Below are 63,652 nucleotides of genomic sequence, written 5' to 3'. Positions count from 1 at the left end.
AAAACAGCGAGTTTCTTTCAGAGAAACAAAACAGACTTGAGAATCAGCCCTCGTATTAAATAACTCAGTTGGGTGTTTGAAAAAGGGATTTGCTGAGAATTAATGGAACTGGATTTTTTTTTTTTGTCGTCTGAGTGTCTCTGCGGTGCTTAACTAAGTTACTTGTCCGCTTTGTTTGCTCAGTACGTAATTTGGGACACTCATTTTTCCTCTTCTTTTTTTTTTACTTTAAATATCTCCAGGTGAGCCAGAAGCAGAGTATATATATATATATATATATCTATCTATAAAGTTGTCCAAGTCGCTCTACATGGTATCATTTAACATACATTCAGGTACAGAGTAGTAGGGCTGTATCGTGGTGTAAAGTTTAACACGTTCATATAGCTGGGTTTCAGATTAAAACAACAAGTAATATATTAATTATTGCAGATATTTAATAGTGGAAAACACCGATTCCATTTGCATTTCTTTGTGTGTGTGTGTGTGTGTGTGTACTGGTTTAAAGCCAACAGTATCAAATGAACACTGAGGGAGTTGAGTCAACTCCCAGAGGAGTTAATATGAAGAGACAGGAACCAAATGAAATGTCACAGCGATAATATAATACTGTGATTTTTTTTTTTTTTTTTTTTTTTTTAGCGTGGTCCAATTCATCAGTTTTTATTGCTCTACTGAGGTTTGTTGCTTCTCTTATGTATTTCGACAACAGCAGTACTTAATACAAAACCAATGCAAATTTAAATAATTAACATTAAACATCAAAATATTAAGACAGTAAAAAATTAAACCTGCATCCCTCAAGGAACTGCCTCTGGCTTACATCTTTTTTTTTTTTTTTTTTTGGAAACCCACATGAGAAAAGTAAAACTATAAACAACATGTGACCAATGCTTGTCAACAAACAAAAAGCTGACAAAAAGGGGTTCGAGTCCCGGGAGAAGCCCTTCTGTAAGACCTTTGTGCGAGGCCTCTATCCTAAAACAACCCAGTAAAATGCAAGGCTGTTTAAATAGTTAAAAAGTGTAGTTCCTGTCTAGATTGACATTTTGTGCCTTAGAGGTAAAAAAAAAAAAAAAAAAGGCACATTTTTAATATAGCATGAATTAAACTTAAGTGTAAATATCATCAGAGACTACAGTATGTTTTCAAAGAGGCCAAGAACTCAACATACACTACTGGGTCTAAAAAAGTAGACCTTTGCTGTACTTTCTCTTGCTGCTGAACAGGATGCAGGCCTTTGTTGTCTACAGATTTATTCATTTAGTAGATACTTTTCTCTAAAGCAACGTATAGTGATTAGTGTGTAGTATTTAGCTGGCAGCTGTAACCAAGATGACTTACACTGTTAGATACACTAGACTGTTCTCCCTACATTTCTCCAGACATCTATACACCAGAACAACATCATCCACACACTAAGGGCAGTTTAGAGTTACCTCTAGGTACCAGTTCACATGAAACATATCTGTGAGCTATGGGAGGAAACCCAGTGAGAACATGCAAACTCCCTACAGGCTGAGAGGAGATTGAACCCACATCCAGTCATGCAACCCAGGCACTGTGAGTGCGACTACCACAGTGTTACCGCTGTGTTGCCCGCCACGTCGCACACTTTCTCCACAATGAGGAAACAAAACACGGTCAATTGGCTAATGATCAAACTCACACTTAATTTAAGCAATTTTAGTACACAGCTCAGCATCTATGGTGTTTGGGAGCTCAATTATTTAATCTGTGTTTTAGCAGGGTATCCATCCATCTATTATCAATAACTGTTTGTCCAGTGTAGGGTCACAGTGGTCTGGCACTGCTCCTGGAAGCTTAAGGTGTGATTCAAGATATTGTATAATTTTAATTTTAATCAGAAACAGCTTACAGCATTTAACCCATTTACAGAGTTGGGTAGTTTTACTGCAGTGGTTCAACAGAAATTCTTTTCTCAAGGGTACTACAACAGTAGTAGGGCCTTGAAGCAACATCCTTCATGTTACAAGGCCGTGTCCTTTACAGCTACGCTAACACCCCTATTGTTAATGCCCATTGTTTATAAAGCACTCAATTCAGCAAACCAGTGCAGAGCTGTGCTTCTTGTCCCTATGGTGGCCTATTGTCTCCAGGCTTTCAAATCCTACTTTATAGAGTTCGAAAGCATAAAGAAGTAAAAGCACAAAGTAGAAACCCTTAAGCTCCCTAAAATGGCACATTCCATATAAAAATAAGAAGAAAAACTCACTATTACAATTACAATGACCACTAGGCATTCATGTCATGCAAATTATCTTTGCTCAAAGACTGCTCTAGTCAAAACAGGGTATGCCAAGGGCCACTTTTTTTATTTATTTATTTTTTAAAAACACATTAGTCCTAGTCCTGGACTCAAAAAGGATTTTCACTGGAGAATCTCTCAACAGTATAATTTGGTCCAAGAACAGACTTAATTTGTGCCTGGAGATAGAAAAAAAAAAGCCACGAGAGTGCCACTTAAAGTCAGATAATTTGTTATGGGTTTGTGTTATGGTTTGTTATGGTATTGACTGGGAATATCACTGAACATAGCTATAGCTCTCTCTTACAGAGTGCACAAAATGACCAAATCATTGTGTTTTTCATTTTGGTTCCCATATACTGAACTTTAGTGCATAAGGTGAGAAGATCATTGCTGAATCAGCCTGAGCAGCTGTGTCTTTAGAATGTTAAATCACGGAATAAGAGTTGTTAGACCTGCTTGTAGTTTCCTTTAACCAAATCTCACATATTTCACTTTTGATTTATGAGATGTACAACTGATGTATGTTGAAATATGGATAGTGTGTGGGAATGAGGGGCTGTACTCTGCGATCTTTCAGCCTTAGACCCCATTATGAGGGAGGTTGCTGTCATTTCAGTAGACAGAATGGTTTGAGCAATAGACTGATTTCGGCAAATACTGCTGCTGTCCCTCAAGTGTTCAAAGGTACCAAACCTGAACATACCAAAATCTGGGTGAATATGTCACCCGAATTATTGATGCATATTACCATCTGCTTTTCATAGAAAACACGTTTATAGTTCGAAGCAAAGGGGGGGAAACTGGAAAATTAGGCAAATAATTCTCAGATATGTGCAGAAAGTTAAAAGTTGTCTTATCCTCAGAACTCCTAGTCCAGTATTCTGACATCTTGTGCTGAGCAGTACAATAACAATTACACCCACAAGTCCAAGTATCCAGTCCATTTTCAATAACAGGTTGTCACATGCAGGGTCATGGTGATGCTGAGCTGATAGCAGAAGCATGTGGTGTGAGGCAGGGTTCATCCTGTGTGCAATACTAGTCCACCCAGTCATCCACTAAAAATATTTGTAAAATTTATAGTTCAATGACAAATTCATTTACATTCCTGTTAATATTTTTGAAGATTGAATAAATTCATATGAAGTCTCAATTTAATAATTATAAAGCTGTATTCCTATTGTGTAGGACAAGGGTAATCCCTACATCTAGGGTGTTTTATATAATAGTGAGTAAGCCTGCAATCCACTAAACCCTAAATTAAAGTAATTTTAAACTGTGCATGTCTGCCTTGTCAGGCCATCAGTTTGTACAATTCCGGCCAACTGAGTATCTTTCTCAAGTTATTGTCCGCACATACACAAATCTGCTTACTCTTAAGAACACTAAAGTTCTGACCAGATTTTTTCATTTAGCTGATGCTTTTCTCCAAAGCAATGTTAAGCAACTTAAAATGATTTACCTATTTTTACAGCTTGGTCATTTTTAAGAGAGCAACTTGACATAGCTCTGATTACTATGCTACCTCTGATTAGATATGTCAAAACAAGTACTGTTAAATGTGCAACCAAGACTAAACAATCGACAAACCTGGACTAGATCTAATGTTGATACATCCCAAGAGAAGTTGAGACCTTGATAAATGTAGTTATATGACCAAAATAGTTAAATCAAGTGATATAAGGTAAGGATTGTAATTGTTAAAGACTTATGTTAAACATTACTGTATTTAACCAATCCCTAAACAATGGCATGACATCCATCTACCTGGAAGGTTGCAGACTTCTATGCTTTTTAATTTAACACCTAAGCTATAGTAAATTCATTCTTCATCTTTCTGTCATACACACAGCAGTGAAATAACATGATTATAAAGAGAAGTATTGTAATATCTGTGGTTAGAAAGGAAGTGATTTCAGGAAGCACATGAGATTGAACTCATAGTGAGAGATGCTGACATTTATCTGATTAACATGAATGCAGTTTAGCCATGTGCGGAACTGACAAAGGGCAGCAAACCAACACATTTTAGCTGTGCAGTTCAGCCACAGTGTTTTATTGAGTGCTTTAATAATGCAAGTGTACAACAAACTACTCTGGCAGATCAGAGGTGGCATGTAGGTAGTAAATATACAAGTCCTGTCTTTTCACAAGCAGACCTATATTTCTGTAGTCTGCCTCAACAGCCTATTTTAAAAAATAATATACAAAACAAAGTCAGAAGGTGGAGCAATGAACACTTTCCTTTGATGCCATGTGACTGCTGAAAACAATACGAAAATCTTCAGCCTCAATCCTGTTGCACATGCACATATTATGAATTTAGTACAAAAAAACGTCTAAACACTACTGTGAAGTAGAAAGAAGATATAATCTGCATTTTTCATGGGACCACGTAAAAATGAAGGGGAAAAAAACACATTTACAAGCCTGGGTGACAATAATTATAATATTATACTTTTTTCTATGACAGTTCCAACATTCAATCAATTGGAAAATAAAATCCCAATCTACTCTTTGTATAAAAAGAAGCTTTCAAGTCAACAAGGAAAAAAAGACAGTTCTTTTCACAAAAAAGTAAACAAAAGGATCAGGGAAGAGGGAAGGGTCTATGGTTGCACTTAGTGAGTGTGCTTTGACAGGGTGAGGACGGGGGGGGGGGGGGGGGGGGATTTAAGAGGAAGTGTGATTTTTTTTCTCTTTTTTTTTTTTTTGGGAGGGAGGGGGTAGGGCTCTGGAGAGGCCTATGTGGCGTAGCGCTTGGTCCACTGTTTGGCTATCCTGTCGTGCTCTGCTCTGTTGGTCAAGTATTGCGTGGCGATGCTCCCTACCAGGGGGTCAGCTGCAGCAAAAGGAAAGACAAATTAACACACATGATCGAGGACAACACTCGGCAACGAGATCCTAAATGGCATTGGCTATATCACGTTAAGTTTACCAAAATTGACTTTCGGCAGAAAGAACTACGTAACCCAAGTGAGAAGAGCAAAAGTTAAGTGCGCTCCTGATAATTCAGGAACAACCTGTTAAACTCCTAGTTGAGAGAGCTGGAAAGTACAAAGTGCCAACGGTTTTGACCCAGTGTTCTAGCACCACCTGCCTATCCTCAGTACATCTTGTGTTTAGGCATTTTGTATTACTGACTGAAAGGAGGAAGTCAAAGTTGTGGTCAGATGTAAATCAGAACTGTCATAAAGATGGACCAATTTGGACTGCATTCACCTGGAGAAATTTGTATGTTACAGCCTGTACAAAAATAAACACACTATACCCACTTGATGACACAGGTAGGCTGGAAAAATTAAATAATATTAAGATTGCAAACTGTAGTTGAAACGGCTATGATAAATTATTCAGGTAGTCTGTAACCTTAATTTAATTTCATATTAATAACCAAGACAGTTTGATTTACTGTATAACCTTGAAGTGAACTAATATTTGCTAATATGAGATTTCAAAGTAAGAAATCAAAGCTGAAATAAAGTAGTAATGCTTGAAAAACTAATAAAGAACTAAAATTTAAACAAGTTCATATAGCACTGATGTTGAAGGACTACAGTAAAGTGTTCATTATTGCTCATTATCCTTTGCATATTAAGAGCTAACACTGGTTTAAACTTGGGACACAGAACCACTGTTGAACTAAAGTGGACTATTTATGCCCATCCACCCACTACCTGCATTAAATTGGACAGTGGGCTCAATCGTCTTTCAAACGTTCCACCTAAAATAAATTTAATTTATTCAACTGGGATCTCAGATGTGGTAATGACCTTGACTATTTTTCTAGCCAAAGGGATCTGTCATTAATGTACATGAGTGTTTTTTGTGTACAGTTATTAAGTACATGCTGTACTGTGTACAGTTAGTATCCGTGCTTCTGCGGTCTGTGCACTTACTGTTCATTGTGATGTTTACCACTGTAACAGACAGAAATCATGTAAGGTTTCTAATGCGATAATAAGTGATAAAGCTTCTTGACTTGTTGTATGTCTCTTGTAGTAGCATACTTGGGCCATGTCAGGGCAGGAAAAATTTTCTAAATGCGGTCCTGGTTGAGATATCACATGTAAATATTTACATGTGATACAGAATTGTCAGGACATTCCAACGTGACAGGAGCCTCCCTCCTTTTCTACCACATTGTCCACAAAAGTGGAGTTAAGCAGTGGCCTGATTTCAGGTGCGTTCTGGCACACTGCATCAATACGACTGCCCCTCGTGACCACAACGCGCAGGAGCTGTGACACACAAGATAATGAACATCTGAGAGGGTTAATTATCTGTCATTGTGCCCCTTTGCTCAGAGACCCAGCGATCCCACAGGCCGCTCATGGAATGCTGGCCCCAAATGGGTGGCTGCGTTGCAGAGGGAAGCCATTTCTAAGAGATGGTTTAGTAGGAAATGAGAAAGTGAGAAATGTGAAATATTAGCAATATGTAACTTACATCCAGTACAATACAAATGACACAAGGCCCTGAAAGCCTTTAAAACTGAATTACGCATTATCAACTCCACATTAGTCAGAAAATATTGCGGTCGATTTTATGGTGATTTCAACATGGAAACCGGGAGGTAAAAAATCTGAATCGCCAACTTGCATGTGAAAAGCACTCAGTCTCATTTCTTTCATTGGCTTCAACATAAACTAAAGAGTAAAACCAATCTGAATCCTTTGACAGTGAATGTAAGAAACTGCAAGGTGAGTAAAGGAAGGCAGCTTAAAAAAAGCATTTCTTATTTGGAAAAGTAGGTGCTCCTTTACCAGGGTTGCAGTCTGTGAGCAGAGAGCAGATGGACAGCAACACTTTGGAGATGGTTAGGGCAGGACTCCAGTTGTCCTTCAGGATGTCCAGACAGATCACACCCTGGCTGTTAATGTTGCAGTGGTAGATTCTGGTGCGGAACGTTACCTGGTGTACAACATGAAGAAAAGAGGAGGAAGGGGGGGAAAAAAGACTGAAGCACTGCTGTCTATGCCATTACTTTTACTGTATAGGATATACTTTGCCGTAAGATCTCTTATTGGCATATCCACTTAATTAAACATTTTCAAGCTTAAAACAAATAGTAGTTAATATATAATTCAGGCCTTGACATGAGTTCAGTAAAATGAACTGAACTCACTGTGAAAAAGGACGAGGGGTGACACAAAGTGTGTGTGTGTGTGTATCTAAAACTCCACAGTACATGTGTTTGTATCTATGTGTCTTTGGAGCCCGGAGCTGCACAAACTAAATATTAAAAGGAGACACTCAGCTTTTGCACAGGAGGGTAAGAGGTGAAACCATGCATGTGGCAGCAGTGCTGCCGAAATCAGCTCTTCAGTACAGATTAGGCATCCTATTTATATTTCACAAGTGTCAGCGGTAGCCAATCTGCGTGCAGGTGTAGAACAAACGACGGAGCGCCCACCCCAGCCGCCGCTGCTCTGCATTTTGCAGTCCTATCGTTGTGAGCCTCCACCATCTGCTGTGTGTGGAGACACACGTGCTGTGCAGGAGCAGACTTCCTAATGTACCACAGCAGTGGCAGGGACATGGCACAGAACCTCAGAGAGCAGATCTCCTTTTAAATTTGAGGAAAGAATGCACCCAGATGGATGATACATGATAATGTATTGGTACATGGTACATAATATATTGGTGCTTTGCATATGATCTATTTAATTGTCTACATCCATGATTACCCTCTTCATCATCAGAGCCTTCATGGCCATTAATAAACCAAATGCAGTTGTGCTTACAACACTGAGCCCTTCCAGCAGGAATAACTGTACATTGTTTCTCCATCTGGCCACCAAGACTCGGGCGTCTTGAGTTCCCTTTCCTGGCAACAGGCAGAGCTCATGTTTCACATAACGAGACCTGGGGCTTATCCCCTGGACCGAGGCTGCTTTTTTACAACCCTGGTGTTTCTGTTGAAGGAGCTTTTTCTTCTACTGCATGACCACGTCTATCCTACTGACACCACAATTTGCACTTTAGAGCATAGTGCATAGGTGACTCAGGAAGAGATTAAAAACAAAATAGTCCTATTCAGTATCAAATAGAGCATCACAAAAAGCACAATATCAAGTGCTGCCACTGTAGTAATGGATGGAAAAATCCATCAAATAAATCATCATATTATGAAATTTATTATTAAAATGTTCCATGAAGTACCTACTCAGTATACTGAAGCAGTATAGGGGGAAAATCTGACTGAAACACTAAATCAAAATATATAGACAAGAGCAGGGCTAAACACTATAGAGGGGATATATCAACTTCTCCTTCCAATCCATTCCATTCTATTCCAGTCCATCTGTGTGCATGACAATTAAAGATGTCTGGCTTTCTGTCATTAAGATGGGGAGATAATTACTCCAGCTGTACAGAGGAAACGGCAAACGTTACGGCCATTCTTCAAATAAATTAAAAATCCGATATGAAAATGAAGTCTCTACGTGGTGGTGGTTAAATTTCCCCTAATAGTCTTTAAAATCAATTTGGAAGACAGATAAATTCAGGAGATTTAAACTCAAAGTTTATTTGCCATTCCCTTCGGTGGCCTGAAGACCCTTCGGTAGCTGAACTGTTTGTACTAAGCGTCTGATCGACGCACAATGCTTCAGAAGCTCCACTCCCATGAGGACAGAATTTCATCAATGTATGGTAGAGTCCAGCAATTTCGCTTCTCCACCGAACACAAGGTTCTGACCTTCATCTTGCTCTTCTTCACACTTTTCATTTTAAACAAAGGCAGCTATTGATATAACCCCAAACGTTTCGGCCTCACAAACGGCACGTAAGGGGCTGTGTATCACATTAGGGATGCTCTGAAACAGCTGGGTTAAATCTGGAAGAGGAACACAAACATAGGAGTTTTTCCTCAAGAGCAATGCGCTTCCTAACATTCACCTCGGAAAGACCAAGCGGTCCTGGTGCAGCTGGGGGGATCGTGTAACAAGAGCAGATGATTTAAATTAGGCTCTAAACAAACAAAGGGAAGAGGAGCAGAGCCAAAAAAACAAAAACAGCCTTACCTTGGGTGGTTTGAAGGGGTAATCGGGTGTGAAGGCAATGTCGAGAAAGAACACGCCTCCTTCGTACACAGATCCTGGAGGTCCAAGGATCGTGGACCGCCACTCATATATGTTGTCTCCCTTTGGACCGGCACTGCAAAGGAACACAGAGAGATGAGCAATAAGGAACCATTGAATTCTCAAAGTCAGACAGAGAGCTGGAATGTTGACAACAGCCTGACAACACGGCACAGAAAAGACTGCATCTGCCATGCTAATGACACGGTCACGTTATTTGCTCTGGAGAAATGTTTTGTTCAGTCAGTTTAGATTCTCGCTTAAGCGTTCTCTGGGCGCTCATTATCAGCGTGTTCATCATACCTTGTTCAGCCTCCTTCCTGAGAGATCAGACTTGAGACTTGAGAGTGTGTGTCACTGCAGCACGTTCTGCTTCTTAATTCATCAGCTCACTTTTAAAAATTCCAGTGTGTTTTTCGGTTTTAAAACAAGGCTTCTTGCAGCTAACATGCATTATATAGTATTACATGCATAAAAGGCAAATATGAGCCATATATATTTAAAAAAAAAAAAGGTTTAAAATCAATATGACTTCACCGTAATTCTGTTTGCGGAAAACTAATATTATTCAACGTGCGGAAACACACTGGAAAAAGACCACACTGCTGCACCCCTGCAGTTTATTTAATCCAATCGTTTATAAAGCACTCGTGATGCTTTTTTTCGTAGGAGAAGGGAGCCTGTGCTACGAACAAAAGGGATCTAAAGAAAGAAACCAAGAAGATGAAATGTCAGGACCATATATAAAAAGGTTTGTGCGACAAGCGCTGGATATAAATGTTTTAGTAATATAACTTTGAGTTTTGTGTTGTGTTTGTGTCAATGTTTTATTTATTCATACTTCTGTGCTAAAACCACAAGGTGGAAACACCCCTCCCTGGTACCAGGCCTGTGTCTCGCACATAAAACTGGGCTCATTTTTCCTTACAAAGCCTGTGCCCACTGACTTCACTACTCTTCATCACCATGTACTGCAGTTGTAGCTGTCAGAAAACCAGAGACCCTGTTAGGCTACATGTCAGTGGCACCAGCAAAACAATACTGTGCGCTTTGGTAAAGGTTACTAACATCAGTTAGTTGACAACAAAAAAAGATTACGGTATAAAAATTGTTAGGAGAACCCAATGAGCCCTTCACACAGTTTAAGGGAAAGAATACAAATGATTTTTTTCATACCCTGCTAAAGATACACAAAAATAACTGCCTTTTCAACAAATAAAAGTCATCACTTAAATTATTCCAAAAAAAGTCGCTATATACACAAGATTCCTACAATTTGAAGCAGAAACTGAAATGCGTCTATAAACAAAATGTAGAGAAAAGCCTCTCTCCTGTTTCAAATTCTACTGTGAAACTGAACTTATAACTATTCCATTTTAGTACTGTAATTAATTCACATATTTTGGAGATGCCGACAGCAGCTGTGGGACTTCATGAATTACACTAAATTGTTCATGACTACACAAATACTGTGCTGAAATGCTTTAGTGCTGCATCCATGACTGACCTCGCTGCCGAATGTCACAGAGCGAAAGCTTTAGCAGGAGCCTAATTGTGCTCGCGCACACACGCGCACGCACAGACACACACACCCAATTCACAGAAAGACTGTGGAAGCTGGATTTGTTAACAGCTAACCGAATGTGTGGGAGTCACTAAATGGGAACCAGGGCCAGCGTCTTAATGCATACATGAAAACGGCGACTGCTGACAGGGTTCAGAAGCGGAGGTCTGTTTGAAGCGGGACACAAAAAGGAAATTGGATTGTCCTTGCGGAGCGCCGAGTGCATGTGTAATGACACATCTGGGCTTTCTCTAGCCAGGACGTGTTTTAACTGCTGCACGATTTGGGGGTCGGGGGTCAGCCCAAGACAAGCCAATAAACCTCAGAGTTTCTGTCGGAGAGGCGACGTTTCCCCAAAACACAGCTCCCCCTCTCCGGCGCTGCGTATCAACGCTCAGCAGAGAACTAATACTTGGGCCTCAGAAAGAGAAAGAATTACGCTGTGGAAGAGAGACCCAATAAAACTCATTTTCAAGTAATTTGCCAAGTAGAAAATGCAGAAACTTGCGTTGCATTTAATTTCCTCTAAGACATCACTCAGATGCTACATTACATTTATTGAGACACCTACTTGTTGGTTAATTTAAACATGTCTCCTGTACAAGCCTCTGAGCGCAGGAAAGCCATCGTATGGATGTTGATTTGAAGCAATTACAATTAGTCTGGAATGTAATTATGGAAAATGGAAATGGCTGGTTACTACAGACACTACAGGTAAATATTGACACCTGCATAAAGTGATACATTCATTCTTTATATCATTCAGACTCTACTTTAAAAATCTACACAACTACAGAAAAAAAAAAACTGTGTAGATTCCTGGAACATGCATTTGCACTTGGGTCTCAAGGCATGGACCAAACTGCCATTCACATGAGTTTTACTAGGTAAAAACCTTTCAAGTCGATGAATTGAGTCCTGTGTAAAGCCTGAAAAAGGACTCGGAAATGTTCCTCTCCTGAAAATCTGCTATGCTTCCTACAGAGGGAAGTGCATTATGAATGTGTGTGTCTGACAGGAATATTTCACGATTCCTTTCCAGGTCCTTCTATGCTTATAACCCTACTATCTGCTTCCACAGCTCAAAAAACAGAGAGTAGATGTCTATTACAGACAATTTAACTGCAGCTTCAACGAATTCCTTTGCCTAACCGTTCTGATTGTACAGAAATGCAAACCGTGTTCCATCAGGAAGCTCTTTACTCTGTTACATTTCTTACATAGATCATGTCGGCAGTCCATCACCTGGAGCTCTGAAACCAACCCAGCTCAGAATTGTGTCCCTGATCGCTTCAGTGCTATTCCACGTGGAGCAATTGGGAGTGTAGAGAAGAGAGACCTTGGGAAGCATTTAGAACATCTCCATGTTAGGGTCTCACGGTGTATGACTAACTTTGCACTGCAGAGCTGTTAGAAGAGAAACAATGAAGCTCCCTCTGGAGAGATTTCTCTCTTTGTACCGGAACAAGAAGAGTGAGGAAAGGAGAGGAGAACATCACCATCTCACACCACGTTTCCTGTTTCACAGAAGCATTGCACCAGACAGACACAGGGACAGCGTGAGAGGCCCATATGAGGCTTGGACTACAGAACGCCGCACAACAGAGCGCACCATTTACCTCTCCGTGTCCAACGTTTTATTGGAGCTCATAATATTCTTTACTGAGCAGCAGAATTAATGAATCAGACAATTCAAACCATGTAACGCAAACATAGTGAACACGGTGGATCAATGCAGTTGTTCATTTACATGAAATCCAATTTAAAATTCTCCAAGAAAATTGTCAGGTGTGTCAGTACAAGGTTACATTTCAATAGATTTTCTTGAAAATGAAGCAAAATAAACTTATATAGAACTACATTTGGAATAATGAATTCCTTAACTACTGTAAGACTATTAATGATTCAGAAGGCCATTCAGTACACTTTAACGGCTGCTTAATTGAATGATCATGGTCATCTGAGACAAATATTAGGGAATATCTTTGCAATGTTTTCAGTATCACAGATTTTCATTGAACAACCCAAATTTCATTTAACAAAATGATAGCAGGTTTGGTCTCATACATAAACTTGGAAAAAGTAAACAGATGAAAAACAATTAAGAGATAAGGAGGACAGGAGAAAAAAAAAAAAAAACTGTAGGGCTAAACACGGAACAGTGTTGAGAGCCACCGTTTCATGACATGTGAAAATAGAGGCCCGAGGTCAGCAGAGGAGGCCATTAAAGTGCCAGAATAACAAACATGCAACACGGTATTCGTCGTTGAGTAAGTGTATTTTGTAGAAAGGAGCTGACGTGCTGGTGGTGACACCAGGTTGTCATGCAGATCTTTTCAGTGAAAGTAAGGCCCTGTAGTAGCCTCCAGGCTGGAGATGGGCTGGTGCTGAAATTCACATATAAAAGCTTCCTTAAAATGAACTCGAAGTCTGCAATGAGACAAGGTCTGCAGACAACGACACCTAAAGCTGTCACCTGAGATCCTGAGCTGAAGTCAAACAGCTCCATGCTTGAAACGAATGTCGCTGGCAGTCAAACTCGAGCGTAGCCTCATGTTGGCGCTCTCAAGTAAGAGGCTTTTCCTGCAATTGCTTTCTTAACAGCCCGTTGTGCTTGACGGATCGCAACGTGACGGGTAACACATCCTGAGAGGCTAAGCCCAGTGAGAAAAAGGTGCCACACGCCCACTTGACGACGAACCGCAGATCTAAAACCTGACAGCACCTATAAGCTTCGAGCCTCATTCAAAACCTGAAAGAAACACACTGTTCATTCACCAAACGTGACGTACACAGAGGGGCTACTGTAAGAGCCAGAAATACTTCTTTAATGAAGTTGTAATTCTAAAGTGACCAATTATTTGTTTAATAAAAGTCATTTTGAAGGGAATGGAGTGATGGCCACATCTGCTGGCTTCCCCTGAGATTAATTCTGTTTCCATATTTAGGATTTATGCCCTCCTCCCCTCGGCTCGGCACACTGTGCTTCGAGGCTGGCGGTCAGTGAGCTCCTTACTGGAGCAGCTCCAGGAAAGCTCTGGGACCAGATCCAGTTCTGAGAAGCCAGGATAATAAACAACCTCCCAGATTTGATGTAATTACTCTGCGTGTTCTAACTCACACAGCAGAATCGCGCGCAGGCAGACAGTATCCAGCTCCTCCGAGATTAAATCACTACCCAAAACAATAGCTCTGAGGACAAACTGCTTACGAACAAAGGCATACAAATTAATTCAAATAATAATACATTTCCTCACAATGGAGTTAAAGCACTCTAAAACTCCTTTTGAATTCTGGTTGTATCTTAATTGCTCTTCCACAAACTCAAAGAAGCTGAGCGTCTCTTTCTCCAGAAAAGCTTAATCTAGTTTTCACTACTTGCAAGATGTGTTACAACACACAAAGATAACAAAAAATATTTTGATTCCAAAACAATTTAGGGGAACCTATACAAAACGATACTAATTTCCTCTTAAAAAATGGTTTTCCTTCGGGAGCGTTTATCTGTCTTAAAACGAAACGTGCTAAAAAGCAGCGCTCAATGAGAGGCATTAATCATTAACAGTGTTCTTTACGCCACTTCAGGAATCCGATTCCCACCAGATGTCAGGATGTTCTTAAAATAAGGTTCTGAAAGAAAAAATGGAGTGAAACACAAACACACGCCAAGACATACAAACATCTGCTTTGTAAGACTGCAAGACTTAACCAGAATTTAATCACAGAGGAATTTCCTTCTGTCTGACACATCGCCACTTGAGCCATAGATAGAATGCTCGTTCTTTATTGGGCCTCCTGTCAGAAAGAAAATCTAATATTTACTAATAGACTTTTGCTGGCTAAGATAAATGACATGAAATACACATCACAGAGAAGGTTTTGGGGGGGAGGAAGAAATAAAATGGCCTGATTTTGGACCCATTATATTTCGCATAATATTAAGCACTCAAAGTTTCATACTGGGAAAATGTGTTTATTTGTCCCTCTTAATGATAAGCAGGCGTTTTGCCTTTCATGAATCCACCTATAACCAGTAACAATGATAAGTCAGCATTTTTAAAATTGCTTCCATCTTGTGGTAATAGATCTGTACCCTCCAATTAAAACACTGAAATTGTTACACAGGAAGCCAAGTTGTGTCAAAACTTATTCAAATTGCGGTTAGTATAGATAAATTCTCCCTTCCTAATTAAAGTAAATGGGGAAAAAGGATTTCACAGCGAAAACACTTACCAAGCCATTTTTGTCATAAAACGCCGATATTAGTTTAGGTACATATATTTGAACGAATTTGCCATTGTGAGCAGACCAGCCCATAAGGAGTCACACACCAGCAAAAGCAAGCTGTGTAATTGTTTCCACACTTCAACATCGCTGCAGCATCATGTGAAACACTACTCCTCACAGATGGTGCTCTCAGGCTGGGTAATTTTCAAACCCCATTTCAACCTAAAAAGCATATTTAAGCCCCAAAAGAAACAAATTCCGTCAAATATTCATTAAGAAATGTTTTACGTGAACTATGCTCACGTATATTTTAGGGCACATTCCTACATTGCCCTGCCATAGTTATGCAGCTGACTCCTACGCTACAGCCCTTCGCAACTGGTTTCACGCCAGTCTGCTGCAACCAGTATGATAAACGATAACGATTAAATACAAACAGTTTTATTTAAAAATAGCTAATTTCACCGCAGCGAGCGGATTACCTCGTGAGCACAATTTCTTGATTTTTACAGTGCCTTAATGTGAAACCCTTTTCGTGTGCTTAGGCAAACAGAACAGCAAACATTGGAGAGAAATTAATGTGGGGGCTGGGAAAGAGGATGAGGCCTGAGGAGGGTCAGGAGCGCATGCAGACGGCCTTCCGCCACCACCCTCGCCTGACCTGTGGGGAAATGGGAAGGGTACCTGCAGACTGAGCCTGTTGCCCGGCAACCAACCCAAGAGGACGTGTCCCTTTGTAGCAGCTGCTGGAGGCATAGCCATAGATTCAACAATGTCACAACGTGGGCGCACCCCAAATGAGCCCTAGCGCCTCCACAAATACGGAAACAGCAAATGAAACCAACTCCTAACTGAATCAAAGGCCATTTTGCCTGTTCATGAAGGCAGTGCTGTTACTGCACATGTGTAAGACCTGCTGTCCTGTTCATTCAGTGCAATTCTGTCTCAAACTTATCCCTCTAGTCCAACACTGCCCTGGCAAACAATCTGATTGTATAAATGCAAAAATGCAAGTAAAACTGTCAACATTAGCCACGATTTATAAGGCTTTACAAGGTGCCAAGAAAAAAGTTTGTAAAGGAAATTTGAAATAAAGTTTAAATCAGCACTGAAGTGATCAAGGAGCAAATTCTGAGCTGGGATGGTTTCAGCATTATACACAGTATAAGCATGCCTACTAAACATGCAAACAATTCAAAGGACTCAAAACGAGACAATTACATTGGTCAAAACTAATACTTCAAGGCTTAGTTTCTAGATATTTAAAAGACTTTTTCTTTCTTTTTGGTTTTATTGCAGTCAGTTACATAAACTATCAAGTGCAAAATAAACTTTTGCTCACTGAATAAAACAAATCTGTTGAAGATCAGTAAAAGTGGTCGATCTGGAGAGCACGTGGGCCATTTCTTTCCAAAATCTGGGTTATATTAAATGACCCGAGGGTCTGTGAGAACCCAGGGATGTGAGAACGCGGTTATGGTTCTTCTGAGACCAGATTTATATAGGAACAAGTATGAGAGCTGGATGGCTGCATCACTTGTAACCCTAAAAAGACTCACTGCCCTTGGCTATGAAGAGCTTACTGTTCACTGTGAAAGTTAAGAACATTTTACAAGCTTTTCTTCTCGCTTTGGGGTGGGCGGACCAGAGGGGGCAAAAGAACATGGATGCACTGGGCTGACAAAGTAGTGAAACTAAGACTTTAAACAAGTGTGTGTCAATTTCTACTTTTGTTGCTACTGGGTATAACCTCAGTTTACAAGCCAATGTTCAATAACTGAGGTTCAGTTAACAGGGTCTAGCACACAGAGAATCTCTCATTAAACAGGCACATTACTCCTTCCTGAGCCAGCACCATCAAAAACTCAAAAAGGGCAGAAATGTCAGTTTGCCAGATACATGCTGACTCGAAATGCCAAGAGTCCCAACACCAACTTAAAACTCAGGTACAATGGGTTGTTTTGATATTCTGGTTGTGCAAATATAAAACAATAAGGACAGTGTCACCACACCACACTTACTGAGAACTATTTATAAAATTTTAGTGCTGTATCAAACTACAATAATCAGTATGAAAATCGCCCCCCCCAAAAAAGTTTTAAAGTGGAGTGATGAAGAAAAAGAAAACCAGCAATAATAGTGCTCTGTCTTTACTTGTGCTCTGAAAACAGCAGCTATTTGGATCTGTGGGCACATGTATCCGGTCAGCAGAAGGTCAGATACACTGTCATTGTGCAGCGATCATTACCCGAACACACAATAGTCAGAAGGTCAGGGAGGTTAACTGAGCCACCACTACAACAGGAACCTTAATCAGCCAATAACACCATTGTTCAGCTACACCACTCAGAAAGCAGCGATCGCTGAGACCAAATGATGGGAGTAAGGGAGATATGAGCTGACCCCCATCACCAAAATCCCCTCCTACCACCACAAGCTGCACAAGTGTTAATGTCTCAGACTGCATATGTGGGTGTTTGCCTGTAGCTCATGTGTTTGAAAGAGCGGACTTCAGCAATTCTAGGTTGTCAACATTCAGCTGACTGAGAAGCTATATCTGAATTCCAGAGTGAGGAAGCAGCAAGAATGTTTGCGTTTACACCCTTTGCAGACCATGCCACATTCCACATAGAGAAAACTCCCCTCCCACCAGCTGTAAACTCTGGTTGCAGGCACACCTCCACCCTCATGACAAAGAGGCAATTATCACAAGAGCTAAAAACAGACCAAGCTCTCACTTCCCTGCATGTTACTATTTTCCCTAATTTCTTGAATCAAGAACGTGACCAGTCTAAAATATGAGTAAACCAGTGCAATACTTGGTCGTAAGGAACTGGACAGAAGAGTAAAGACAAAGCAATCCGCAAGTGTCCTACATCTCTGGGAGTTGCCGTAGAAGAGCTGGGAAGACATGGCACCTCATTTCACACTCAAAGATGGTAGCTGAATGTCTTGGGGGGGCAGTACAAAGTGTACTCAAACTTTTGGTGGTACTGTACAATGGGCTACTTTACTTTTAGCCTCAATTGTATCTGTAGAGCTTCTTCACCACCCAAGTTTCGCTGCCCTCCCCAGCCAAACTACAGCCCTCTACGGACTGGGTTTTGCCCCCCAGCTCTAAATGCTATGTCTCAGCCAGCAGCAGAAGACACCCTGAATAACGCCTGGGTTCTCCCAAGGCTCCTACAGGTGAGGGATTTCTTCATATTGTGTCAGCGAAGCATACCATCTCCACTTCATCATTTAGTTGTGGTTTGAATCGACATGCAAGCAAAGATTTGTCAACCCTCACATGTACATAGGCGAAAAAAAGATGTTTTTACCCGGAATGACTTTCAGCGCTTACAGAGCTGTAATTCCCAGCAACTCAAAACAATGCTTGTGCCGCTTCAGCAAAAGGAACCGCTGAACTCTGAACCCACTAGAAAAACCACAGATTGGGATTTGGCACACGTTCCTTCAGAGGTCTGGAGGTGAAAAAGAAGCAAGCAGGTCTTGAGGTTTTTTAAACTGCACTCACATTCTATACTGTGCTTCTGAGATTCACTGCTGTGGATGAACCATTTTCTCAAAGTCACCAAGTTCCACTGTAATGAGGATTCATAAGATCTATTCATATGTATATCGCCAGCACAGGTTAGCGCTTTTGTATGCAAGTAAATGAAAATTTACATAAAAGCAACAAAGGAGAGTATTAATGAGACGCATTAGCCACTGAGCCCTACTGAGCTGCATCTGAAAGACAGCTGCTACGAACACTTTTCCAAATACCGCAGCACCTTACCTTTTTAACGCCAAGTCCAATCGAACAACAACAGGCTGCATCCTAACAATATTGAAGTTTCTTGGGGTAGCACTAATGCTTCTCAGCAGCAATATGTGAAATTTATAACTCCAGAAAGAAAGCTGCACTGCTGCTCTGGCCACTTGCTGCTAACAGTCACAAAGGGTCCAAAATCGGAAGTCCATAGATTCTTGATCTTTTCCCAGTGGTGTGGTGGAATGAGATCCTGTTGTCCCTCAAAACTGCTAAATTCTTTACAATATTTCACCACGGGTCTCACAATGCACCTTATTCAGACCCACTCCTCTCCTGACTTCCTAATAGCTAAGTAAATTTAAATCACATCTGCCTAAATTACCTTTGTATTTCCGATCACACCCAGTTCTTTAGACTGCTACTCGTGTAACGTGTGTCGGCAAAAAAAGGTGGTTTCAAACAAACAAAAAGTGCTTTATAAATAATGTCTTTTTAAAATTATTTGTCCTTCAGGAGACACTTTTGGGGGGCGCGGTGGCGCAGTGGGTTGGACTGGGTTCTGCTCTCCTGTGGGTCTGTGGTTCGAGTCCCGCTTGGGTTGCCTTGCGACAGACTGGCACCCTGTCCTGGGTGTGTCCCCTCCAGCCTTACGCCCTGTGTTGCCAGGTTAGGCTCTGGCTCCCCGTGACCCTGAATGGGACAAGCGGTTCAGAAAAAATGTGTGAGACACTTTTGTTTACTATGAGTTGGAGGTCACCTCAGAGAAAAGCAATGCAAACGTAATACAACATAAAAGGGACAACTGGTAGTGTAGCGGTTAATGCTGCTGCCTTTGGACCCAAAGGTTGCAGGTTGGAATCTTACCTTCAGCTGTAGCGCCTGTGAGCAAGGCACTTACCCTAAATTGTTCCAGTAAAATTACCCACTAGTATAAATAAGTAAATAACTAAGTAGCTTAACATTGCAAGTTGCTCTGGAGGAAAGTATCAGCTAAATGAATAAATGTAATGTTTGCTGGCCAAAGGTCTGATTAACTCTTTCGATTAATCTTTTAAGATCAACTTTACATTTCTCATACCATTAACAGTTTAATTTCAGTTTAAAAGACTGAAATAGCTGAATAAATGGCTGTTTCTCACACCCCCATGTTGTGGATGTACTATAATGCAAGCCAACATCTTTGTGTAAGATGTAGTAATGACAGGACTATTTTTTATTGAGATGAGCTGTTAAAGAAAAATAAAGACTTAAATCACCATTTCTTTGGCATTCTCTGCCATTGTTGAGGGATGAAACACATTTCTGACAATTTATCCAATAAACCCCTGGAAGGGGCTTAAATCAGATTTGGCACAATAACAACTGTGCTGAGCCTAATGGAGCCGGTGGCTCAGTCTGTGCGAATCTGTGAATTTACCACCACGCACTGCAATTACAGGACACGAAGTGACATCATTTTGTATTTATTTATACATGACCAATATATGTTTGATATTTAAAGTGCGTGCAAGGTGATGAAGAAATCACACCGTAAGTAGGGTTCACAATCTGTGTATTTTCATTACTCTGTGAACTGAAGCAGATATGACAGCCATCTTTCTCCCTCATTTGTCGCTGCAGTTGTGCAACAAGGACACCGAGTCTGTGTTATTCACATTACCCTTTATATTCCCTTTGAGTGGGCCACAGCTCCAGTCATGAATGAACCCTGGGATATCTGTGTGCACAGAGTGATAAAAACTGCTGGACCTGGATGGTTTTTTTTTTTTTTTTTTTAAAACCCCAGGGAGAGTAAATATGCAATGTCTGTAGCTGGTTGTGACTCGTACCACAGCTGAATACTTTTGGCACCATCTCTCATGACATCACCATGTTAGCATCCCCACATCTTTCAAGCTGGGCTGCAAATAAAACTGGCTTTGAGAGGTGGGGTGCAGATGCCAATGAGGCAGTTGGTCCTAAAATATCTAATACAAACAACTGTATCTGCATGGATGAGGAAGCAGGTAGTGCAGTGTTCTGGACTCCCGCTTTGACAGTTTCTTGGTAGAATCACACTCCTCCTCATGTAGTGTCCTTGCTCAAAGTACTTATCCTGAATTGGTACAATAAGAATACCCTGCTGTGTAAATCATTGCAAAGTTGCCTTGGACAAAGGTGTCAGCTAAAGAATAAAATAGAATTATTATATATTCATGCATACAGAAACTGATTTAAAAAGAAATGGAAAAAAGTGAATAGTTTTGCAATTTTCTTTTTTTTTACTGGGGAAAATACTGTGACCTGATTGAAATTCTGACTGGTATTTCCCATACACGTTTTAATGTTATAAAACTGATGGTTGTAGAAAATTGGCTCAATTCCTATTCATTTTGCCTTGAACCAAGTATAATTTTCTCATCGCGCTTGTGGGTTACATGAAATCAGATAGAATCAGAGAAAAGGGCTCAGACAGACACAGAAAGGCAGGAGTTACCAGCAGCAGAGACACTGCTGTATCTGAACTGTCTGAACAAATGGCCCTCCCCAGAGAACTCAAGAGCACTACTGCTAAAACAGGGGGTGATCAGATTCTAACCTTTTTAAATCCAGTACATTCATTTCTAACCAAGAGATATACAGACATCTACGCAGTGGTTGGTGTTATCACCTTGCATTCGAATGCCAGTTTCGAATCTCACCTTCTACTGTAGTACCCTTCAATTCAATTTATTTTTATAAAGCGCTGAGCAGATCGATGTAGAGTACTGAAGAGATATAAACATGACAGTAATGGAGATATCAAGCAAATCAGCTGGTAGCTGAGGAGAGGAAAACAAAACTACCAGCCAATGGGGAAGGGAGGAAAATAAACATCTGTTGGTTCAACTACCAGTGGCTGTTTGCCCCTCCAAGACATTCTAATGTGAATACAGTTGCAACAAACCACTCTCCCCAAATATTTCAAAAGAACTGCTACCAAAAAGGTGGGAATCAGCTAAATACCCTTGTGTGCTCAGGCACTTACCCTGCATTGTTACAACAGAAATGACCAAGCTAATGAGTAAATCATTGTCAGTATTTTATAATACAAAACTAAAATTGCAAATTGCTTTGGAAGAAAGAGCTAGCTAACAATAGTCACCTAGCTGTCATAAAAGTAACTGGACATGACATTTGTCAGTGTGTATTAGCACACAAGCAATGGGACAATAGTTTACCACAACCCTAATGAGCCAGTGAAGGAGGGTGTGTGCAGCTGGAGCTGGTAGCACAGTGGTTACAGCTGCTGCCTTTGAACCCAGAGGCTACAGGTACAAACCCCACCAGCAGTACCCTTGAGCACAACAGTTACCCTAAATTGCTCCAGTAGAATCAATCCAGCTGTATAAATGGGTAAATAAGTGCAGGTAGCTTAACGCTATAAGCCACTTTGGACAAAGTGTTAGCTAAATATGTAAATGTACCGTTTTACCAGTATTCTTCATCTGAACAATATTGTCCTGCATCAATTTAATTATGGTTTGTTGCTCACGCATACCCTCGGCTGTAGAAAATAAAGAGAAATAGCTGCACTGTTTAAGACAAGGTGTCCGTAAATCTAAAATTTACATCAAATTTACAACTTCTCAACAGACTGGTGTACCACATGCTTTTTTTTTTCCTTCAAATAAATAATTTAAACATAAATCTAACAGATGAACTCAGGTCCAATTAGGAAGATAGTCACAAAGCCTTTGGATAGATAAGATGGCCAAAGGAGCTCTGCATAGCCAAGACTTGCATGCTGAAGGAGCTCTCAGGATGACCAGTGCTGGCATGTGGGTGTGTGTTTGTTTAAGATAGCCCTGATTTCACTGCAGGTGACAAGAAAGCCTCTTTGGTTTCCAGACGATGTAAAAGGCACAGCGTTAACTAACGAAATTGTTATCGAGTGTGAACATGGTCCGAGATGCAGGCTGCCAGGGGCCCTTGGCTCGGCCTCCAGCTTTGACTCGGACACGGCGAGTTGGATTCCGGAGAGATGTTCACAAGGTACCATTCAGTTCCACTTTCTTTGGTGCTTTGCTAGTTCACCTGAACAGAAAACCTATAGCTAATTACAAACCCACAACCCATCCAGCATGGATACACGCACTGACACACAAAAATGTTAATCTGACAACCCTTCAATACTGCTTACAATCATTGTATTTTCCATTAGACTGCCACAGCTGCATCTTGCATATTATGGAGAGAGCTAGTCAGCCAGCCATAACCCTTTTTTCGTACTGGAAATGTGAGGCAGAGGGCACCGTGTGCAATGCAAATGTATACGTGTGTGGGAAATGGGAGAGGAAAACCGGGAGGAAGGGCATCTCCTGCAGTCCATTGCACTAAAACGTGGCCAAGGAGCCAAGACAGAGTCAAGTCAAGAGTGGCTTTATTGTCATTTCGACCATATACAGCTGGTACACTACACAGTGAAATGAAACAACGTTCCTCCAGGACCATGGTGCTACATAAAACAAGACAGTTACCGACACATACTACATAAAGTGCACGTGTGCAAGACTTGTGCAAATAAGTAACAGTTCCACTCAATTGGCCGCTTACACATCTGTCACATATTGATATACATTTTAACACACCATTCCCTTGCCGGAGGAAAGCTAGATTGTGCATGAGATATATGTGAGCTGTAAACACAAACAGGAGTTAGAGATTTAGCATGGAAGTCCACCGTTTCATGAAAACACTGTACATATTTTGTAACCCACAATAGTAGCACAAAGTAAACACTGGTTTTATAGTACCATGCCTGTATTAAAATCCAGACTAACAGTGGCCAACAGTTATTACAGTCTTTTATCCCTTCTGCATTAAACATATGTCCAGTTCATGACAGTCATGTAAAAAGAGAAAAAGTATTCCCTTAAAGGCCACAGGGCTGTTCGTGCTTGGGGAATCAGGAGCCAAAAATTCTACTTGACTGCACATAGGATAAACACATTTGGATTTGGACAAACACAAAGTGATTTTTAAATCAAAATTATGTGCAAATAATAGGGCAATTATTTTGCAGCCTGATCTTTCCCGTCAGTTCCCAAGCCAGTCCTGCACCTGTATCTCACTCACTCACTCACTCACTCACTCACTCACTCACTCACTCACTCACTCACTCACTCACTCACACGCACTCTCCATCATGTCTCAGACACGCGTCCAGGCTCACGACACGGCTTTAAAGCACACCAATATGGTGGAAAGCCACTGTGAACCTGAAATATGATCACAAAGTAAACACATGTAACCTCTCACTGCCTCTACACAGTGATTCCCTTTGCTGTTAAGTGTTACCACTTTTAACCATTTTCTCTTTATGCTTGTTAATACTGTCATGCAGCCTTAGCCAAAGAGAAGATAGCAAAAGCAATCAAAATTCTTCTTTGCAGTTTCTGTTCTTTGTTACTGCAAGAAATCCATTGCTGTGCTTGATGGTATCTATGCCAAAACGGTAATGGAATCCTACAGCTAGTGTTTGCTTTCCAGTTATTTGTTTCATGCCAAGGTTCGGCCGCCTGCCTCCACTGTGGTTGCGGGTTACACTTCTGCTGGCCCTCCCGAGCGACTTGCCCACTTTCAAGGGGGAAAAAAAGCCTGTTTAAATGGTCGTAACTCACCGTGAGATCTCCAAATGATTTACTCAATTTGTTTTAAATAGTACAGAATTTCTCCCTATTCAACCAGCCAGGACAAAAGATCTGCCGTGAAGGCCAAGGGTGCAGAACAAAAAGGAAGCTGGAGATCCATCACACGGCATAAAAAATTCAAGGGGGGTGCATGAATCACGAGAAGCCTCGTGGCAAGAATTAGGAAATATAGGAAATGTACTGGAAAAGACGTAAAAATAGAGAAAACTACTGTCGTGTAAAAGCAATTTATACCTAAAACGGCAGCGCTGCCTGCTTTGTGGTCTTATTGATTATTCAGTAAAAATTGTCATCGCAGTTGCACATCTCGGGCACACTGTTGATTAAATGCACTGACATGCATGATGTGATGACACATTTCATGTTTGTAAGTGTGATGATTCGGGACCTGTCAACTTTCCTGACTGCATTTCAACAGTTTATTGTGCGTGTTGGGAAGCAGCCCTCACTGGATGGGCTATTGTATTACACGTCTGAGTGACAATGAATCATCATTAAGTAGACGAGCGACTGCGCTGGATGGCATTTATCCGACAACCTCTCTCAACTGAAACACCCCCCACAACCCCACAACTACACCGCAAGACAGTTTACATAAAAGTGATGGATAAGTAACAAAACAAAAAAAAAAAAAAGTAATAATAATAACAGTGAAATCTTTACTAAGGTGTTTGGGGAGATGAGACAGCATATGTAAACAGGGTATATCGATGACAAATGCCCACTAGACATTAACATATTTTGCATCTTATCTGGAAAAAATGAATAATGGATTTAATTCATGGGTAATTAAAAGTACTGAGGATCAATGGGAGACAGTAGCAGTTTCAAGCTCACTGAACGCACACACAATGAATGTATACGAAAGCAACTTACTAGTTAACACTGGTGTCACCTGGAAGGTTAAAAAAAATACAAAATGTTTAATTCATTCACTATTAAGAACAGCCTGTCAGTTGCAGGGTCACAGTGCTCCAAAGACTGTCCTGGAAGCACAGGGCACAAAACAGGGTACACCCTGGGCAATCACACACTAAAGGCATTTTAGAGTTATCAGTTTACCACTTTGCACTGCAGGACAAAACCAGAGCACCAACAGGAAACCTGTGTGAACCCTTGGAGAATCTGCAAAGTGCACACAGACTGAAGTGGATTCAAACCCAAACCCAGGAGCTATGTGCCTCCAGCATTACCCACAGAAAGACTGTGCTACCCTGAAGGTGAAAATACTCCACTTGAAAATTTTATGCATGGACAAGATGTCACACAAATGCACCACCTTAAAATTAGGATTAATTATTTCATAGACATTTTGCCTGTCCCCCTCTTACTGAATAAGCGATGAAGATGCTAAAAATGAACTGCAAAGTGCTCACATCAGCAGGACAGAGATGGGAAACTTCCCAGCAAAAACTGCTAGGAGGACAGCCAGGGCAGTTCTGTAATGTGTGTGAACACACTCATTCTGAAGGCAAAACAAACTAGAACAAAGCTGATTAAGTAAAGTGGCAGAACAGACAATAGATAAAGCAAACTCTTCTAAGTTCTAGAAAGCTTAGGTACATTCCAAGGCTAGACTTTATTATTTTAATCAGAATCAACAGAATACAAAGTACTTCCAGTGTGGAAGACAAACAGGACTTACTGTATAACTGCAATGATTAAATTCTATAATTCATGGAAAACATTAACAATTGTTATAACAATAGACAACTAATCAGACAGTCTTGGAAATAATGTAACCCACAAAACCATACAGAATCTTATACTTTGCTCTGCATTTTTATAACTAATGCTGAGTAGATTAAGTATGTTATTAAAATTTATTTAAGTCATGTCAAATACTTACTCTCTTTATCAGAAATGTCTTAGAGTGTTAACAAGAGCGCCTCCAGCTTTGCAGAATAATGGTTAATAAAATCAATTCACAAAGCAGCCTATACGAGCAAGGAAAATCTGTTTGAGGCTGAAGAGCACGGATCCTGGAAGGAACTGTGTCAGCTCCCAAGACGGCTGGGCTTCAGGGGGACCAGGGTGAAAATGCCTTGCCGTCTGATACCCTCGCAACACATACAAATTAGCCCGTTTCGCATTTCTGCAAGCGTGAGAATTAATCAGCTATATGATATCAGGAGAAGGGGGGCTGTGGTGGCGGGTATCCAAGATCCCTGCACTGGGCAGCATGCTGAGAGAAGGAATAAAAATATCCTGCATCAGCTTCGAGTTTGCTTTATGCTGGAATGTCTTGTAGTATCTCCTCAGAACTCATCATTTTCATGTACCACGCCTGTCTCTGTCTATTTCTCTGACTGCTGCATAAATCTATTATATACCCATCTATTACCGACAAAGTCGTATAATTTAGTTTCCTGGCGAGTGGCAGTAACAGAGGAAGTAGAGGTAAATGCAGAGGGAATGGTGTTTGTAGTTATATGTATAAATTATTTAAATTTGGAAACAGATACAATTCGTTTCCCAATTCGATTATAGACAACTAGGTGTGGGAGAGATGCTGGCTCAGCAGATAGTGCTGCTCTTTCACAGAGGCAGGTTTGAATCTGTCATGGGTTCATAGTCTCCTCTATGTGCTTGAGGTTCATTCCAAAAAAACTGCAATCTTCTTCCATGATTGAAAGACACACAGTTAATGTTGAACCGTGCAAGTGAATAGCATTGCCGTAAATAAGTCCGTCGTCTTGGGGAAAAAAGAAAAAAAAAAAAACAAAAAAAAAAACGAAACACTAGGCAGGCTATGACTGAAACACGGTCTGCTGCAGACAGTACTAACCATCTAGAGACTTTGGGCCAGTCTGCATCACCACTTGCAATGCATTTAAAAAAATTGCAGATCTTTGTCTAGAAGCAATAACCAGGTTTTGAATGCTTAACCAGGTTTGGATACAAACCGAAAAACATGGATAAGCAATTTCATCAGTGTGGATTCTGTGCATCAAATTTAACTGTCAAAACCACAGAAAGCACTAACTACCACTCAGGAAATATTGCTCTGTCAGCCTAAAGTTCACTGTTACAGATCTAGCCACTCATTCATTGTTCACAGTCATCATTTACTCTTTGAGGCCACTGTAGTCATAATGCACAAATATACTCTATATCCATTATGTTCTCATGAGATCATAATTGGCTCAAACAGGAAAGGCACTTTACACAAAATAAACATTTTGAGCAGAATTATACTTGAAGCATAATCTAATTTTTTGAACTTGTAAGTTGAAAAAAAATATTTTAAAATAGAATGTCTGTTCTTACTATAAATGTGAAAGGTCTAAATGAAGTTTAACATCTGCTGCTACATATTTTCCCCATTTAAACCACATATTGTTGAAATGTCTTCAACAATAACTGCCTGTCTCTCTCTCTCCCTCACACACACACACACACACACACAAACTTATAAATCTACTGGGCTTACAGTTTAATTCAGAACCAACACAGAATATAAAAACAGTGCCAACTGTTGTCTTGAACAATCACATCTCCAGGTTGAGTCTTTAAATCACAAATCAAGTACAAGTTCTAAATTTAACAACTCCTTAGTGTGTGCTACACAAAAAATTAGTCGTAATCCCAAATGTAACTACTTTGTGGTGAATGGAGTCCATATGCTTGTTTATTCCTTTATTTCTTAGTCTTTTCTCATAAGAAACAGTTGACTGTACACAGAACATGGATGCCATTTAAGCTACATTCACTGACGTAAAACCCTCTAAATCAAAACAAATTAGGAATGGGGATTTCTTTGAGGCCACATTTGTAAAATGGCTGAACTGCGCTGTGCATTACCGGCTCAGTGGACTCTGATGTGCTCCTAATTTCATCCAATTTCACTCATTTCACCCTTCTCTTGAAAACAATGCCAGCGGCCCGACACTGAGCTGATGGATTCTGGACAGTTGTGCAGATTCAAGCTCTGGCTCTGTACTGAGATAAAGGAGAGATTTCCCAGAGGTCTCTGAGGCCCTCCCAGCTCATGAATATTTATTTCTTGGCTGCTACATTTAATCAATGGTCAAAAGGAGAGGGGCTGCTGATGGGACGCAGCTACACATTAACCTATAATGAATATGTGGGTGTGTAAAATAGGCCCTACTTGAGGTCAGAGATGTAGGCTACATATAGGAAAACAGGGTATCCCATCAGTCTTGAGGGCAGAGGCGGCCCATACTGGTCGATGGTGGACAATCCCTGCAGGGTGGAATTGTGATCTTGCTGGTCTAGACTCAATGTCTGGAATCCTCTGATCCTCAGAGCAGCTATAATAGTTTCAAACCCAACTTGATCAAGCTGTGATGTCACAAGCCTGATGTAGATTTATTTTGCTTTTAATGACAAAACAACTTACACTTCCTCCTTAAATGTCAAGAGCTGAAGTATAGTGTCAAACCTTAGCCCTGCATGAAGACTGGTGCCAATGTTTGTCTGTGATGCCTTTGCACAGCACTGCTTACAAGTAAGACAGATGCAGCCAGTGAAAGATCTGGATGAAAGGAGCATGTTGCCAACAGGTCCTGTCACGAGCCTAATGACGTTTCTAAGATAGTTTTTTTTCCATCATTTACGTTTAAGCTAATGGCAGAAATATCACACTAAAACCCCATTCTGAGAGTCATTTATTAATTTAAATGGCTTAAAAATAAAAATCATAGTGTATTTTGCTTTACAACAAAACGAGGACCTACAGGACCAGAAGCCCTTTATACAGCTTAGACAAAGGTTATTTGAAAGCCTCTCACTGAGAAAAATCACCCTTTCCTCCAGCTGCTGTGGCAATACGTGGAAAACACCATTGGCTGTGGAATGAATGAATTGCCCTGAAATGTCAACAGACAAGAATTGCAAAAATTCCACAAATGCCACATTTCTCTTTTTTGAGCAAACAGAACAAAAATAACCTCTGACTAAAAAGCCAGCTGAAAATTGAGAATGATAACATAGGGTAATTACTTATTACTGTGCAGCGTTTATTCAGCCATGAATATTGCAATTCGGAAAATGTGCCGCTCACCTTTGATGTCCCGTGATTTAGTTTTAAAATGTCACAGCTCTTTCCCCTGGAGAAATTAAGACTTTACATTTTTTTTACCCACTGGCTGCTTATTCCTCTGGGAAACACGAGACAATATTATTCACGGTATCATCATGGCATCAAGGGGGCCACAGAGCCAGAAGACAGAGAGAGAGAGACAGGGTTTTAGATTTTCTGTCAAAATCCCAGCCGTTTCCCTCAGCTTTGCTACAGTAACACCACCAGAGGTATATAAAGGGAAATACTGCGATGCAATCAGCGCGGAATTCCCGTTCAATGGCAGATTAATACAATTTGTCTAGTGTGGGGCTATTTACAAATCCTTCCACCGCACTCCTCGCTTTCAATTATCCACCGTCATGGTAACGCACGCTGTGAACACAACATGAATGAATAAAAAAATCTTACTGTTCCAGAATATTAGTGGAGTCTTATGACTTTTGAAACCTTAAAGTAATCTTTTTCTGCTCTACCTTATGTGAACAAATATCTAATGGGAAAGGCACATGTAACATGCAAACATGTTGAACTTTTCAGTCAGGGGACATGACTGCCAAAACACACACAAGGGCATCCTTTTCATGTATTATTATTAATCAGTGTTTAGTGGCACATTTCTCCAAGGTGACTTAGACCGTTGAGAGTAGTATACTAACGTACTTTTATTTACCCATTTATACTCACCCTGAAGGGTACTACGAGCAAGAGCAGGATTCGAGTCTGGGGTCCATTGAGCGCAAGGTGATGGCTCTAACCACTACTCTACATGATAGCCACATAGATCTGCATATGAATTGAAGCGTCAAATATTTAATATCTGTTACAGTTAGCTAAAGAAAAGTGTATCACAGTGCTACCGCTGTGCCTAATAAATAAATTTTTAAAAATATTTTTAACCTTTAGAAGAGCTTATATGGCATTATGTCAAAGCTGTGGTAATCCCTAATTGAATCATGCTAATGTCATGCTGAAGGGACGTCACTGAGAGCCTGGGTATCCTCAACAGCTTTCTGAGCTTCTCCTTGAGGCTACAGTCTGAACACTTAATGCACCGTTTGTTGAAAGGATAACAAACACACTGGAGAAACTCGACTATACCAAAATCTCCCAATATTTAAAAGTATATAAAGGCTTTTCAGGCACCAGATTCCATACAAAGCTATTATTGTACTTACTGTAACATAAGCTCTGTGAAAAGAAAAAAAAAAAATAAAATCCTGTTTGCAACACTCTCCCGAAGACTGCTGGAGTACAAAGCGGCAAACACAACCTCCTGTGGGCATTTACAGTGATGAAATTTCATAAAGCAATAAACACCACGACCATTCCTCTTACAGAAGTGTACTGAAACCCCTAGGATGCCCTTTGTGGAAAACACTACATTTAATATTCCTTACCGACAGTTTGTGCTGATGACATCTTTCACGCACTTCAGAGAAGAGCCTCCGCTAAATGAGTAAAATGTAAATTCAACTGTACACCTGCAATGTTTGAAATCACATCAAGAAACACTATGGAGCACCTGCGCAACCATCATTTCATTTTGTCCTCTGTGATTCCATATGAGAGAGGAACATACCTACTGTCTTACAAATGTTGTGACATAACATTCAAGACAACCTTAGACGAGAGGGAAACAAACCATGCTCTGAGTCAAAGGGCGTAACCTTCCCATTGCTTCAGTCCTGGAGGACCCAGCTCAAATTCACGGCCGACTTTTCATAGCCTTCAGCTCCTACGGTGCTTGAGCTGCTTCATCGTGTCCATGGGTCGCAATGTTTAGCCACAACAATTCTCCAATTAATGTTAACACATGGAGTGGGGGGGACCCCTGACGGGCAGCTGTCTTCTCCCTGAATGCAGACCCAACGCCCCTTTAGCTGGAAACAGCAGCAGTGCCTGTCTGTGACAAACCACTCAATAAGAAATGGCCTTTCCCTTGCGACACACGCACAGCTTTGTGCTCGTATTCAGCCCCGGGTGCCGACGCACTCCGGCCTTCACACCAAGCCTAGTTCAGAAAACCAACAAGCACGACGACGTGCGCTAACCCAATAACAAAAACACTTGTGTGTGATTATTTCCCCACAGAAAACCACACACATTTTGAAACAGTGATGGGAATGACAAACCACTTTCAGACCGTTGTAACCTGATGGGTGGAAATTTAATTTCGTGCACGGGAGGAAAACAAACAAAGGAAGAGATTCCAAGCTTTTCCGGCTTATCCAGAAACTTACAGCATCACTAATTTTTTGCAGAATTGAAAAAGACCATCACAAAAACATAATTGTGACCCGAGCAGCTTAATTTTCGTAATAATCACATGACTCCACATTTAGGTCATCCAAGGGCTTCCCGCTGAAGAGACAGGGCACGCATGGACACTGCAAGGGAAGATGTCCTGCAGCAGTGATTTCTACAGGGCAGGAGTACTGATGCTAACTCAGGTCACTGTCCTATTACTGACTCAGCTGTACTGATCTCAAAAATTTGCATTAAAGTGACAAGTGCAAAAAGATCTGTTAAATTACACATGCGGGATCCGACATGTTTACTATTATTAGCATTCATTTAGCTGACACTTTTCTCCAAAGTGACTTACAATGACAGGCTTGTACACTGAGCTGCTGAAAGTGATTTATCCACTCACACAGCTGGGTATCTTTTACTAAAGCAGTTTAAGTTAAGTACCTTGATCCAGGACGTACAGTTAGAACAGGGGTGCAAACCCAGGTCCTTCGACTGCAAGGCAAGGTCTGTGACTACTACACTACCTGCTGTTCATACTGTCATCATTCCTCATCCATCAAGCATGGGGGATATTACAGGTACCCTCAAAGGCAGAAGAGAAGAAAATGATCCCTCTGCTCAACTTAAGCTCTTGCTGAAATGGTTAGTACTATTAAGGTATTCCTCAAGAAACCTATGGATATTTTTTTAAAAACTGCATTGCAAAAGCCCTGACGTGACTATTCAAGTAAATGGATAGTGCAAGGACGGTTGTGATTTTGACGTTAGCTTAGCCAAACAGATCCGATTCGATCGGTAGCTTTGTGCATCAGGGAACCCTTTCAGCTTGCTTAACCTTGGGCTGAATAGCCGAGCCCAGTCTGACATGTGAGAAATGGGCAGATTAGTCTGTGCCGTACTTTTCCATTCTGCAGGCAGGATTCGTTCAAGGATCTAAAAGGGAACGGTGGCATGTTGTGCAAGATGATACACTTCTATTCGCAGGAAAGGTGAGATTGACACAAGGTGCTACAGGTTCAGACTTACAGAGCTTGATTTTTCTACTTGTTCGCTTAATTTGTAAAGTGCTGTTTTGAGCGCTTGGCTCTCTGGAACCTGGCCCTAAACTGCAACCCATGTACTCCACTCACCATAACAGAACCCTGTCAATAGAGCTTATATTTTATAGCAGGTCTACTCAAACTTATTTTGGGCATCCATCGCAGCCCACAACCACATTAAAGCTCTCCACCACATCTTCAACCATCTTCAAACCTCTGTTCACATTCATTTTCCTGCTGCTCACAATCTGCTGCTTCCATCTTAGCATTGTAGCTACTGACACCCACAGCAGTAGCACATCGCTCCAAGAAATGATCAGCTGTGAACAATTAGCAGAAATCAATTAATAACGATGGTCAGAAAACATAGAGCAGAGAACAAGGCAAATTAATAGAAACAAGGCACAGGAAAACTCCAGTGGGAAATGCTGGAGAGGAAGCCCTTTAACTGTGTCCTATTACACATCTACACCATGAAGAATCATGGGAGAAGAAGCCAGAGAGGAGAAAAAACAAAAACTGTATTATTGAAACATGCAATTAAGCTGCATGCAATTTATTCACAATAAAATCACTTGAACTAATTCCTGAGAATTATTTTCCATTAAACTGGCTCACTGTAAGTGAACAGTACAAAGAAATATCTAGGAGCAAGCAACAGAAAGAAGAGTACAGATAGCCATCGCCATCCATTTGTGATCTTGAATGAATGCCTCCAAAGAGAAAGCTGGTGAACACGGCCACGCTCTTACTGTCAGGCGCCGGAACAAAGTTTTGATTCACAAACAAACAAACCTCTCACCAAGCAAGTGCTGCACAGTGTCATTCACGGGGACCTTCGCGAAAAACCCAGTTATTCATGGATTGCGTCATTCAACACAATTGATGGTGCCAAAGGCACATATGGATCACTCCCATGGAAACACTGCAATGTCCACGACCATACCTGAAGGGGGCTGCAATGGATATTTTTTGCCTCTTAGAATACTGCTCTGCCACACCACAGTGCTTAATCTAAATACTAGAACAGAACACACAAGGTAATGCATCACTAACAAACAGGGTAGGATGTGCATAACTCAACGAGATATAAATTTCACATCTTACAACGTCATGGATGCAGCACACACTGTAACCGTAATTGGACCAACAGAAGTACAAATCACAGCTCTAGCAGTAGTGCCCTTTCTGCACCCCTCCCGAAGAATAGGAGAACATTAAAAACAGTATATCAAAAAGGACCGATTTCTGCCCCATGGCTGTGCGAAGGGGTTTATCAACACCACACAGCAATCTGTTTTGAGCAGTAGGGAATTTCCCGTGTTTTGTAGTTTCTTTTTTACTGTAATACTTTTTGTACTGTAATATTGTATGTATCTGAGCAGAAACTGACTGGCAGGGTAAACTCTCCTGGTGAAAACGACCACAGTGCTGCTCAGTTGGAAATCCAAATCATTGCACACATATAATACCATGTTGCTATTCTTTACTTAACTGGTGCCTCTGTCCAAAGCAAAAACTGTAGTGATTGTTGTGTTACAACCTTATATAAATCATTTTGCCTTGTATTAAACAATCAGGTAACGACAGTCTAGGATGGGGTTTTGGCCTGCATCTAACCAAAACCAGCCATACACTGAAATAAACAATCATTAACTATACATTTTTTTTTATATTTCTTACTGCATAAAAAAGTGAGACAGCACAAATAATTAATGCACAGTAATGAAATGAATAAGGAAGGCAGTGAGTAATGAAATATACTAAAATATGCCGCTTAGCAACCAAGGAAAACAAAAAACTCCCAGCCCTGGGAATTTAAAGAAAAATAAACCTGTGGGGATAAAACGCACCAATGGTTACCCAGCGCTTCTGCGCACTTCCCCTGGAAAGGACACTGGAGCTGTACACTTTCATTTTTAAAAATGGCCCAAGTCTAAAATGAAGCGCTGTCTAACAGAGATAAATGCTCAGAGAGTGGAAATCTTACAAATATTCATATCCGGCACATTGGTGCACCAGTGTACTGCACTGTCTCGTCTCTTACACACATTTTTCCCCAATCTACTAAAGTGCAAATACGCTTCATGAAACCAATGCTTGACTGATAAAAGAATAAATCAAGCACAGTAATAGCAGAGACTGTGCGAGTGGCCTCCCTGCCGCAAAATTCCCCCGCTTTCAAGAGCTGCACAGCTGCGCCGCAGTAACACACGATGCGGCTTACTGAGCTCACTAACACACACGCCACACACTCTTCCTCAGCAGAAACCATGGCGGTGCCACTCCGCCTAATGAACCAAGGCTTCGGTACCCACAAGCATCACTGATTCACTCCAATCTGCTCCTTCCGCACTGAAAAGGGGGTGGGGTGGGGGGGCTTCTATTCATGTTACAAGCACCAACTCGCACCAACGCTGAACCACATAAAACAGGAAGGCCTGCTTGTTCCGGAGGGAGAAATGACCACTGAAAGACTCCCGCTGTTAAAAAGGACCACCAGCTCAAAATGAGGAACACGTGGCAGCTTTTACCTGCAGTTTGGCGGTGGGTCTAGTGTGATTTCGGCAAGTTCCTTTTGAATTCTGGAAAACAAAAGTTGGACTGTGTTAGCATTGCAAAAATTGCCCAATGGTCTGAAATTCAGGCATATGTATTAATATGCCATGAGAATTCAATTCTTTCAACTACTGGCCAAAAAGCATTTAATAATTACCTGCACACCTTTCATTTACAGAGACACGTCAGATGACTATGTGGCACAAGATGAAAAAAAAATTCTGTATACTGACAGCGCACCACCAGTTTTTGTTTGTGGCAACAGGTTTAACAATGTAAATCTTTAAATGAACTGAAGTCAAATATTTGCTTTTAACAACAGAATTGGGTGTCAAAAATAGACAAACAGAATAGGAAGAAAATACAAAGGTATACAGATGTGTAATTTGCCACAAGGTTACAATATTTAACAGGGGTGCTCATTAGTTGTTCCACACAGGTGACCAGATCTGCTACAATGAATTCAAATTATCATGCAGCTCAAATGTCAGGTGTTAACTTTTCCAGCGGAAGAACACGGGAACCAAAGAAAAAGCTTTAAATTCAGTGGAATAATGGTGCTTATTTACTATGGCGATCAAACATCGAAGAACTTCCTCGGTTAAAAAAGGTAACCACAAACACAAAAATATCACAACAGGTTTGCACCATTTGCTACAAATAAACCCCATTAAACAATTATTTTATATATAACCATGCATTTTTTATGTGGTACTGTCATTATAACTGATTCACTGAACAGTTATTTACTTAAGTAGATGACACATAAAAGCAGAGACAGACAGACAACAGAAACAAATTTCCAGGAGGAAATCTAACATCAAATCTCCCAAAACAGAACCTAATCTTACCTCTGCATTACAATGAAACTGACGGCACCGATTCGTTCCCCGCCAAAAAGCTGTTTTATTCACTCGCTCAAGCGAGACACTATGACAGGGACGCGTGAAATGCTTAGTGGAGATCAAACAGGAGAGCACTCTGATATCTACTATCGGGCCAGCCGGATCTCCACTTCACTCGTCTCAATATTAAATTTATTATGCATGAGGGGGGGATCGTGGCGTTGCATACACAGGAAAGGGGTGTCTTTTGCAGAGGCTGCAACGGCAGCCCCACGTGGCTCTGCGAGGCGTATGATGTTATCTTTGCGGTATTTCTCCAGAGAAGGAACATCTCCACTGGCAAGGGCAGGCTGCTGCAAGAGCGCGAACAGCATGGAAAACATGGAAAATAAAGGCGACATGGCCTGACTGCGTTTTACCGTGCTGCCTTCCTGGCTGTTTTACCTACACTATTGTCGAAGGTTTTCTCTCACTCCACCAACGTGAGATCTTGGATTTCCTACACGAGTTTTGACGATCGCGCTCAGGCCGCACCACACAGCGCTTCACAGGCTCCGTGTCGATACTTGACACATCCTGTGCTGGTGATGTTAACTTCTCCACTGTTCTCTCCCACCAGCCATCACTCACAGAAAGCTCGTGGACATGCGTGAGCGGTCAGAGGTGACTCACCTCTTGGAGCTGGTGGAGAGCTTGGCTGCGGTCTTGCTGGAAATCTTCGTTTCCTTCTTCTTGGGCTGCGTCTGGTCTCGTTCCTGCTCTGGCGGAGCCGACTCGCGCTGCTCAATGTCGGAACTGCCCCCGCTCGTGCTGGGGCTGTCGTCCGGCCTCTGCACTTCACTGGACATCCTGGCCCTGCGATCGCGTGGCCACACAAAACCCGAAGTCACAAATTACCCCACCATCGGTTTGATCACACAGTCCTCTCTCACACTGCTCATTCTGGCCTTCGAATTCCATCCCATTGCTGTTTACGGGTTACTAAATGTCCAGCGTGGACTTCTTGTCGAGGTTTCAGAACTATTTGTGCATAACAGCGAACTCTTCAAGAGCACACAGAAAATACCGAGACCTCTTACTGCTTGTAGCCAAAAAGAATAACAAAAACAGATGATTCAGATAAACTGAATAACTAGATGTTCCTGGTTCTTTGCTTCTAAAATCCCAAACCAGCCATCATCATAAGTTGGGCTCTTGCGTGTGTGATGCCAGCAGGACGACGGCCAGACTTATTCTTTCTGCACTGAACAATATGCTCAAAAGAAAATTTTAAGTCATTTAAACATATGCGAAAACAAAACCCTTAATATATCCATAAGGTAATACACTGACTTATTGTTACTCCTCAAACATAAAGGAGATTCTAAAAGGATTCCAACCCAGCAGTGGTGACCGGTGGTCTGCAATGTAACTCCATGAACCTGGAAGCCAAACCATCCGCCGTGTATTTTCAACACATAATCGAGAGCCAGAGAGAGAGAGAGAATCGAGAGCCAGTTTAATGATCACTTTCCGATCAGCAAATTTTGAAAAACGATACTTGATTGAAGATACCATGATCTCCACACAGCCTGGCTTACGGTACATGATTATTAGTAATGTTTAAGAGCTCTCCCGCCTTCTGGGTTTTACAATTACTGGTCAGTTGAGTTTACTGTCTGTTCACGCACGAGAAAGAATCTCTGCAGACAGGATGCCTGCAGTTAAGAAACCACAGTAAATCATAGGTAAGCAGCACAGTAAAACCCAACGGTGCCACATGATTCCACGCGATTAGTTGTAGTTAACAGTCACAGCGAGTCAACCTAACAGAGAAGATTATAAAGCACAAGGCACATTTTTCACACGGTTGGTTTCGCCTGCAGTTAAATACCGTAGAATCCAGCAGAACAGCGTACATCTCTCTCTCTCCCAGACACACACACACAGCTGGAGTATGGGGTTAAAACAATGTAAAATCTCGCTGTCCGTCTACACTACAGCTCGACCTCGCATCGGCGATGCGCTATATATATATATTAGTATTAGCACTGCGGGAGAGGAGCCCGCGCGACCTCCTTCCTTCTCCTCCTCCGCGTGCGGAGTCCGTTCGGCGTTCTCCCGCCGCCGAGCCGAGCCGAGCCGAGCGGAGCGGAGCGGAGCTGTCACACTCACTGCCGAGCGGGGCGCTGGACGGCTGGGCTGCGAGGGCAGCGGCGGCCCCGTATCATCATCATGTGCCGACACAGCCTGTGCGCTCCTCGCTAACCCGCCCGTCAGTCCTTAAGCGACGGCTATTTTCGGAGGCCTGGAGACGCTCGTCCCGAAAGGACCGGGCACGGACGACGGAGCTCACATTCGCCTCCACCATCGCCCCTCACGTCAGGAAGGAGAAGTGTGGGGGCAGAAAGGAGCGCTCGGCGGCCGACACGACGGACACACGCGGCGAGCCGCCCGCAGAACCGGGAAATGTGTGGCCAACGTGGGCGAGTGACCACGAATAACTGCCTCGGCACAAAGACGCGGAGCACATCCCCCCTCCTCGGCGAAAACGACCACTTTCTGGGAGCGTTTGCCCACTTCGCGTCCACTTCGGCGGCGCACTCCCGGAGGGCCGCCGCAGAACCCACCTCGTCAAGCGCCTGTCGAGTCGCGCACAAATCGGCGTTATTGAACCTCCGGCGGCGTAAAGTACGTGTCCGTCGCTGCTGGTCCGCCCCGTTCGCTCGCTCTCCTTCTGGAGCTAAGCTAAGCTAGCAACCGAAAACGGAGGATGGGAGAGAGAACCTGAGGCGACCGGACCGCCTCCGCGCGCGCTCCCGAGCCCGCTGCGTGCTGCGCGTCCCCGCGCGCGCGCCTCGCGAACACCCCCCTCTCCCTCGCGCCGCGGCTAGATGGCTGGCGGGGGGGGTGGGTTTCGTGTCGGTGGGGGTCTGATTAGACGTTCCGGGCGGTTGAAATGTTGGCGTTGGTTAAGCCATCGGGTGGTGAAGGTAGACGGTGATGTATTGTGGGAATTATTATAAGGGCCTGGTTGGGCCGAGACCAAAGTTTCAAGACGTCCAATATTCGGACGTGATTCGTGAACGCGCAGTCAGTCAGTGTATGTGTCTTGTGTGTGTGTGTGCGTGTGCGCGCGTGCGTCCGAACGCCGCGATCCTCGGAGACCCGGGTCGGGACGCTCATCATCAGCAGCCACACACTGCGAAGGCTTCCCCGAGTGTCAGAGCTCGGTGCTGTTTTACATTCGTGTTATTTATTCTAAAACATGTTTACTATTTACTAAAATAACATCTGTATTTTTACCGGCCCTCCCGCACTCGAAAATAAGCATATGTTTTAGAATCTCTGAAAATTTAGGCCTGTACACTGCAATTATTATTCATCTTAGTTTCAATAAATTATGCAGTTACCTGCTTTGTTTGTTACACTTTTTACACAATAAACCAGTATTCTTACAAGAATTTTTATTTTCCAGCTGTATTGTCTTTATTGGACAGGCATACATACTTCATATGTACAGTATTGCATCATGATCGTGGCTTATATGTGCAAACATCACATTGTAAAGCTGGAAGGAAAAAGAAAAACGGGAGGACCGGACCAGATATTAACATCTCCTAATATGCTATGATAACATCGTTGCCAGCCAACAATTAAACAGTCAGACAACCAGATTTCTCTTAATATGTCTGCAGAAACACTTCAGACGATGTGCCATACCGAGTGCCATGATATTCTGAAAGTGTTAACACTCAGGCTGACACATAAAACAGGAATTCATCAATGGTCAGGACACGATCCCCCTTCGTGATTGTTAATTTCACTGAATTGCCTGACATCCCAGGCAGTGATTCCAGTGTACCCATCGATGCATTTACTCTGAAAACGTTCACGTGTACCCAATTAGTCAAAGTATAAAAGTATGCTTCGAAATTGTCTGCTTTCAGTGATACTGTCCTCTGAAGGCAGTGTATGCTTGTCCTCAGTGTTTAAAACCTCATAAATTCCTAGCAGGATCTCTAACGGCTTCAGATTGCCCCGTATGGCCATCAGATCAGCATAACAATGGTTCTTAGGATGGAGGGAGCTGGCGGTGACCCATGGCTATGTGCTAATGGTTAGGGGGCCGGGGGCAGATGGGTAGGGGGACTAGAGGGACAAGGGGGCCCCCCTCACTTCCTCCATCTCACCTTTGGAAGGCCTGGGGTCAGTGCCGCGGAGCACGAGCAGAGCTTTGTGATGTAAATACTGAACAGACGTCCACCCCCTCTGTGGCGCACGATGATCAGCAGGAGAGAAATAATATTAACAAATTACACTTGCCAGGTTTCGAGAAGCTGTTATGGCTGATGTAGTCTATTTAATGTAAGCGGATCAAGCTGATCTAATTTTTAAAATTAAACATTTAGGTATTTAATTACTATCGTGAAATTGTATTGTAGTATTCAGAGAACTTTGATTCATTTATGAATACAACAAAATATATTGGAGAGTCTTTGCTTTCACAATATTCAGACTGACAAAATCAAACTGAAAGATTGTAGTTCCCTCTACATGCACAGTATGTATCCATAGCATCATAAACATATTCTTTTTTACATGCCTCATCACTGATATATTTGGAAATAAGCACACAGAACTGAGAATCAGTACTAAGATAACCAGACCATAAAGGCTTACAGCTGCTTATAATAAATACAGTACATTCAATGTTGATCTTCCTTATAGCGTCAATACTGTTTGCCGTGTGGAGCACAGGCCCATGGACAGTACACCTTACAGGTGTGATTTTGGAGTGCAGGTGTACGGCCCATTCAGAGTGAGCAAAATGGGCAAAAAAAACATACATGTTCTGATTGCTGTTAGGATTTTTGCACTGTCTCATCTGGATAACTATCCTTGGTTATGTCAAATAGAAGAAAATTTACATGAATTTTAAATAATAAAAATGATCTTTAGTAATATTACACTGATTTTGCAGCAATTGCACAGCAAAATTTTGTTTCGTTTGGACAATGAATATGTTACACTCTAAAGTTGTGAGACTATAGAGTTTACGTTTATCTTAAAAATAAGCAAGATTCTCTTTTATTAATTTAGCAGAGCTTTTCTCCAAAGCTCTGTTCAGTGGTTCCTTTGTAGTACTTAGCTGATGCCTTTATCTTTGATGAATTGCAGTTCTAGGTACACCACAGTAAGTTTCTTACAATCACTTACCCATCTGTATATCAGCACTGTTACACTCACACTCTATGGGCAGTTTAGTCACCCATTCACCTGAAACACATATCTTTGGGCTGAAAGTTCACACAGACGGAGTGGGGATCACAGCTATGTCCAATAGCGCAACCTGGGTGCTGTGAAGCAACAGCGCTACCCGCTGCGCCACTGTGCCACCTACAGATTTAACTGTAAAGAGGGCACATCTGTGTTGCAGTTTGGCATAGTCATAATAACTGCAATTTTGTAAAAATGCTGCTGAAACAAAATGAAGTTGCTCATATTCAGCTCATTGACTACTCTGCACATTTTAATTACCGGTGCTTGATTCTGTGCAATTTTTACTCTGGAATATTGAATCTAGATTTAGCAATTAGAGAAACGACACCCCACATTCAGAGAATAACAGAGAAAAATGGCTGGTTTGTTCACTTCATGCCTGTGATGTTGGAAAGTTGTGAAAAGAAACTGTTCCGTACAATTTTCAAACACAGATCGGCTGTGCACACAGAGCTCCCTTGTCAAAGCAATCTCACCCCCTGGAGTGAGTAAGAATCATTACTGATATTTTTTGTCATATTGTGTCAAAACTGCGAGTGGTGCTCATGGCCACAGTTCCTGTCTAAAATGTCAAGTTAATGCCCAAATAGATAAATGTACAGTGTGAATGATTTCATAAGGAATTTCTGATTAAATTTATCATGGCCATATTTGAAATTGCCAAAAGGTAAAACTGGTAAGTAAAAGTATTTATGGCCTGACAAGGCTATAAAACCCAGTAAAAGTGTAAATCTTTTACTCTGTATGATTTCCCTCTTTTTCATACTTACCTAAGTTCTTCTAATAAATCAGTATCTGCTCTCTGGATTCATACGCATTCAGTATTTTCTCAGCTTTTTTTTGCCCTAATTTAGTTATCTCTTTTTTTTGTGTATTGCATAGTCTCAATGCCTTGCATTTGTGGATGCTTCAAAGGCAGTATGTGTGTATTCCTCTGGTGCATCTTCATGCCAACTTCTGGTACAGTTTAGCCCAGCGGGTGCTGCAACCAACAAACAGACCAATTTGGCCAAGCAGCGTGCTGCACGTCATCCTTCAAAGACAGCAGTGTGCCCAAGAACTGGAAGATCATTGACCGCCCCCCCTCCACTCGCAAGGTTTCCCCTGTTAGCCTGTTTTCAAGATGGGCATTTGTCCTGGCTGAACCACATGGGACCCATGCGCATATTTTATCATTCTTACACAGAAACAAGAAAACCGCGGAATTTATCAAGGGGCTATTCACAAGCTTATTATGTTTGTCTCTGAGTAAAACTGAGTTGTTCTTTTGCTGTCCTTTCACGCAAGCTATGTGCAATTCACGAAAAAGATAAATAGCTTTATCGACTCTCGAGATTCTGATTGCTCATCTTCATACGTACCGTGTGGCTGATGAATGTGCATTGCGCAGTGTGGGCTGCTTGAGCGGAGCCTTGGTAAAAGAAAAGCACTGCAATAAATGTGGTTTCTTTCAATGTTCAACAGGTGTAGCTTTCAAAGATATTCTCAAAAATTTGAGATCTCCCTTCACCCATTTCCTCAGGCACTGTCATTGCCATAGACTGTCTGATTAATTACTGATTCAATACAGTACAGCGAAACAATGTTGTCCTTATGCTAAACTTGTGTGTGTGTATGTACATACACAAGTATATACATGGTGAATACACTATCTATCTATCTATCTATCTATCTATCTATCTATCTATCTATCTATCTATCTATCTGTGAGCACAGTTAAGGTTGATGAATACAGCTAGAATAAACAACCTTAAGGGCAATGATTTTTAAGCAAAGCATGCTGTAAATATAAGTTATGCTATGACCCTGCAGGGTTTGTAATGTATGTGTTATATGACTCATAAGCATAATCAGGTTTTTATGTTGACACCACTGATGCAATCTCCCGTGGCATCTTCTGGAGCGTGCGCTACTTTTTAATGGAGCTCCAGGATTTTTAATTCCCCCCCTTGCGATGTGGTGTCAGAAGTGGTGTGTGTGGCTTCCTACCACATGGTTCTAACTGTCCACACAAGGTGGCGCTCTCTCACTTCCCACGTGCCCTTGTGCAGAAATGTACTGTCCTCCTGGCCTTCCTCATCTGTGATGAAGCAGCAGCTCAGGCTGTGCCTCAGCACTACTGTGCACTTAGTGAGTGCTGTGAAGATGCTGTCGGTGTGAATGTTTCATAGACCGTTAAATAAATATCACACACACACACACACACACACACACACATTATCTGAAACCGCTTGTCCCAATTGGGGTCGCAGCGAACCGGAGCCTAACCCGGCAACACAGGGCGCAAGGCTGGAGGCGGAGGGGACGCACCCCGGACAGGGTTATTTTAACAATATATTTTAAATCAATGATGACTAAAGAAAAGAGGAGAAGAGACTACACATAATTCAGCCGTCATCAGTTAGTACTTCGCTAATTCAGGTTCATTTTGCCCCAGTGCCTGTACTGGAAGCATAGGATGTAGGTTATATTGTTGGCCGGGTATAGTCTGCCACAGGGCAATTACACACACTCATCCGCTCACACATTCACACACTACGGACAATTTACAGTCAGCAGTTCTCTTGAAACGTGTTTTTGGACTGTGGAAGGAAACCAAAACACCTGGAAAAAACCATCTAAACATGGAGAGAACATGCAAACTGCACACAGGCAGCCAGATTTAAACTTGCTTCTGAACCCATGCCTAGGAGCAGTGAAGCACCAGCACTGCCTCATGTGTTCTGTGTCTTGTTTTGGAACATCTGTAAAACAATCACACACAAAGAAAAGGTAATAATACTGTCAATCACATCAATAGTACTGTACGCTGTTACTTGCTAAGTTCTGCAGCCTAGTGACGTAATTCTAACTGGAGATTTTGAAGTCACATGCCTTTGTTGAATTGAAGAATCTGTTTGCTATAGGCCCTAATCATAATTATTTCTTCAAAACCACAGTGTTGCGTTCATGGGGTGTGATGGTGCAGTGGGTTGGACTGGGTCCTGCTTTCTGGTGGGTCTGGGGTTTGAGTCCTGCTTGGGGTGCCTTGCGATGGCCTGGTGTCCTGTCCTGGGTGTCCCCCCTCCCCCTCCAGCCTCACGCCCTGTGTTTGCCGGATTAGGCTCCGGCTCCCCGTGACCCTGAATGGGACAAGAGGTTCATACAGTGTGTGATGTGTGTTGTGTTCTGCCTTCTGTTAACATTTGCATTCTTTCCACCCGATTTCCTCTCATTCCTGGGATCATGATGAAAACTTAGTAAATTGTCTCTACACTCTACGGAAGATGTAAGAGAAACCAAAATTATCCACTATGTCACGCCCTCCACTTCCACACCTGCGGCGGATCACGAGACGCCTGCATAAAAGGGAGCTCAGAGAGCAGCAGGACGCGGAGCCTTAGTTCAGCCTTGCCAGTCGCCTGTGTGGTGCATCTGCTCTCCTTCTCACCCCTGTTTCCCAATCTCCTTGCTCTTGCTCCCGAACCCTTCTCCCATGCCTTCCAGTCTTCCCGGTATCTTCTCGACCTACTGCGTGTCTTTCTGGATTATGTCTTTTGGATTCTCCTTTTGTCTACGTTCACGTCTCAGTGACCCCTGCCTGTTTTTTGGACAACGTGTTCTGGATTTCCCTTAATTAAATCATCCTGAGCCCGGACTTGGGTCCGGCGTCTGAATTCGGAGAGGAAAACATGACACACTACTCATTTTGAAACAGTATCTGTCTAAAACCAGCGGTTCCCTTCAACTACCAGCTAGACTAAGAATGAAATATTATGAGATAATATTACTGGTAGTATATATGATACTTTTTCAGTTTTCTGCTATCTCTCCTAGTCTAGTAAGGTTCGAGGAGCTCAATTGTCAATCCTTGGAAACATTTGGCATTAGACTTGAAAAAAGCCTGGATGGGATGCTGGCTCTTGACACCTTTATTCGCCATGAACGACATACACAGTGTAATCATTTCCCCTTAACATCATGTCTTTGGACTGTGCTGTGGGAGGAAAGAACAGGATCTGGGGAAAAAGTGAACTCTAGAAAAGCCATGAACGAGATCTGAACCCACTTGTATATCGATGGGCAGCATTGCACTCTCAGAGTTTGTCACACTTCATTGTATGTAAGATCATTTACACTTTAAAGGGAACGGACGATTCCTAACCTGATTCTGGATTAACAAAACTGAAGCTGACCTGTTTATTTCTGTGTGCAATATTGGTCAGCAGGAAATGCAGTGGTTAGATCCATCGCCTTGCCCTCATCACAGGACCCAGGTTCGAATCCCACTCCTCCTGCTGTAGCATTGATCAAAGTACTTACCCTGACTCGCTCCACTTTAAATCACCTAGTTCTATAAATGGGTAAGAAAATGTAAGTAACCTGAAATGCAAACCTAATGTTGTCAGCTGCTTTGGAGAAAAGCGTTAAATAAATAAGTTAATAATATTATAAAGTAGCCCCTAGCTACCCGTGGTGGTTACATTTGTGCCATAAAAATTTGCAGTCCTGCCACAGTTGCAAATAACATTTCCTACTGAATCTTTTAAATAGGCCTCACTTGCATCTCTTACAACCATCCGTAATTTTTTGCTTGCGATATCTTCTAACAGGATGACACATACACAGTGACAAAGACTAATTTTACCGGGTGAACAAACCATGCATAAAAAGAAAATTGACAAGATACAATTTGAATACAAAATGTAATCATATTCCTTTTGTAACATATTCAGAATCATTAACTAAATTACAATAACAGAGAAAATGATGAATTAGAACAAAGAATGACTATTTTATGCCAAATGTGGAATAAGATTATATCTTTTAACCAATAGACTTCAGACTAACTTATCTGAAAGAATTCAAAGTGTATCTTTTTATGAGTTTAAGAGCCAAGTGAAAAATAAAATCATGGAAAAAATATGATCATACTTTATGTACCAAACACAATTACGCTGACAAACAATGGTCTAATTGAATCTTTACCGTGTTAACAGGGATATTTCAAATTTTCTTTCATTGTTTGTCATAAAGGAGACAGTGTTAGAGAACAGAAGAAGCTTATCCTCGAATGCCTGTACATAACTTTAATCCATTTCTGTGAGTATTTAGGGATGAAACCTCTGGTGTTAGAAGACAGCAGGCATTCTAATGATAATCTTGCAATAGAGGCTAGGAGTATTGAACAGATAAAATTTTCTGGAGGCTGTTTATGACCTTAAGGTTAGGGCAAAGCTTTGCTTTATAAATTGAAATATGTTTGCTTAGATGATAGGGTCATATTTCTTAACACACAGTCCTTCCAGACAGTTTTTATTGATGCTAAATTCTTATTTGATGTGAGAAGAAAGAGAAGGCATATTACCATGGAACATTTCTGATATACAGGTTTATTCAGCAACAGTTTCTTGAATAACATTATTGAACATCTTGCCTATCTATCACATTTAGGAATTAAAAAGTGATTTAGGCAAGACTATGACCTCTACAAAGTCACAACTTGCTTTATAAGATCACCTTTGACACCATTATTTAATCATGGAACAGCATGACAGAATCATTTATAACTGTCACAAAAGCCTACAATGATTTTTACACATCACATTTTGTTGACAAATAAAGGAATAACCAATCCGCTAGTACCCTGATCTCCCTTGTAAGACTGGATTCACCAGAATACGGAGGAATATCTTACAGAGCTCGTAGAACCATATCTCAGCTACAGCATAATTGAGAATTTTTATCTGAAACGGTATTCTCCGTCTCTATCATTAATTACTCCAGTTAAGTTTTCACTACTAGCCATCCCATCATTTGCCCATTACAGTGTGAGACTGTAGAACCAATATAGTTCTTTCTTTATACTCAGATTTGTCATTTTTTTCACATTTTCTTAGTTTTAGCTGATTCATGTGAGTCAGAAAAAATGTTGTAAAAAATATTGGAATAAACAACAAGAACATCTAGAAATCCAAAAAAGGCAGAGAGAAAGTTTAGGGAGATGGACTCTTGATCTTTCCATCACCTCAACTATACCATAACTTCCTGTCACCATGTCCGTGAATAATAATGCAAAAACACAGCAAGAGTAAAGCATTAAACCAACAGGTTACATAACTTAACCCTGGCTTTCAAACATAAAGAGTCACATTTCGAATACACCGTGGCGTGCAGATTTTAAACATTTGAGTTCATGAAGGTGTGTGCTTCACAGTGTCTGGGTGGTGTGAGAGGACATGAGTTTGATCCCCACTAAGTCATTGAGGAGTTTGCATTTTCTCTGTGTGTGTGCGTGTGTTTCCTCCCTCGGTCCGAAGACATCCGATACAGGGGGATTGCTAATTCTAAATTATCCTTGGTGTGTGAATGGATGTGTGTGTGTGTGAGTGGCTACCCTGCGATGAACTAATGTCCTGTCCAGAGTGTAGTCCCCCTACGCCTCGTGCCAAGGAATTCTGGGATGGGCTCCAGATCACCACGACTCTGCTCAGGAAAAGCGGTTATTGAAATTGCACAGATGAATGGATGATTTAATGAATGAGTGAATGAGAACTTTATTTATCCAGAAGGAAATTGAGCTGCATACCTTAGCAGGAGAATATTGTACTATACATCTTAGTAAAACTTGACTGTAATCCTTACAATTCCTTACACATCTACAGTGCGATTTTGTTTTATTACAACATGTGGACTGCATAGTATTTCTGCTCATGAAAGAATTAAGGTAGAGTTCTTGGAACATCCAGTATTTTTCTTTATAATGAGTTATTCATGGTGCCATTAGACATTCAAGAGTCTGAACCATCCCCTTTGCCAGACTTCTGGTAATAATAATCTCTTTTAGTGGGTGAGAGGCTTGTGGTGCCAAATGCGACCGGGCCAGTGTTTAATTAGTGGTCTGAACGGAGTAGCGGCAGTAAACATGTGCCCTGTAATAGCGGATGACATTTTTCAGTGGCAAATTCAGCCTTAGCTTCAGTTGGCTTCGCTCACATTTTATCATTTCAGTCAACCTTTGCTTTTACATTTTCAGCCCGTTGTCTAACCCCAGTCCAAACAATATACTGATTATTATTCCAAGTCACTTCGTAACCTTCTTCATGAAGTAATTTTTCCAAGTAATCAGCTCTCACACCTCTCCATAGCTATTAGAATAAATGCAGAGTCAGTGACTCAGTGATTTTAACCTGTTTCCCTTCATTTTAACTTGCATTAAACAAGTCAAACACAGTTACATTTACATTCACAGCAAATACAGTGCTGTGATTTTTCCCAAACCGCATGAGCTGCACTTGTGATAACCTCAGTTAAAATTTGGGCCTGCCTGTGCCTTTGACCCATTTTGTGTTCCAGGTTTAAGTACCGTACCTGTGTCTAGGATATTAAGTTTTATCTATTTCTTTTTTCTCAGAATATTTCCAACATCGTGCCATTACTTTGCCCCTACACTAACGTTATGAGAACTCATATGTTTATAATAGAGTTCTATAAAAACTCTGGCACTGTTAGAGTCACATTGCTTTAGTTTGGAATTTGGCAGTAGTTGTTTGGAAGACTCAGGTTCGAGGACACATTTTGGCTAATGGCCCAGACAGAGCATCTCCAAATAAAAGAGGTTTTCTACACATTATTGACACTGATTACATAGCGAGATCCCCTAATCAGAAGATATAAACATTCCCGTAACAAAACCTTACATAGCCTCTGTCTGAAGTGAACAAGTTTGGCCCAGAGCTTCTCAGCACTTACAGCTAGATTGATTTGAACAGAATTATTTCAAACATACTAAAGCCTTTATTTTTTCATTATTCTTATAAATCAGACTGTGTAGGCTTTCATTTCCAACATAGAAATCTATAAATAAATATTATATTCAAATTGGCTCCCAAAAAAAAAAAGCTGCAAGAAAAGATTTCCGTGGCGATCACATGCCAAAGGCTTCGTGTGATATTTTTATGGAGTGGAAAGGGAAACATGTCAAGTTGCTATGGAGACAGGTGATATTAATTTAAATTTTTAATAACCCGGGGAATCCTGGCCCATTTTTAAATGCCAAAAAAGTGACTGAACTTCTAAAACTGAGGAAAAAAAAAAATTACCCACATTTGCCAACATTTGGCAACAAACATGCTATTTCAGCCTATTACTTCTTGTCTTTGGGAAACTTTGTGAAGTGTTAAAAGCCCTGACTCACAGGCAGTTAGCGAAAATTTTCTGTCTCTAATTAGTCTGTGTTTGGAAAAACACAACTGTTATTTGTTAATAAACTATTTAGCTCATGAGAATTAATTACTTGATTCATTTTGCAGTTTGTATTGATTCATCCCTCCAACAATTCTCAGTAACTGCTTGTCCAGTGCAGGGCTGTGGTGGTTCAGGTCATATCCAGAAGGAAGAAGCTGGGAGGTGCAGTACATCACAAGGCAATCATACACACTCATTCAGTCACACACACCAAGGGTAATTGAGAGTTGCCAATTCACCTGAAACACACATTTAAATATAAATATTATCTGCAGCTGAAAATTGTGCTGCTCAGGATTTTCTTTGAACGTCATGATCATAGGAAACTGCAAAAGCCTGGAGGTTCTAATGAGTGATTTTTTTTATGTACATACTGCTTTGTGAATTAATATCCAATTCTGTAATTATAACTGATTATCAGTGCATTTCATGGCACATAGCTGAGATTTTATCCCCTGATTATCTTCTGATCCAACGTTCAATGAGGCCGCTTTAAGTAAAAGACGAATACTAGCAATTAACACCGGGGCATAATGTATTGTTATTTAAATGCTTTCTGTGAAAACGTTCTTTTAGAAAATTCATGACTGTGATGCATTTTCAGATATTTAAATCGAGCCATGGCAATAACAAATTGTGTTTCTCTGTTTACGTTGGAAACCGTTTTCTGCATTTCCAGACTTCTGCTGTAGATGGAAGCAGTGGTATACCGGTAGTAGAGTATAGTGAGGGTTCGAAGGGTGTGTTGTTTGGCCCTTTGTTCAAGCACGGTCTGCATGGATCAGTGCTGCTGAACACCGGGCTGGTTTTCAGGGCCTCATGTCCTCAGTATACAACTGGGACACTACGCTTTGATACCATATGGCACATACACTTCCACAGTTCTTCACACAGAATGTGCCGCCCACAGCAGCACAGCCAGGTTCAGTGAATTTTCTGTTACAGCCATTGTGTAACTACATCTGGATGATGTTGGGCTGTTAATCCCCTCACTTTGCCCTACTCTCTGCTCCCAATGCCCTTCTCTTGCTCAGCCATATCAGCATCTTATGCACTCAGTTTCATGTGCTCTTAAACTCTTAAGAAACTCACAGATTTTGCAAAAGTAAGCAGTTTTACATGTAAGTGAAAATGTGTGTTGGAAGTTTCTCTCGCCAATGATTCACCTGGCTAAGGTTCTTCGGTGAGCGCAGGCCAGACTGTGGTACTTAAAGGAGCCGCTCCAGGGGTAGAAAAACCTGCAGTGTTCGCCCAGAGGAGGGACTGAATCAGTCAGGGTGCCATGCTACAGGTGGTCGCTATAAAGTGGGTCACTTGTTCACTCACTCATCATGAACCGCTTGTCCAGATCTGGGTCATGGTGGTCGAGAGCCTATCCCAGGAGCAGAGGGTGCTAGGCTCACCAGGGTACACCCTGGATGGGTCAACAGCTCATTTCAGTTAAAAGTGGCTTCAGTGACTATGACATGCAGAGCTGTACTGCTTACGCAAATGAGATGGAGGTTACCAGTTTTCATGCTGGCTTTCAGCTACATGCTCCAAAGTAACACCCTATTATTCTTTATAATATCAACTGCCTGACCTGAGGGGGGCGTGGTGGCGAAGAGGGCTTGGTCAGGTCCTGCTCTCTGGTGGGTCTGGAGTTTGAGTCCTGATTGGGGTGCCTTGCAATGGACTGGCATCCCATCCTGGGTGTGTCCCCTCCCCCTCCAGCCTTACGCCCTGTGTTGCTGGGTTTGGGTTTGACTCTGGTCGGGACAAGCGGTTGCAGACAGTGTGTGTGTGTGTGTGTGTGTGTGTGTGTGTGTGTGTGTGTGTGAGTGAGTCTGACCTGACTGTTATCAATATACTAACGGTGCGTTGAAACACTTGTTGAAAGTAACGGTATTTCTCACATTCACTCTCCTGTAAATAAATTTCCCAGAATGACCCAAGAAGAAAAACAAAAAACAGAAAGATGAATCTGAGCTCATTTTACTTCATCCTTGTTAAATAGGCTCATTTTGGTTTTAAAAGGAAGCTAAGACTCGCTGAAGAGGATTTCATTAATCCTGAACGAGTTTGCTTTATCTCCTGTTCGCTGTTGAAAGGTCAACTAATCCTTCCTGGACAGAGCCTCATAACACATAATTCACCTTGAGTACGGTGGGAGAAGTTCTTGAAACCAAAGGTACTCATTTTGCCAGATTCACAGCATCTGTCTCTGACAATAACACCTGAACTGTAACGACGCAGCGCAAAAAAACTGTTACCCTTATGAGGGAATTTCACCTTCAGAAATATGCAGAAGTTCAAGTATTTCACAAGAACCCATATTACAGATCGCTCACTAATCCAGATTTCTTCCATAATTTAAACATACAACTGTACAGAACATGGACTAAAAACACCTTAAACAATTCAGTAAGTACCACTTGCACAGGAGAGGAACAGATTTTACGAACAAGTGTCACAAGCATGACACACTGCCAGAACTACCGAAGGCCATGTTAACCTCCTGCACATGTCTGCTGAGGCATCAGACAGCAACTGGGCAAACTCCATCATCAGGTGTTTTAAATAGACGTGTAGTTAAAGTCAACAAAACACTCAATTACTTTACCAGTTCAATTACTTTACCAATTAACGTATATAGAGCAGTGCTTATATGTAAAAAGAACCGCTTAATAGGAAAACAATAAATTCAACTGATATTTTACACACACACCCGCACGCACACACACTGTCTGAACCGCTCGTTCCATACGGGGTCGCGGGGAGCCGGAGTCTAGCCCGGCAACACAGGGCGGAAGGCTGGAGGGGGAGGGGACACACCCAGGACAGGACACCAGTCCATCGCAAGGCACCCCAAGCGGGACTCGAACCGCAGACCCACCGGAGAACAGGACCCGGTACAACCCACTGCACCACCGCGCCCCCCCCCCGATATTTTATATTGTAAATAATTAATAAATTAGCATCTGCGATCATACAGAATTGTGTAAAGACAGGATGAACTCCTAAGAAGTGATCTCTGTTTTGTGTTTTGCTGTAGGTGTGAGAAGGGGGTTGCGGTGGGACAGGGGGCTTGACCGGGTCCTGCTCTCCGGTAGGTCTGGGGGAGTCCTGCTTGGGGTGCCTTGTGACAGACTGACATCCTGTCCTGGGTGTGTCCCCTCCCCTTCCAGCCTTGCACCCTCTGTTGCTGGGTTAGGCTCCGGTATGCCAGTGTGTGTGTTGCTACGAAGCAAAAATCAGGTAATGGAACTCTCTGACCTCATAACGTATTATGTATGCCATAGCTGTATGTCTGACTTTGACACTTCTGAAGTCAAGATTTAATTCAAAGTTGTGTGGTAGATCAACAAGCAAAGGTCTTAAATGAACAGGGAATAATATGTGATTTAAGTCTTTATTTCATTAGAAAATGTTATGTTGAATTAGATGGTGAAATTGCAACTTATTTTATGGAGATTGTTTTCTTGTGTTCAAATGTAAAAAGAGCAAAATGCGACTGAAGTTATTATGTAACTGTCAAAAAGTTTGACATCACATTAAAAATGCTGTTCCTTACCTTGTACCCAATGTAATTCAGTCTTTACCAATGTTATGATCATGACAGATTCATATACTACGTTGATGTATCATAGCTTGCAATAAATTTTTCTGGAGCAACTGTACTTAGAAAGGTTCTCATATGCCTCTTACACCTAGAATATTATAGTACAGACAATATATTACGTTAATTAATATAAAGGTGTATACAGTATAGTCTAATGGTGGGCAACAACAGACATCCTCTATTTATCTGTCATCAAATAAAAACATTTGTAACATACACTTTTATGGTACATTCTATTTCATGAACAAGAAGGTTGCTTGAAATATTTATCTTTTTTTGTTTTAGACAGTATGGTTTGCAAATTCATAAAATTTAGGTTTCTTTCAGTTAATAATGGGTCATATAAGCTTGAACTTACACAATCCACAGTGTTACATATTTTAATAGTATTTTACTTATTCTATATTTAATTTCAGTGACTTGAGACAACATTCAAATATTGGTCAGTTGGCAGATATCAGTGTTTCATGCTTCTTTATGAAATTTCTCTTTTGTTCATTGTATTGCCTTTGTATCAGCACTGCATTGAGGATATTCTTTGTGGCTGTCGCCTAAGAAACAAGTGCAACGCAGTTAAAAATTTATAAGAAAATGAAAAACTCTGCTGCATGCCTAACAACCACCCAAAGAAAATAATTATTTATTGACAAAAAAACTCTTAATTCCCGCTTAAAGATTACAACACAATTGCTCATTGTTTGCCTAGAAGCTCATTCATGCCCTGGATAAATGTTGTCTTTACAAAGTTATTGTGAAATAAATGTAATGACCTGACATTCAGGCCAAGTATTTCAGTAGAACAGAGGGAACTGAGAATGGTTGGTATAGTCCTCTGTTTAATCTTGTCATGCACACAAGGGCAGGAGACAGGAGGTGGGACCCAAGTGCGGCATCTTTTATTACTTGTCCGAAGGGCAAGGCAAGAATCGCGGTCTGGGACAGACGCGGGTCGAAGAATCGAGGAGCGAACGTCGTTCTGAGGGATGATCCGATGTTGAGCGGAAGTACAAAGCGAAGGTCGTAGACGAGAGGGTCAGGACGTGGGGACGAGGAATCAGGGCAGGGAAACGAGGGAGAAGCATGGGGTGAAGGCCAAGCGAGGCAAAGTGGGTGGTAGCGAACGCAGAGGGGATGGTTATCTCGATGTGATTTCGCAACCTGGGGGCGATGATGTGGCTTCCTTTAAACTCTGTCCCGCTGATTCCTGCCAGTTTCGCTCTACTGAGGTGTGGTCTGGGCCGTGACAAATCTCATTGAACATATTAAATAACCATTTCTGAGTCGACAATGTACATTTTATTTAAATAAGAAAATAAATCAAAGTTACTTATTTTATTTGGTATTCTATCTGCAAGATTTGTTAGAGTTTAGTTTAATTGAGCTGGAATGCCCTCAAGGGCTAATGCATTTGTCGTAGTGTATGTAAATTGATACAGGGCCCTCAAGGTTCCTGGTTATGCTTGTTATGCATGAAATTCATTTTTATTAGTCTCTATAGATATATGCAGTATAAACCCAGAGTTTTGGGCTTGAGTTTGATTCACATGAACGTCAATGTTACCAGCGGGAGAACACATTAATGAGTTAATGTCATTAAGTGTGGTTTTTTTATACATCCTGTGTCCAAATGAAGCTGTTAAAACCATAAACTAAAAAAAATATATTTTATAATTTTATAAAACACCTTTGTTTTACTTTAAATTCCATTTAAATAAAATGAGCCTTTCTAAAAGCATTCACCACATTACATTACATTACCTGCACACATGTAATTGTTGGAAATTTTTCGGACAGCACCAGATCCCAACGATCCAGAACTGTGTGCTCAAACACACCAAGACAAGGCCAGAATGACAGTGAGATGTTCTGCGTTATATTTAGCAATACTTTATGCCTTGAGTGCTGACTTTTGCCAGTTACCCACCATTGAAACATGTGGCTCTGTGATGCGCTCTGCTCCTATTGTATGAAACCTGCTTTTCTCACATGGTGCTTCCGAAGAGTCTTCTCGCTTCATACTATTGCATGACAACGATTCTACAAGAACACCGGTGCTGGAAATTTGATTTTACTACACCACCACTAGGGGGTGCGGTGGCGCAGTGGGTTGGACCGCAGTCCTGCTGTCCAGTGGGTCTGGGGTTCAAGTCCCGCTTGGGGTACCTTGCGACGGACTGGCGTCCCGTCCTGGGTGTGTCCCCTTCCCCCTCCGGCCTTACGCCCTGTGTTGCCGGGTAGGCTCCGGTTCCCCGTGACCCTGTAAGGGACAAGCGGTTCTGATAATGTGTGTGTGTGTGTACACCACCACTAATCACTAGACTCCTGACACAATTAGCATCAACTATTGACTCTGGTAAATAAATAGATCTCCATCAGTTGGCAGCAATTTACAGTTAGTTGTTATGATTTCACACAGGCTGATTCATTTCTTTATTGTTGTCTCTGTTTTGTGCCCAGTTTTTGCCCTCTCTCAAAGTATGTAATGTGTTTTTTCATCACCCGAGAGCTACATACAAATTCACTTGCCATTTTTTTTCTCAGTAGAACAAAAGAGATCATGTCTGTAGTTTTAAAGGCGACCAGCTGTGACAGTTGTGCGATTGCTCTCGCCTCACTGGGCCTGCACTGGAATGTGGACTAGAGGCCAATGTGAGTGATTTTCTCTCCAGAGACATGGCTGTGTGAGAGCACTGAAACGTGTAATGAAGGACACCCCCCCACTCACATAAACACACATACATCTGCTATTCGCTGGTGTGAGGCTGTGGGGTAAGGCCCATGTGATGAATGTCTGTGCTTTTAATGAGAAGCTGGTTACTTCACAAACTTCGTCCAGTAATCAGTTATGAAGGGATCCATACATCCACCCCATTTTAATAACCGCTTGTCCGGTGTGGGGTTTCAATGGTGCAGAACGTATTCTAGAGGCATGTGGAGCGAGGTAGGGTACACCCTAGGTGGCATGCCAGCAAGTGCAAACATTATCATCTTTGTTTGAGATGATGTTTATATGATTTAATGTTTATGCAATTTATCGGTAAAGAATCATTAAAAAAAAAAAATTCTGATAGTTTAAAATAAGAGGACAAACTAGTGAGATTAGACCTAGAAGAGCTGATTACTTTGCACCTAGAGGTAGTTTTGCACAGGATTATAACCACAGGACACGGCCAGCATTAGTTTCAAGGAGAAGTCTTCTGAAAAACGGTCAGTCCTAGCACCACGGCCTCGTTGGCCTGTTTCTCCCATTTAACTCACTTCTCGTACCTGGCACCACTGGCTCATTTCGGTGGGACTACAGGTAGTCACTAAGACCTCTTTTAGCAATTGGAAGTCCGGGCACATGTGTGGGAAATGAAGCCTGAAACCGACAACTGTTTAAAAAGAAATTCTTAATTTTCATACACTACACACTTTAAAACTCCATGAAATAGGGATAAATCATTTTATTTAGGCAAGTCACAGATTTTCAGTGATCCATCAAGTCATCGTAAAACCTGATCATTTTTTTAATCTGAGCAGCTGATGAGATTTGTTCATGTGAAGGTGAATGGTAGGATAACTGAACTACAGTGCTGCTTGAAAGTGTGTGCACCATATAGGGATGGTCGTTATTCTTGTATAAAACATAAAATAAAGTTACTTCCAAAATAAATAAATGATTATGATTTACACATCCAATTCTACTTACTTGATTTAACCAATACAACATGGGGTTCATTTATTTTTGCTCCTGCACTTCTTCTATTATTATACTACACGCATGATTTCTTCTAACCCAACATATCGAATTGGTAATTACACACGTGTTATGCTGAATGAGAAAGACTAGATCTAATTAAATAATGATTTTGTAAAAGTAAGGGACACAAAGGCTTCAGATACTTCCAAGCAGCTCTGTAAAATGTTCGCTTCAGCTCTAAGTGACATTTTTAAAATTTGAGATGTGTATTTTAACTTGTTGGAGCTAAGAAAACAGTTTTGCACAATGACATGAAACCAAACCTTGAAAATAATTTGGAACCTGTAAGTTTTCATAGGAATGCAGGTATATATTGAAGTACACCTGTCATTTGGAATTTTCATGACAAATTAGAAATGCAAGTATAAGTGTTTTCTTGCACTTCCCCCCATCTTACTATTACTTACAATTGTCATCTGTTGATACATAATGATTTTATTAGACTGTATACAGAAAAGATGCTTAAAATAATTTTGTTCTGTATTATTGTCAGTTTAAAATATCAGACTCATCTCCCTTTTGTTGCACATTTCACAGGTATGGTAAATGGCAAGTCCGTCACTGAGCCAACACTGTGAGAACTTTATTAATTTATACAATTTAAACTGATTATTTAATCTGAGGGGGGTGCGGTGGCGCAGTGGGTTGGACCACAGTCCTGCTGTCCGGTGGGTCTGGGGTTCAAGTCCCGCTTGGGGTGCCTTGCGATGGACTGGCGTCCCGTCCTGGGTGTGTCCCCTCCCTCTCCGGCCTTACGCCCTGTGTTGCCGGGTAGGCTCCGGTTCCCCGTGACCCCATATGGGACAAGCGGCTCTGAAGATGTGTGTATTTAATCTGAATGGGGAGAGGGGTTTCACAATCAGATTTATCAGTCAGGAAAACAGCTTTCTTAAAAGATTAGACCAACAGATTTTTCAAGTTCTCGTTCATCCCTCATAAAATGTTATGTTTGTCAAAAAAGTTTGCCTTTCTCTTCTTGCCACCACTGTTTGTTCACTGTGAACCCCGTTTTACAATGTGTTTCTGGCTTGAAATGGTCTTGTAAAATGAGCAACACTTCTCAACAATCTTTTATGACTCCAACTCTTTTCACCAGCTTTTATTGATTGGAAATCCGTGTAACAGGCCACAGTACACGAATGAGCCCAATACATCAACATCACAGGGAGCACCTTGTGTACTGGGCTGTTCTGGGCTGATCCTATTACACCGGTGGGGTATGATAGTCCGGTGACCCCCTTACTTTTTGTGTTCTTCCTTCGTCACGAGCAAATACGCAACGCTGCGATAAACATGTGAAGGTTAAAAAAGTGCATATTCTGATGTTATATTTAACGCTCCAGACTTGTTATCTGAGCTTGCATAAAATCAGCCTTTTGCAGGGTAGGTTGTTTCACTACCAAATCTGCAGACAAATGCATCTAATAGCGGGTTGTGTGAAAAAAACTCCAAGGCTACATAATATGTTCAGGTGGAACAGATGGAACCAAAATTGACAACAGAAGGCACTGACATATATGAATAAATATATGGTGCGTAATGCTTTAGACAAAAGAATAAGGAAATGCCAACATCTCGAATGAATGTTCCATTATTCCACTGCTCGCAGTTTTTGACACCGTTTATATATGTAAGTTAAACACATCTGAAACATTACCAGTAATGTCCATACAGTTTGTTTATAGAAATAACAGCAAAAGACCCGGCAGTAATTTGTCAAAAGCACCCATCGTGATTGGAGTCTTTCCACATTTTTTGTTTTTTTTTTCAGCAATAATAGCTTTTGAAGTTTATTTTCCTAAAAGTCACATGAATAAAATGAAATAAGTCACATGAGAACTGTGTTGTACTGACCTCATTCCTTTGAAGCCCAAGTTATGAAATACTAGAATTAATGCTGGAGCAGTTCTGGGTATGATCACTACCAGAACATCAAGGGCAGGATTAAAACTCCCCAGTACATAAATAGAGTTGCATTTCCAACACATCGTAGGCCAAAATCCTTATTAGCATATGCTCTTTAAACCCCAGTATTATGTACAGTGCTATGAAAATTACAACGGACAGGGCTGGATAAAATCAGACCCAACCGTATTTAAACAGGTGACTCCAATTACCCCCTTAATAGGTTGAGTAAATTTAGTCGACGATTAATTTTTCACACCCATGATTGTACATTTTATTATCTTCCACACCAATGAAGTAACAAAAACAATACTGGATTTTTTTTCTTTTATTGCTCAGACTCCATTTATATACTAGTAGAACTGAGAGAAAGACCTGATAAAATTTAATTTAAAAAAGCTGCAAAAACAGAGAAAACTGAAATACTTTTTCACATCACTGTAGGTATTCAGAATTGCTCCATTTACATTGTGCTTTTTTATTTAAGAAACAACACCACAAAATTGATTGCATTAATACAAGATGTTTACAAAGGATGCAAAACTATGCAAATCAGTGAAGATGGGATGTATAAAATCTGCACAATATTGGTTTAAATATTCCAGATCTACTCTCTACATCCAGTGGGCTCATTGCTTGCTTTCACAAAGTGCATTAATGTGGACAGAAACTGTTGATACCCAAGATGAAATGTCAGGATGATATGATAATGAATCAATGGCCTTAACATTTCGGAGCTTTCAGTTTCTTAAGCAATTGTTAACAACTGAATTTTCACTTGAAATCATTTTAAAACAAAAATGCATGGCCACAGTAAAAAATAACAGAATCGACAGCGTAAAAATGAGGATGTGAATGCTGATAACTAAATGTGCATTAGATGAACTGTACACTAAACTTTATAATACATTCACCATTAGATTTGTGTGCTCTTTTTTTTTTCCTAATCTTGTTTTGAGGAATGTAAAACTCAGCCTTGTTTTGATGAATAAAAGGACATTTGTCTGAGACCTGCCATTTTTCCTGGATTGTTTGTGGTTCCTGACTATATTACAATTGTTATGCACAGAACTAGCATGATTGTTACTATTAACCTCGAACGCACATCAGAACAATACTCACGGTGCAGAGTAAAAATGCGGTGATCTGCATAACGTTCAAAATTTTTTATTATGACTTTTTAATATATTTCAGTTGCCTTTTTTGAAAATACGTTTTTCATCCAGTAACATGTGGCATGAGTATTATATGTAACTTTATCGCTACTGCGACAAAATAGTGAGAAAAATAGAGCGGTTTCTTATTAGGTGGAAATTAGGATCTTTACAGAAGGCTCCCATCGCTCATTGACTGCTTTGTAGCAGGTTTCCCATGGTACTTACCACCAGAGAGATTAAGTGTGTCACAAAAGATGGAGAGATGATCGAAAAGCGAAGACACTCTTCAGAGCAACTTGCACCACAGTTAATTACCTGGCTTTGTGAACGAGGTGCACTTTGTGCTTCGTGTCGGGAGGAATACGGAATGTCTCTCCCCCCACGGTTGTCCTTGGTGAACCCAGACATCAGTATTGGCCAGAGAAGTACAGTAACCAATGCTAATGTTCTTGGTATCCTGCGCAGCATTAGGACAACTCAGGATCGAGGGGGCTGAGGTTCAGGACGTACTGGAATTCAGATGGGCTGTTACACAATATTGTAATAATCTGATTTCTGATAGGGAAGGATGTTGCATAGTTATTAACGTCACGGACTTGTCACCTGAAGGTTTCAGTTGAAGCCCAACCCCTTGTTACAGTTGCGATACCCTTGACTTGGAATCACAACAGTGCAGTGACTTACTCTGAATGTCTCCAGTTAAACATCTGGCTGTGTAGGTGGGACTAATAGAATAAGCTTCTTTGAATCAAATCATCAGGTAAATCACTAATTCATAATAATAATAATCAGCTGGCATGTTGCAATTGTAATCGTAATGTAAGGTACAGAATGAAGTTGTTCTTTTGGAATTTGAAAAATTAGGTTAGCATTAATTGGTCTCCATACGCTCTTTGGAGTAGTGCTATTAAGGCTGACTGTGGTATTTCTGGGACCTGGGTGAGATGTTTGGGAGTCTCTCTCCAACTGGCACGTAACACAGAAATCATCTCTCCGCGATAGAGGGTCGCAGGGCGGGTTCATACAATGACTGTGTGCTCCTCTGGGGGTTCTTACAGGTGAACTGCGCCTTGGGTCCTCAACATTGTACTTAGTGTAATCTCTTCATGGGCATGTGCACAGTTCATTTCAAAATCTCTCAATGGAAAATCAAAGATAATATGCAAAAAATAGTCCTAGATTGGTTTTTGGCTACGTGTGCAGCCAAAGAACAATGGAGTGAATCCAGCACACCACATATCTGACACTGATCCAGCCAAACAGGATTCCTTCGTGTCCACAGTAATATGTACCAGCTGGCCCTAAAGCATTAGGCCACATAAACTGACAGAGCTGCAAATCTGTACAAACCCCTTTGAAAGGCTGTATAATCTCAAAATGATTATTCTGGGACTTGCAGCGATGTGGAAGGGCGAGAAATAAACATCCAGGCCATAAATCTGGTCTTAATTTCTGAGGATTGCCGATTGCAGTCGGTTAACACATGGGAAGACCATCTGAACACTTGCTTTAGGACGAAAGGAGAGATGAGAGCAGACAAACAGTTTAAGGTCTGTGTCTTCTGGAACTAAAATGAGAGCACCTTTCCTGAGGACAGAATCCTGGGCGCGTGGGGGTGCGTGAGGGGGCTGCTTTCAACACAAATCAAACAAACGACAAACACGTTTGCATAGACTTGTTTTGCGAATATTCAGAAGTAATTGCATCCGTTTGTACACGATACATATGTGTAACTGAGTTGATGCTCTTAAGACAGTGTATAAGCTTCATTGTAAGACTGAAAAAACAACATCCATTTTCCTCCGGCTTGGGGAAAAAAAAAAACATCATAACTCCTGCAGTTTTTATTTTTTATTGTTTTTATGTTTATTCTCGATTTTTGCTTTATTTTATCTTTGTTCCTTCCGATACAGTCTTCCGGAGACCTTTCTTCCCCGAAATTTATATTATATTTTGAAATTTATTTTAAAAGTTTGTGGAAAATTTTTTGAAGCATGCAAAGCTTTTGTCCGGTTTTTATGTCTTTCTGAATTCAGCGCAGAAAGTCTATCACATTTTATTCGATTTACGTCCCAGAACTAAGCTATGTTAAGAAACGGTCACAGAGAGAGAGCTTGAAATATTGCTGAAAATGAAAAGTGCGGCTCCCTCCTACCCTTGCGAAGGGAAATGCTCTACAGCTGCTAATAAATGTTACATGTGACCGGCGCCATATATTAGGCTAAGAACCAAGGCTGTGTTAGGAAGTGGTGCCTGTTTTTTAGGTTTTTCCCACAGTTAAACGAATGCAAGCCGAGCAGAGGCCACACAGTAGTGAATGAACAAGTACAAATGGCACAACTGCAGAAAAAAACAGCAATTGTCATCATTAAAAAGATAAGGCACCTTAAAATCGAGCGAGAGGAGCTGTTTGTTTGCACCTACTGCATGGACTGAAGTCTGAAATTACTTTCTGCTCCTCCTGTGCTTGTGCCTCTGCAATCCGCTCGCACTGTAAATAAGTGCAGAAGAATTATTATTCCGTGCAAAAGGGTTCGCCGCGGCAGCCGACATGCATTTTCTCTTCCGTAAGCGACACCCTCGCCTCTGGTTCGTGCTGCTCCGTGCCGACCGGCTGATGGAGGAGAGCTGGAGCAGAAAGCAGGTGGAACAGCTTCGCTTGCTTGGTCCTCTTGGTCCTTATGGAGGTGAAGGCTTTGTCCCCATAATGCAGCAGCGGGTCAATAAATGTGAAGGGCTCTTTATTGAACCCTAGCTCTGTTTTTAGTTTTATGGGGGTAATCAAAGCCTAATCGAGCCAACGGAGAGAGGGGTAGTTAAAGGGCTTGCGCTAGGCAGTTCTGAGAAGTAGCTCATTAATACTAACAATAATTCAGCTTCCAGGAATGTTTCTCAGTAGCACTATGCTTGTGGGCTATTTTAGGACTATGTTCAAGCACATTCGATAGCGAGCAATGCTTGGAGTAAAGTTTGGCAAAAATGCAATGTCAATTAAGAGCTGCTTCTTTTACTTGAACGGTATAAAGGCATTGAAGTAGTTCAACTGCTGAGAACCTTTCAGCTTAATTACCACTGTCCCAGCCACATCCATTTTTTACATACTAATAATAACATGTATTTGTGCATCAAAGCAGAAGGACTACCAGCCCAGCACCATTCGTACAGTAACACCCCTGTTTCTAGCAGGTGGTTGGAAAATGGCATTTGAGAGCACCAGTTCTGGGACCTTTTCTCTCAGCATGTTTCAAGTTTCTAAAGGTAAAGTAAACTTATAATGCAGTAAAAAAATACCATAGGTGTACAGTATAATGGTATTGCAATAAGAATTACACAGAGTTAGAGGTCCCCAATGGGGGGCTCGGTGGGTTGGCCCGGGTCCTGCTCTCCAGTGGGTCTGGGGTTCAAGTTCCGCTTGGGGTGCCTTGCGACGGACTG

At 41.3% G+C, this 63,652-nt stretch overlaps 1 protein-coding gene across 1 annotated transcript; it reads right to left on the bottom strand.

Moving 5' to 3' along the window:
• Nucleotides 1–4,972: 4,972 nt before the first annotated feature.
• On the bottom strand, nt 4,973–39,148 carry ube2e2 (ubiquitin-conjugating enzyme E2E 2). Its single transcript, XM_018740748.2, has 6 exons — nt 38,934–39,148; nt 36,997–37,179; nt 35,455–35,505; nt 9,301–9,433; nt 7,039–7,186; nt 4,973–5,114 (listed from the first exon to the last, which is right to left on the bottom strand). Exons 2-6 carry the CDS (start codon nt 37,170–37,172, stop codon nt 5,017–5,019), a joined length of 606 nt encoding a protein of 201 aa, XP_018596264.1. The 5' UTR covers nt 37,173–37,179; nt 38,934–39,148; the 3' UTR covers nt 4,973–5,016.
• Between the last annotated feature and the right edge of the window lie 24,504 nt (nt 39,149–63,652).

This window comes from Scleropages formosus, chromosome 18 (assembly GCF_900964775.1).
Source record: "Scleropages formosus chromosome 18, fSclFor1.1, whole genome shotgun sequence".
Classification (NCBI taxonomy): Eukaryota; Metazoa; Chordata; class Actinopteri; order Osteoglossiformes; family Osteoglossidae; genus Scleropages; species Scleropages formosus.
This window is presented reverse-complemented; position numbering and strand designations above follow the sequence as displayed.

What these genes read in the sequence shown, in the direction of transcription:
- ube2e2 (XM_018740748.2), bottom strand. Translation starts at nt 37,172, where the DNA reads ATGTCCAGTGAAGTGCAGAGGCCGGACGACAGCCCCAGCACGAGCGGG. An exon ending in CTCTCCACCAGCTCCAAGAG is followed by an intron (nt 35,506 to 36,996) that starts GTGAGTCACCTC and finishes TTTGTTTTCCAG; the next exon opens with AATTCAAAAGGAACTTGCCG. An exon ending in ACCCCTTCAAACCACCCAAG is followed by an intron (nt 7,187 to 9,300) that starts GTAAGGCTGTTT and finishes GTTGTACACCAG; the next exon opens with GTAACGTTCCGCACCAGAAT.